At 35.5% G+C, this 50,723-nt stretch overlaps 3 protein-coding genes across 4 annotated transcripts; 2 read left to right on the plus strand and 1 right to left on the minus strand.

Annotated features, from left to right (window-relative positions):
* Positions 1-2,532: 2,532 nt before the first annotated feature.
* On the plus strand, positions 2,533-5,234 carry LOC21393837 (OPA3-like protein). The gene is made up of 4 exons (XM_010095678.2): positions 2,533-2,948; positions 3,687-3,821; positions 4,048-4,134; positions 4,860-5,234. The coding sequence occupies exons 1-4, from the start codon at positions 2,820-2,822 to the stop codon at positions 5,016-5,018; spliced, it is 510 nt and encodes a 169-aa protein (XP_010093980.1). The 5' UTR covers positions 2,533-2,819; the 3' UTR covers positions 5,019-5,234.
* Positions 5,235-6,456: 1,222 nt separating this feature from the next.
* Positions 6,457-9,433, plus strand: LOC21393838 (transcription factor VOZ1). Of its 2 annotated transcripts, none has more exons than XM_024164027.1 (5): positions 6,457-6,547; positions 6,819-7,110; positions 7,328-7,459; positions 7,746-8,241; positions 8,542-9,433. In XM_024164027.1, exons 2-5 carry the CDS (start codon positions 6,853-6,855, stop codon positions 8,991-8,993), a joined length of 1,338 nt encoding a protein of 445 aa, XP_024019795.1. In that variant the 5' UTR covers positions 6,457-6,547; positions 6,819-6,852; the 3' UTR covers positions 8,994-9,433. The 2 variants fall into 2 exon arrangements, with proteins under 2 accessions (XP_024019795.1, XP_010093981.2); XM_010095679.2 differs by having other exon boundaries at positions 6,864-7,110.
* Positions 9,434-21,794: 12,361 nt separating this feature from the next.
* On the minus strand, positions 21,795-23,244 carry LOC21393840 (anthocyanidin 3-O-glucoside 2''-O-glucosyltransferase). Its single transcript, XM_024164024.1, has 2 exons — positions 22,644-23,244; positions 21,795-22,567 (listed from the first exon to the last, which is right to left on the minus strand). The coding sequence occupies exons 1-2, from the start codon at positions 23,242-23,244 to the stop codon at positions 21,795-21,797; spliced, it is 1,374 nt and encodes a 457-aa protein (XP_024019792.1).
* Positions 23,245-50,723: the final 27,479 nt, after the last annotated feature.

Raw genomic sequence — 50,723 nt, forward strand, 5'->3', positions numbered from 1 at the left:
AATAATAATAATAATAATAATAATAATAATAATAATAATAATAATAATAATAACAACAACAACAATAATAATAATAATAATAATAAGATTCTCATGATTTTGAGATTCCTGAGAATTTGAATAACACCATGTTGGGTGTGGTATTCAAATTACCTTAAAATGAGGGAAAGTGAATCCCATGGTAATTATTTTCCTGAGAATCTAAAAATTATAATTCTTGTACCAAATATGGTAATATTGCAGATTCTTATTCCCATCGTTAAGATTATTACATACCAAACGCTCCCTAAGTTTATTACTGACGTATATATAGACATGGCTATTACTTTTTGAGTTTTAGTAGCATGTAGTATTGAGACATTTATATATATGTATACTTATTCCTTATCTACTTCATTGTTGTGTGTGTATATATATATATATTAGTATTTTTATTTATCGAATGATGTCTTCATTTGATTTTCATAAGTGGCAATATTAATTATAGTAGATTTTTATATGTTTAGTTTTATATCATTTTCTCAAACAATTTGCAACGAATAGGTGGATTGGATTCTTTGTAGTTTTTGATTAATATGCCTTGAGTATGTTCTGCTTTTTCCCTATATTTTTTTTTTAAAAAAAAATTGGCTTGAGTGTGTTCTGCTTTTTTCCTCTGTTTTTTTATAAAAATTTTTTTGACTTGGCCTAATAATCTCCTCCGGTGGTTGCTGTGGTTCAGTTTAGTTTACTTGGTGGTCAATTTTCTAAGCTCCCTAACTTTCGTCTTTGTTTGCTTGGTTGGTCTTTCATCCTTAAAGCATATTTTAGAGTATTGCGGGTATTATCTCTAACTCTTTATCATTATCTTTTAAATTTTTTTTGATTTGTTATGGTGCCATTGCTTCATTTTATTTGTTATAGCGTTCTTTAGGATCTATTATTATCATGATTGTTTCTGTTATGTTCTATCACTATTTACTAATGGTTTCAATTGTTTCGTAATGACATTTGTTCATATTTGTGTCTTTACTTAAGATATTTCATCTTTATCTCATTTTGATACGATGTCATAATAAATAAAGTTGTTTTATGGCTGCAAAGTATTGTAAAATTCGTTTAAAATTTCTGTCAAGAACTTTTTTCCTTTGGATTGAGGCACTCTCCACTTCTTATTAAAACTACTTAAATAATAATTTGTTGGCCCTTTTTTTTATTGAGTCTGTCCTAATTTTAAAAAAATAAAAATTCCATCTTTTCTTTACTTCAATGCATGTTTTATATATCCCTGTTTGTTTAGTTGCTTGACAATATTTTTTTAACAATTTTTAAAATTCTGTCTCAATTTTTGTTTATTATATCTTATGTTTAATTCATTCTGTTTCATACCAGTGATGATTATAATTGTTTTTCACCTGTTTGATGATGTATAATTGTTTTCAAAATTATTGTGCTCATATTTTGCTTACTTGGATTGTGATATTGTCTATGATTCTTCATTAGGATGATTCGGATATATTATTTTAGTTCTCCCTTTCATCTTATTTTAATGTTATTATTGTTTTTGTTGCTTTTCTTGACATTTGTTTTGATATGTCGTTGTTATATTAATTTGTAGCTATTTAATTCCTTCTCTAATTCATTTGGATATGGTTTGTGCTTCTCAATTCTGTCGTAATATATAGTTTTGAATGAAGCTATATCCATTTTTTTGTTACATATTTACAAATTAACATTAATTATTAATAAATATTATACTTGAATATTTATAATACACATCCTAATCTTTTATTATGATTTTAACTCCGAATCAAGACCACCAAAGCAATCTAAAAAAAGAACAAGAACCAATAATATCATTATTTCTAAATACTTAAATTAACACTTGATATAACTAAAATTATTTATATATTCTAAAAATTAGCACTAATCTTTTTTTTAAAATTATTTTGCAATTATGAAGAAGCACAGAAAAAAGGAAAACAAACAATATAGAATCCTACAAAAAAAGCCTTTGTTAAATATATAATATACATATATCTACATAAATGTGTATATATATACACTCATACTGTAGTTCTCTCAACATTTTACATATATATGTATAAAAACTAAGGCCTCGTTCGTTTCGCTGATTCGAGTTTAGAATTCGAGTTGAGATGTGATAAAAAGCTCTCACAAACAGTCACATCTAACTATATAATATACATATATCTACATAAATGTGTATATATATACACTCATACTGTAGTTCTCTCAACATTTGGCATATATATGTATATAAACTAATACTGCACCAAATAAACTCCAGACTTCCAATACAATATATTATAAATCTTCTCCGCAGCAACGCGCGAGCACAAAACCAGTTATTATCTATTATAGTGCATTATATTCAACTATCTGATGTATTAATTATAATATATTTATTGTATATAATATAATAATATTATTAATATAATTATAATATTATAATTATATTAATAATATTATTATATTATATATAATAATTGAATTGCTTTCTTCAAAGAGAAAAATGAAAAAAAAGTTTTTTCTATTATTCCTTTTCCTAAATTACAATTTGGTTCCTTCCACCAGCTTCTCCCCCAAGGCAAACTTTGTTCTGGTAACACGCACAGCATCAGAATTCAGAGCAATCTTGTGTGTGCGATCGAAAGTCACCACCATAATTGTCGACGCATTCTCGTTTCTCCGTCGTTTAATTCCATGACCCAAAACTTGTTCCATTTCACAGTCCCATAGCTTTTTTGTAGCTCGCAATCCGTCGATTCTGTGTCTTCAAGAAGAAGAAGAAGAAGAAGAAGAAGTAGCACAGAGCTATGATTCTACCGGTGGTGAAATTAGGAACCCTCGCCCTCAAAACTATATGTAAACCCATTGCCAATCGGCTAAAGAAGGAGGCGGGCTTGCACCCCAAGTTCAGACAGTTGATCGTTAGCATTGCCCAGGTCCTCTCTGTGTTTTTTTTTTTTTTTTTTTTTTGGCTCTCTTCTATTTTGAGTTTTCATTAACGGGTTTATTGTTCATTTCCACATATGGGCTTTGCTTGAATTTGATTTTTTTTTTCCTCTTTGGTGGCGTTCTTTTGGTGATTCTGATTTTGTACTTTTGTCATACCTTTGGCTTTGGTGGTTTGCAGTTGTTAATCCAATAATCTTATTTTAATATGTGTTTGTTGAGTAATGTTGGCCTGCTTTTCTCTTTAATTTTCTCTGAGTTCTTTTCCCTTTTGTTGAGTAAATTAAACTTTCGCAAAGTTTCTTCCTTTCCAATTTTATAGGTAGCAACAATTTGTTACTGTTTTGATTCTTGTTGAATGCCTGCTTTATTATTGAAGCTTATCTCTCATTGTTCTACAGTATTTGAACTTTTGCACTTTGTGTTCTTGTGTGTGTCAATTAGTATATGATATTTTACTAATGAAAGGCTACTTAAACATAATGTGCTTTTCTATGTTTTACTATACCAAACCTTGCCCACATTGTTACTGATTAAATGCCCTGATCCTTTTACTACCGAGGTGATCAAATCATAGAAGATAGGAAAACAAGTACACACAAAATTTATAGTGTTTCACCATGTCTGTCCCGGGCGATAGTTAGGATTCAGTTTCACACTCCTAATGCGCACCTCCAATCTTAAACTATAAGCAAAATGATTAAATGGAATTTTGGTTATGGAATCAGGCAAACCATCAGTTTCAAACGCAAATGCAACGACGGATTTATGGTCATGCCACCAATGTTAAGATACGCCCCCTAAATGAGGAGAAAGCTGTGCAGGCTGCTGCTGATCTTCTTGGCGAACTCTTTGTATTCACGGTACTGTGAATCTATGCTTTGTGATTGGTAGCAAAAATGTTGTTTGAAAGTGACGTGCTTAAATACTATCCATTCTTTTATATATAGTATGTGCATCAACGTGTAAGGTATCCAAGTTAGGGTGATTGGTACTAACGAAGGCCTCATACATTGCATAGACTCATGGATTTTCATCCTCTTAAATTAACCTTGTATTTCATCTGCATCAGCCTATTATTCTCTTCAGGTTGCCGGAGCTGCCGTTATTTTTGAGGTGCAAAGAAGCTCAAGATCAGAAGCAAGAAAGGAAGAGCTGCGAATACAGGAATTACAGGTATTCGTTGATATTGTGATGAAAACAAAAAATACCTTTTCCTTTTTCTTGCTTCTCCCCTGTTTAACTGTGACTGAACTTGGGAATATAGTTCTATTTGAGGGAACATGGTGAGTGGTTCTAGACAGCATCATTTAGAATTAGTCCCTTTCATACCATGGTTCTTGAATTGCAGTTAGCCTTTCCATTTAACTTGATTGCTACCAAGTGCCTGGATTCATTTAATTTACTTGTTGAACTAGTTTGTCTATCAATAAAAGCTCTCGGTTCCCGGTTCTCCCGTAGCTATATCCTTTGATGGTTTGTTTAAATATAATAATACATTTTGAACAGAATACACCGCATCATCACACTCTCATACCTTACACGCATGTCTTTATATGTAGAAGCTACTGAAACTTTGTATGAGATACTATCGATCATTTATTCAGTCCAGGACTAGGAAAAATTCTCAGTGCAGGCAACATTATTCTTCAATGGCAGAATATCATCGTCATCTTCTTGAGTCTCTTTATGTGCACTTCAATAGTGACAAAATTACGCATCATTTTGTTTAAATACTTGGCCATTGATTTTGGTATTACCAGGTCCTTAATCTTCAAAATGCAGAGTTACGATTGGATGTAGTGATATAATGACAAACATTATGAGCAGTTGCTGTACTATGGATTATCATTTTCAGATTCTAGTAACACCTGTCTTCATGTGTTTCTTGACTGTTTTAGGCGATGAAGCAAAGAGATGAAGATTTAGCCAGAGAAATTGAGCATCTCAAACAGAAAATTGAAGATGTGGAACACCTTGCAAAAGGACGAGGACTTTCTGGTCTTCTTCATTTCAGGAATGCTCATACAACTGAAGATGGAAAAGAAAAACACTCTTGATCACAGCAAAAATCAAATGTGGCCCACGTTATTAGCTGAAGAGCTAACATTTCTCTGTCACTTTAATCAACGGTATTTGCCTAGTTAGGAAAATTTTCTCCGTATTTTAACATCTTGATTTTGATTTTTAAAGGCCCGATTTGCCACTTTAATGGCCGACCCGGTTCCATTGCTAGAAACGTGATTTTGAGCTATTTGAATTAAATGGTTATTCTTCCTTGTGTGCAATAAAGGCTTCGCTTGAGCAAATGTTAGAATGACAAGCTACGTGTCCCTTGGTGGCTTAACTGAGTTTTAAAAGTACGGACATGTCGTTTTCATAAGTTCTGAAAATACTAACAGTGTGCCCTTTAAACGACAAAGGTTGTGTTTTTATTTCTAAACGACGAAATTTATGTTCACAACGACGTGTCGCCTGCCTGTTTTAGAAACTTTTTAACCAGAATGTGTTTATTTTTTAACAAGAAACGACAGCTAAGCTTTGTGTATTTTTTATTGTGCCGAATAAACTCGAGTAGGCTTTCTTGAGGTAAGAGAAGGGAGGGAGTATGTTTTTAGAAATGAAAGACATGTCCTTAATTCGACCAAATACCACAATCCTTTATGAAACTTATAAAATAATCCAATATATCAAAAAAAAAAAAAAAATCAAATTTACAATTTACAGTCATCAGGTGGTGTAGATGCCCCACGAGTGCGACAATGCAATCAAATGGATGGCGGACCAGATCTATAAAACGATGGCAGCATTAGATCTCCTCGGCGGCCTAGCCTAGAAGATGATAGCGGATCAGATCTACGAGCGGTGTCGAATCTCCATGGTTTCCTCGCGCCGACGGTCGAGTTGATCTGAAACACGAGCTTCATTGAACTCCGGCTAGATATTTTGAGCGAGTGAGAGAGAGAGAAAGAAAATTTGTATATGAACATTATATGGCAGATTTTTATTGAGAAAAAAAATTATTTCGTAGACTACAAAAATAACTTAACAGAATATAAAAAATAATTTACATGATATGGAAAATAATACAAGTTATGAAAAATAATACAAGTTATGAAAAATAACTTACAGAATATTAAAAAAAAAAACTTACCAGACTATTTTTTCAGAGGCATAAGAATTGATGACATAAATAAAAGTCTTTTTTATTGCATTTTTTGAACATTTCCAAGAAAAAAAAAAGAGCAAGAATTTTTTTTAAGTAATAAAAAAGACAACTATTCCTTATTAACTACACAACTCATCCTTCGGAAAAAAAAAGAGACCAGAATCATTTTTCAAAGGAAGCGACACAAAACACAGAATACGACGACACATGTTTCGCGCTTTCTCGTTCTTTTTCTTCTTTTTCCAACCCGTAGAATAGTCAAAATACCACCTACAATATTTTTACTTAAAAGGAAAAAGGAAATTTTTTAATTCTGTTTTCATAAGACTTTCCCTTTCTCAAATTCTCTTCACCCCTGCAGCCAGCAATTTGGGCTTTCATCTCTACGCGGACCTTAACCGCTCGCTGCTCCTTACTACGGTAATGGCCATTTCATATTCTCCTTTTAATTATTGTTTGCTTTTCCTTTTGTGGGAAACGATATTAAACCATGTTTTTGTTAAAAATTATACCTTTTTGGCTATCGAAATACTCGATTGCCTTTTTATTTCTTTGCCATTTTTTCTTAAACCCTATGGAATGGTGAATTTTGATTTTGATTGCATTTTTCTGTCTTTTTTTTTTTTTTGCCGCGTTTGATGATTAAATTGAGTCTTTAATTTTCTTGTAATGTGTGTTTGATGGATTTAAGATCTGGGCATTGAGCGAATTGGTTATGTTGTGTTATGGATCGTAGAGGTTTTGAGGCGACGGGATCAATGCAGAAGGATTCAAAGGGCAAGTGTGAGACTGCGTCTCACCATAATCTCAAGGAGAAGACGAAGAACCGCGTCGATGACCTTCAGAGAATGTTCTCGAATCTTGAATCGGCTCGGAAGGAGAGGCGAACCGGCGACGTTGCGGTTTTCGAGGAACAGGTCAATCAGATGCTACGGGAGTGGAAAGTTGAGCTCAGTGAGCCATCCCCAGCATCTTCTTTGCTTGTATGTATTTCATATAATTTGACACTTCAAATATTATCATGTCACTGTCTTTTTCGGTTTGTTTCTATGTAACAATGTCCGCGATAGATTAATTCTTTGTTGTCACGCTTTTATAATGTCATGTTATAGGACTTGAGTATTTGCCCCGTCTTTTATGTTCTATTTTAGTTTTGTGATATTCATTCCGTGTTTAGAATTTTGTTTCGGTGATGAGTAGGGTGGTAGTTTTGGGTCGTTCTCCGAGGAGTTGGCCCGTCTTCTGCAAGATGATGCAACCAGTCCATTAGGAGACCTGACGCTTCCTAAGCCTAAACCTGATCCTGATCTTGAAGATTTTGCCTTTGCACAGGTAAAATGTCTCAACTCCTAGGCGATATTTAGTATTTCTCCGTTGACGGAATTCTACAATTGGGCAAAATACTCTAGCGGTAGTGGATCTTTCTGAATTGCCCAAGTCGTATTTCCATATTGATTTAGTGTAATGTGTTATGATTATAAATCCTAATGTAGTATTGCATTCAGAAACACACTGTTAGTAGGTATTCTCTACCACAAAACTCCCTTTCTCTTTTCTCCTTTTCCACTTTAGATGTTAGTGATAGCGGCTAATCTCAATGTCCTGTCTTTATTCTTAGGAACCCCAAGACCAGAGTTTTCAAGGATTCTATGAACCCAAAGGAACTTCTTTAGACTTTCATGACGTAATGGCAAATGACTCCCATTTGTCTACTCAACTGGAGCATCATCAGTTTGATTTACATCAAGACTTCAATGAAGGGCATTTTGTTGGAAACATTAGCAATGATCAATATGGGCAGGATGCTTTGACCGAGGTTCTTCCAGATATTTCCCCTCCGCCGGCTGCTTTCTTGGGGCCAAAGTGTGCTCTTTGGGACTGTTCTAGACCTGCACAGGGATCCAAATGGTGCCAGGACTATTGCAGTAGCTGTCATGCTGTTTTAGCCTTGAATGAAGGTCTTCCGGGCATAACCCCAGTTCTACGACCTAGTGGCCTTGATGTGAAGGACGGTCCATTGTTTTCTGCTCTTAATTTAAAGACCAACGGAAAGGAGGTGGGCATCCCTAATTGTGAGGGAGCTGCTTTTACAAAATGTCCATGGAATGCTCCTGGTAAGCCTATGCAGTAATGTCTTTCCATATCAGTCTCCTCCGTTTGCTTTGTTCTGTGAGCTTGCTAAATTGCTAATTACGCATTCATTTTACAGCACTCTCGCATCCAATTAAACTATGTTGCTAAATGTTGTGATTTAAGTCGCATGTTTTTTTCTCTTTGTTACCGCTTGGACTAAGTTTGATGTCATATGCCCCGCTAGTGTTGTACATGTTTTGTGGTGAGAAAGTATGAATGATGCCCTTATTTTATTTATTTATTTATTTATTTTGACTAATTGCTGTCATTTAATGTTGCAGATCTGTTTGATCTTTCTCTTCTAGAGGGTGAAAAAATTAGAGAGTGGCTATTTTTTGATAAGCCTAGAAGGGCATTTGAGAGTGGAAATAGGAAACAGAGGTCATTGCCAGATTACAATGGACGTGGCTGGCATGAATCAAGAAAGCAGATCATGAAGGAATTTGGGGGGCAGAAGAGGTCATATTACATGGACCCACAACCTTCAACACTTCATGAATGGCATCTATATGAATATGATATCACCAACTATAGTACTTGTGCCTTATATAGATTGGAGCTCAAACTTGTTGATGAAAGGAAAAGTCCGAAGGTCAAAGGTGACGGGAAGAAAAGCCTCAAAGGAAACGTGTCGAATGATTCGCTTGCTGACCTGCAGAAGAAGATGGGAAGGCTCACTGCTGAGGCTCCTGGAGATGATTCAAACACTTATAGGGGCAGTGCAGACCGCTAATTAGAGCGCCAATGCCTGAAATATCAGCTCTGCACATACGATCACAAGATGTCCAATATTCTTGACTAGGGTGCTCCTGAACTAGGAACTTACCCTCATGGAAATTCAAGGTACATGTGTTCTCCTTATTGACACGAGTCGGTCTCAAATCAATTTATCTCACGATAAACGGTTCTATTTTCAAGCAATTCAGGCTCAGCTATTAAGCTGTTTCGTTTAAAGAAGGGGATCAGAATTAGAAGAGGCATGGAAATTCATGTAATGGTTCTATTGTTTGCTTTGTTTCCGTAGTGTACATAGGACTTGAAATCCTAAATCAGCGTTAGATAATCCAGACACATTCAAAAGAGTCTCCAGATAAGATTAGAAAATGATTGTAATAGTAAATTGATTCTTATGGAATTGATGCTTTTTTCAGCTTTGTCCTGAGCCGTGGTTGTAACACCTAGTTAAATTAATGAAATAAATAAATTTAATCTGGTTGTTAGTGTTAATTAATTTAAAATTAGCGTTTAAGTTTCAGTTATAATTATTTCATTATAAAAGTTTACACGATTTAAAAATTATTTTTAAAAATTATAGTGTGTCCCTTCAACTTTTGATTTATTACACTTTGGTCCCAAGTATTAGAGAGCGATACAAGTAAGCCCTTGTCGGTCTTACTTGCTCCCGATTTTTAATTAAAATCTCGTATTTCACCTCTTAATTAGCATACAAGAATTAAAAAACTCTATTCCCTTCGTCTATAATATTAACACCATGGATAACGTGACACTAATTAATTATAAGAGGTTAAACACAGAAAGAAAGGTCGATAAAAAAAAAAAAAGCTTAGGTTGGTATTTGACTATTTGTAGTACTTTTTGTGGATTTATAATATATATTATTAATTATTGGAGATGGATAAATGATAAATTTTTCAAAAAAAAAATAGTTTTGGAACTCTCCTCCCCCCTCCCCGCTCATCAAAATAATGCAGGAATCTCTCGCGAACCTCATTATATATAAAACAAAATTTACAGAAGTAATGGAAGTTTCTTACTAAAATCATCAAATCTCTCGCGAACCACATTACATAGTAAACAAACATTACAGAAGTAATTGAAGTTGCTTACTAACATCGTCATATCTCTCGCGAACCACATTACAAAGTAAACAAACTTTACAGAAGTAATTGAAGTTTCTTACTAAAATCATCAAATGTAAGAAGACTCGAGATCCTTATGGAAAGGAAGCTCTCGCAACTTGACACGGTTGGCTCTGTTCTCTCTCCCAACCTCGGCAGTATTATTGTAGTTTTCTTCTTCCATCACTGTTTTAATCGCTTTGCAAACACTCTCCCTTGTGAAGAACCCATCTTCCTCATCTCTCTCCACTTCAACCCCGGCCTTCAATATTTTACCAATGAGCCTCGCTTGAAAAAATTGATCACCTTCATGAGGTATCATAACCAGCTAGAGACCAAAAATTGCGTTCTTCAATTTCTACAATAGTCTATTCATATAATAGTAGTTAGACTCTCAGAATAAGTCTAATATTTATCTTTAAGATAAAACTTGATAATTATCTATCACTTCTAATTTGATTTTTGAAACAAAATCTCTCTCTCTCCTTTATCCTCTTGGCCGGCCACCACAGGGAGATTCCTCTGTGGTAGGTGCATACAACAGCTAAGGAATAGGGTAAAATTCTGCATTTATCTTGCAGTACAATTTTGATTCAAATTCAAATTTAAGTCAGACTTAAATTAATTTAAATTTCAAATTGGACAACTTATTAAATAAGTCATATAGATAACTTGAAGAACAAGCAACTAAATCTCATAGGGATTCACACTGTGCTGGGCGTGTACACCATGTGGACACCTCCACATGTGTATTCTAAAATTCAAATTTAAATAATCATATTATTCAATTAATTCCTAATTAATTATTCTTGCGCTATTTATTTCAGATTTCTATAATTCTAAAATTTTCATTTTGTCCTTAGTGTCTTGTAGACGTGGGGACTCATGAACTTATAATTATGAGCTCCAATAAAATTAATGGTTAATTAAAACTTTTAAATTAATTAATTAATTCTATTAATTTCAAAAGTTATTCCACTATAAACTTGGAATTGCAGTCTCATAATTATAGATATCAATTACTTCTAAACTGTAAAATGTTAATTTAATATAGTTATTACATATAGATCAATCATTCTTAAATAATTTATAATTAGAGTTAGGTGAAATCCGTTAACTTCTCTAATTATATCTTTATCCTTGAGTAACATTGATTCTCTAATGAACAGTAATTCATAAAATAAATTCATGAATCGTAGCTCCTCCTAATCCAAGTACCGAATCAATTCTCAAGAGATTTATTTATCTACTTATTTCTCAAGAAGAAATGAATTTCATCTTGTACAATAACATTCTCGGTTACTCACTTCATCATGTCTCCAAAATACAAGGAATATGATTCAACATCTCAAAATCCGTATCGAATAAATCAAAATATATAAATCTATAAATAGGAGTTTGCTAATAATTCATGATTAAAATCGTTCTATATGTGACCATTGATAGACTCAATTAGAATTTCTATACTTAATGAAAATTATCATAAATTCATATTGTGTATGTGTCCATGTTCTACATAATCTTATTATGCGTAATATACTCATTTAATATCTCTTCATATTAACAGTGCGGATAACATTGTTCTATTCTAAATGAGAATGACATATATTAGTAATGTTTTAATTAAATATTCTAAACTTTAATTAAATTCATTACGAGCATCGTTTTAATTATTATACTTAAATATTATCCTCTCGCATATAATATTTAAGATCACATAAATAATCATAAAATTTTAAGTGATATTTATAAAATATTTAATAATATATGCATATAAAATAATTAATAAATTTTGTTATTAAATAAATAATAAATATTTAATTATATCTCATATTTTTAGGACATTATTAAAATGGTGGAAATTAATCAATTTTATTTGAATAAAAGGTCTCAAACAATAAGTGAAAATTAATTAATTTAAGTTTCGTTCATTTTATCGATTTAACTTTTTAATTTTATATTTTTATAATTAAAATTTCTTAAAAATATTACATTTAATTTTTATTATTATAATTAAAACTTTAAAAAATATTATATTTTAATTTAAATTAAAAACCCAAATGAATAAAGCTCTACTTTTGTTTTGTTTTCAGGCTCACAATTAACTGTTAACATATTTGGATCCTTCTAGGCTTCTAGTAAAATAATAAATATCTTAATCTATATTGGTAATCAGTGGAAGAGGAATCAATTCATCTGTACCACCACGTCATTAGCCTGACTTTATATATTTCGTGAAATGTTGTCCAAATCTGCCATTATTGGCATGATCTACTTGTTAAATCAAAAGATTTTTCGCAAATAAAAAATTAACCATGTGATACACTATCCGCGGAATAATCTAGAGTAGTGCGCACTTCTCGGGCACCGTGTTCATAGCTACTGGCTTCAATTTTTTTCACTGGATTAGAGGTGTTAAATAGGTCGGGCTGTCCATGAATGGTTCAGCTCAGTCCGTAATAGTGCTTGATTCGGCACGGCTCGGTCCGTTACTATTACGGATCGTGCCGGCACGGCACGTGTAATGGATTAGGGTTGGGCCTCAACTTCTCAGCCCACGGCCCAAGCACGTGGAGGCCCGCGACACGGCCCTTATTCGGCCCGGCCCAAGCCCTGATTCGGCACGGCCCAAGCCCGCGAAACGGCCCACGAAGAAGCCCATTTCATTTGGTCCAGTGGGCCCTTCGCGGGCTAAACGTTCGGCACGTGACGGGCCTCCCGTTTGACCCGTCACATGCCTCCAGTTTGGCACGTGATGGGCCAAATGGGAGGCCCGTCACGTGCCGCACGTTGGGCCCGCGAAGGGCCCAATGGAAAAAACTGAATTTTAACCCTAAAATCCCCTATAAATATCCCTTAATTCCACCATAAATTCCACACAATAATTCACTCTCATTTTCTCATCTCACTCTCATTCTATCTCTCAACTTGTCTCTTTGATTTTGATTCTAAGTTTTTTTCTCGCGTTCATTCATTTTCTAGCTCTTTCATTTACAAAGTTCAATCAAGTTCTATCAATTTCCAGAAAATGGCCTCACCAAACTTCCCTAATTTCACTGCTCTTCCTGAGCTTGGTGAGGAGACATTTTTTGAGGAAGAAATGATGCCTTCCAACCCCACCCCCACTGAACCAGAAAATGCTCCGGTGGATAATGCTTCAGTATACAACGAGGAAGCTGGAGAACGCAGTAAAGGAAAAAGACCGCGAACTTCTCTGGCATGGCAGCATTTCACTAAGGAGCCCCGACCAAATCCAAAAACAGGTGAGATGGAAATTCGTGCGATATGTAAATATTGTAAAAAGCACTTTTCTAATAAAAAGGGTGGGGGTACTGGTCATCTGGATAGACATTGGAAAGTATGTCTACCGTTGCACCAAGGTGGGAGTGTGGACTCCCGCCAACAAACACTATCACTCACATCACATGGGTTACAAAATTTTACATACGATGCACAACGTGCTCGTGAGGCACTAGCTAAATTTCTAGCTAGTGCCGAATTGCCTCTTTTTTTTGCAGATGATGCCTCCTTCGAAGAATTCATCCAGACAGCCTTTTGCCCACAATTTAATCGGGTAAGTAGAAACACAACTCGTTCTGATTGCATGAAAGTTTTTTATGCAATGAGACAATCTCTTGTTGATAATTTTAGGACTTTTAATGCTATTGTGTCTTGCACTTCTGATATGTGGGAGGGGTGTAATAAAACTGGATATTTATGTGTCACAGTACACTACGTTGATGACGATTGAGTTTTACAAAAAAGAATAATTGGTTTTCATTTATGTCCATATCCTCATAACACAACATCTATTTTTAGTACAATAATTGAAATTTTTGAGTTTTATGGGATAGAAGATAAAGTTTTAACAATTACTTTTGATAATGCATCAGCTAATACAACTACAATTAATCTGTTTAAACGTAGTTTGAAACCAACATTTGGAGGGGAAATTTTTCATCAACGGTGTGCATGTCACATAATTAATTTAGTAGTTCAGGCATGAATTGAACATATCTTAACTAATCTTACAAATATTAGAGAATCATTATCCTTCATATCTAGTTTTGGAGCTCGGCTCCAAGAATTCAAACAATATTGCAGGAACAGCCAGATGCGCCCAAGAAAGTTTCCAACTGACATGAGACATAGGTGGATTTCAACATATTTAATGTTGAAGGTAGCACTCCCGTATTCACAGCTTATCACGACATATGTAAACAGTAAGAACGATCAAATTTTAATTTTTGATCCTGATTGACAGATTGCTGAGTATTTTTTTAAATGTTTAGATGTTTTTTACAATGCTACTGAATTACTTTCTGGAGTTTATTATCCTACTGCACATTTAGCTTTACATCAACTATTTAATATTTTAGAAACATTTTCTTATTATAGGGATACATAACTTTTTAGAAATATAGTTAACTTAATGGAAAATAAATTTAAAAGTTATTGGTCAGGTTGTCCTATGTTATATGCATTGGCAACCATTTTAGATCCTAGGTGCGGAGTAGATGGAACTGAATCATTGATGACTGCTACCGCAGAGAATTTAAAAATAGATATGCAACTAAGTATTACTGACGCTAAGAAAATGTTAGAAAAAAATTTTAGTTTGTATGAAGCAAAATATAGCACAGGTCAAAAAGAACAGGGAACTTCGTCGTCAACTACCAGTTCGGGGCCTAAAGGATCGTCATGGAGTTTCTTGAAGAAGAAAGAGAAAACGGCACGATCGTCCTCAACACAAGCGTCTACAGAACTAGTCAAATATTTTGAAGCAAATTTTGTAATCGATGACGACAAACTAGACATCTTACAGTGGTAGTGTAATGACTGAGAAAATCCCAGACCTTAAATAATACAATTTATGTATTTAAGTCAAGGATTTTCTTAGAAAAATATTATGTGACTGAAGGATTTATGGAATTAATATATGTATTCCTAAATTCTATAGCATATTTTATGTTAAGTTCATGTTTTCGATCAAGTAAATTCGATCGATAAATTCTCGCCGTACTTTAAGGCAGAATAATTTTCAGTACAAGTATAGTTTGAGAATCTTAATTTCAAGAATCTCCAAACACAGCATGATATTAGCAGCATATAAAAAAAACGCACTGACATTTTAAAAGAAGAGAAAATCCTTAATTGCCAGACAGCTAGGTTAAAGTCAGAAGATAAATACCCATAGTAGAAGGATATAATGTGAACTCGGGAGTTGACACCGTCAGAAACAACGTCATTTCCGGAAATTAACGCAAGAAAGTTAAATTTAGAATTTGTTCAGTCTAGAATTAATTTCAAGACTAGAAACAGTTCAAGATATTACGCGAATATGAATTTAATGTGATATCCAAAGCAGTCAAGCATTTAACATTTAACTGTAAATAAGCAGTAGAAAAAGGAACCGTCAGAAATGGAAACGAATTCCTGTTTGCTAAGTTACTTCCTTGTAGTCAGTATAATTTTTATCAGTTTCAAAGAGAAACTTAAGAGAGTGGACAAGGGCACAAGGGTTAGGTAATATTTTTTTCCTCTCTCTTTCTCCACTTGGCCGGCCATACATAGTAAAAATAGAGCCAAAATTGGCTAGTGGAGTGTGCTAGAGGATTTTATGTTAAGGTGATGTGATGTTAGTGGTTGAAGGGGAATTAATGACAAATTTGCTTATTCCTTTCTCCACCTAGAACCGGCCATGATATAGGGAAATTGAACCAAAAATTTGGTTGATTGAGGGAGTTGATGTGATGTTAAAAAATGATTTTTAAGTTGTCTATAAAAGGAACCATCATGAGCTAGGCCTCATTTTTTCTCCCCTCTTTTTTCCCACACTAAAATCCGGCCATCCCTCATCCATTTCCTCTCAAATATTTTCTTTTACTCTCCCAATCTTGAGCCACTAGCAAACCATAGAAGAAGAAGAAAGAGATCAAAGGGTCTAGGAGGAGACTAGTCAAGCATTCCTCTAAGGGTAAGGAAACTCTAAACCCCCTCTTTTTATGTTCTAGTAAAGTTTGAGATGTAGAACTATTCTTCTCAAATTTCCTTATACTCTTATAGTTTCAAGCCATTAACAATCTTAGAGGAGTTCAAAGGTTTTTCAAGAGAAAGAGGGAATTCTTCAAGGGTAAATTCTTAAACTCTCCTCCATTAATTTCTAACCAACCTTAAGCTTGGATTTATGGATGTAAATTTGTGGTTCTTAAGGAAGATGTGTTGTAATAAGGGTGTGTGAGTTTTATGTTAGTTTTGTGAGTTATGAGGTTAGTTTAATGTGATATGATTATGCTTGATTTAAGTTTACTTATTTCTGGTTAGAGGAAAAATTTTCGGTTACTTTGAACGCGAAAATAAGAACCCTAGAATGAGATTTTTCAATGTTTCTAAGCTTGAACTTATAGCCCTCGATGTTTTGAACATTTTCTATGACTATGACAAAACCCAATTTTAACTCTAAAAGCAAGTTTGAAGTCAGTTTGTTAAAATGGACAGGCTGTCAAACACAGTTTCAGAAATAGAAAAAAAGGGGCGATTGCTACAGCAATCCTACAGCATTTTAAAAGAAGATTTGCTGCAGCAATCCTATAGCATTTTAAAAGAGATTGCTACAGCAATCCTAAAACCTTTTCAAAAAGATTGCTACAGCAATATTAGAAGATTGCTACAACTACAGCAATTCTATAGCCTTTTTAAAAGGATTGCTACAGCCTTATTAAATGATTGCTACAGCAAAAGAAAAAAAAATAGTAGCCACTGTTTTCAGCCAAACGAGGCCTTTAGAGGCTGAATTTTAACTTTATCCAAAAATGACAATTTTAGATCTCGACGAGTCGAAGAATTGTTGTGAAGAACTGATTTTCAAAATCCAACTCTAAAATGTAGTGAAATGCATATTTCAGAAACTGTACAGTTTTAACAAAATGAAACTAAAACAGTGACGTTTTTAACAAAAGGTTATCAAAGAATCCAAGATGTGATTTCAGTAAAATAATATGGTTTTAGACCTCACTTTAATGAGGAATAGCTATGAAGAAAGATTTCAAAAAAAAAAGGGTTTATACAACATAGTTTCACGGTGGTTTACAAGCCAACCGTAAAACGACTTGGGGAATAGTTTTTAAAAGTCGATATTCGAAAAGAGATTTTACAACGGGATTTTAGTGCTTGTAACTAAATGAGTGAGTTATCATTTTATAAAAAATTGAATGATAGTTCTTTTAAAAGCTTAATAGTTTTCGAGCAAAACATCCCGACGGGCACTTACAAGCCCAACACGATAGGTCCTTAGAATTTCAAGAATTTGATGTGGGTCTAACGCCCGCATTAAATTAAGAGACTTTGTTAGAGTTTAAATTTTAATGACCTAAGAGCTAGAATGCCGTGAATAAGTTTCTAGGTCGAATTAGGCCTTAATAATATAATGAGTCCAATGAGAAAAATTTTATAGAGAATAAGTTACTAGATTGGGCAAATGATTTTCAACCTAGACATAAGTATGCTAAGGGCAATTAAAGAAAATAAGATTTTGAGGATTTAATAAATTGATCCTTATAGTAAATTATCCTTCAGTAAAGGAAAGGAATACATGCCTTAAGTAAAGGGCTAGATTTCCTTCATACGCTACTAAAATAAAATAGCAAACGACAGATAATCTCACACTCTCAATGGGTGTTCATTTTCAGAAGTAAGCAAGTAAGAGAATAGGCTGTTTGGCAAAAAGAGAATTCCAGCTCTGTAAATCAGGTAAGTAGGAATCTCGCCTACAGTATGAATAGATTTTAAAGAAAAAGTTACACATGTTATATATGCATGTTTATGCTTTAAGTATTGTATGTGATGCTATGTCATGCTGCATACACATAAGTAGCGCACATGAATTATATGTGGTTGAGTTAATTTAATGTTATGTATACTATGCTAGATCACACTGCATACACTTAAGCAGTGCACATGAAGTATATGTGTTTGAGTACATTCCATGTTATAGTATACTATGCTATGTCATATTGCATACACCTTAATAAGTCAAGAGGAACTTATAAGAATAATATCAGTTAGTGCCGTATCAGCCTCCACAAGGGAGGTAACTCAAGCTCCACAAGGGAGAAAAAGAAAATAACAATAATGTCCTCCGACTCAAGGGAGGCATTCAAGTTATAATCACGGTGTTGTGGGGGACCTTGCAAACCCTCACGTCCCGATGATTGCGCGCAAGTGGTACGCGAGCACTCGGGCCCATCAGTAAGAAAGATAAGATAAGATAATAAAATTATGATAAGACATCATAATTAAGCATAATCAGCTCATGCATATTTATTCATGTGTACTTACAGTTATTTTGTGAGATATAGTTCCTACTTACTGAGCGAAAGCTCAATCAGATCTGTAGGTAAGAAACCTATAAACAATTCTTGAAAGACAGTGGCGAGTGACGGACGAATGGTGGAGATGGGAATGGATACCGCTAACATTAAAATCTTTCGCAGTAAGTTTAAGTAAAATCATGTATATGTTTATATGATTCAAATGTTTCAAGCATGTATGTTTAAAAAGTATATGTACATATGTATGTTAGGGAAACTGAGGTTGTAGCTAACAACCTTAATTTTGAGTATTTAAATTTTAGAACGTTGCAATAGTGCATGCAACAGATAAACGAATTTTAAACATGATGGTTTAAATGATTGATTTTGAAAGGACTTTAAGAAGTACTTGAATTTAAGATTTCTCACGAAATTCATTTGAAGGTCAAATTAGATGGCCCGAATGTATTGGCTAGTTTTAGAAAGGCTTTTAAAGAGTATATGAAACAAGAGTTCAAATGTCACTCAATTCGAAAGATATTTTTAGAAGGTTTTATCTTAACTAAAATTAAGAAAAGCTTTAAGTAATTTAGTGATTCATTCTTTTGAAATTATTGTTACGAATTATGAAAGTATTCTTTCTTATGTTTAAAAAAAAAAAAATGTTCCGCAAATTTTAAGAAACCCCAGTAAGTACAAGTTAAAAAGTAAGCTACGGTAGCGGCCTCGTAGGAGGGTCGTCACAGGTGGAAGAGCAATACAGATCATTTTCCAACACTGTCCATAATAGCTCGTGACATTTTGACAACTCCAGTGTCAACGGTAGCATCGGAGCAAGCTTTTAGCGCAAGCAACCGAATTCTTGACGAGAAGAGAAGCAGAATGCATCCAGATATCTTAGAGGGACTAATGTGCGTTAAAGACTGGGAAGATGCCAAAAGACGAAAACAACAATACACAGATGATTCGATGCAAGAATATTTTTCTAACTTAGAAATAACAGAATCTTCTGGAAGCACTTAGGTTTGTAATTTACTATTCCTAGCTACTGCACTCTTTTTTTCTTCGCTAAGGTTTTGTCCCGATCTCCCCACGGTTTTACTTAGCAAGGTTTTTAACGAGGCAGTCATTTATGTGTACTCGTCAATTCAATAAAATCACATCTTTTGGGACATATGATATTTTTTTTAATTAAATTTAAAAAAAAATACAAGGGCCTGCCCTTATGGACTAGGGCCAAGGGCCTGGACTGGGCCTGAGTTTTTCTTCTCAAGCCTAGCCCAGGCACGGCCCTGCACTGTGCAGGGCTGTGCTTGGCACGGCCCAGGCCCGTGAGGGGCCTGGGGTCAAGCGTGCCGTGCTGGCCCGGCACAGCACGTTTGACATCACTTAACTGGATAGTTGTTTTTTTATTAATTATTTAAATTTAAGAATTTAATTATATAAATAAAAATAAAATATCTAAATAATTTATTAAATATTAAAATTTAATTAAAAAACAGTTACTAAGATAAAAAAATATGTCAGCAGATCTTCATACCTAAGTGTTCAATTCAACAGAAAACAAAGCATGACCATAAATAAAGCATGACCATAAATGAAGTTGTTCATGGGCTGGGTTGCACGTGATTTTATATCTTTTATCTCCTTTTGTTTCTGCGCCTCTGTTTTATGGATTTATGATATGCTTTTTTTTCGTAATTGGAGTTAGAAATTGAATTGTAAAAGTGAATTTTATAAAAAAATTAAATTTAAATTTTTATATAAAAAATATTGTAATAAAAAATTTGAGTTATAATTTAAGTTGTGAAAAAAATATACTTTAATTATTTGAGTTTTCAAAGTTTCGGCCGGCCCACTAACGAAGAAGAGAAGGAAATCTTTATATGATGAAGTGCTTACACTAATCTGATGGAGTGCTTTAATTGAAGATGTTGGCCTTTAGATCCTTCTACATCAAGAAAGTATAATCAATGCCAAGAAATATGCAAATTTCTAAGGAAAGAGGTGGCGGAGAAAATTTAATTGTTTGCTGTGACTTGCGAGTTCTCATTACATAAATTGCTATTTAATTAGATTGCATCAAGAATTTGGCTTGCATCACATGATTGACATTCATACTTCAAGATTTAAATATTAGCTGGAAGATTGAATAAAAGGTCTCGAACAGTAAGCGGAAATTAATCAATTTACTTTTGTTTTGTCGTCAGGGTCACAATTAACTATTAACACATTTGGATCCTTCCAGTAAAACAATATTGTCCATGGATAAAGTGAGAGTGAACAGAAATTTTTATGAAATCTCACTTATAAATAGGGGTTAAATGTGGTCATATAAAAATAGCAAGTAAACTCTCACTTCACTCTCAATTTATGCTAAAAGCATATAAAAAAAATGAGAATAACACAATCACATGATCTTTTTATTTAAATTTATTTTAAAAAGAAATAGATAAAAACTAATTAACTCATATTTTCAGTCCGAGTTTACCAAAAATTCTTATAAAAAGGCCTAAATGAGACAAATTTTAAAATTTAAAAGACAAAGTGAGAGTTTTTAAAATTCAGAGAGTAAATTAGTAATAACTCTAAAGTTAAAGAATACCAGTGATAATAATCCTTTTTTTTAAAGCGAGCTTGCATTCAAATTAAATAACATTATAGATATCACGATACAATGCTAATAATCTAGTGAAGAGAAGGACATACACTCGGGGTTCAAAAACGGAGGACTATCTCGGCACATAAGGTTCTTTTTGATAAAGATTGCTCTAATCAATGGAAGCATTTTATCGATGGAAGGGCAAATCTAAAACGATACTAAATACTACTAAGATATTAGTCTAACAGACACCATAACAATACAATGTAGGAATTTCTTGCGAACCTCATCATATATAAGATAAACTTTGCATAAGTAATTGAAGGTTTTGTTCATTTTACCGATTTGAGTTTATAATTCGAGTTTTGTTATAATAAAAAACTCTAAAAAACTATTACATCTAATTTTTTTAATACAATAAATTTTTTTTAAATAAAATCATATCTCAACTCAAATTAAAAACTCAAATTAACAAACTAAATAGCCATAAGTTTCTTACTAAAATCATCAAATCTCTCGCGAACCACAGTACATAGTAAACAAACTTTACAAAAGTAATGGAAGTTTCTTACTAAAATCAACAAATCTCTCGCGAACCACATTACATAGTAAACAAACTTTACAGAAGTAATTGAAGTTTCTTACTAACATCGTCATATTTCTCGCGAACCACTTTATACAGTAAACAAACTTTACAGAAGAATTGAAGTTTCTTACTAACATCGTCATATTTCTCGCGAACCACATTATACAGTAAACAAACTTTACAGAAGTAATTGAAGTTTCTTACTAAAATCATCAATGTAAGAAGACTCGAGATCTTTAAGGGAAAGAAGCTCTCGCAACTGGGCATGGTTGGCTCTTATCTCTCTCGCAACTTGGCACGGTTGGAGATGGCTCTGATCCTTGTCACAGTAGTAGTTTTCTTCTTCCATCACTGTTTTAATCGCTTTGCAAACACTCTCCTTTGTGAAGAACCCATCTTCCTCAGCTCGCTCCACTTCAACCCCGGCCTTGAATATGTTACCAATGAGCCTCGCTCGAAAACAATGGTCACCTACATGAGGTATCATAACCAGCTGAGATTTACTCAACAATCCCTCCATTAAAGAACCCGAACCGCAATGCGTGACAAAACACCCAACACAAGGGTGCTCCAATATCAGCCGTTGTTGAATCCACCCACCATGAACCACTCCTCTTCCTCTAATTCTTTCTCCGAACCCCTCCGGCAGCGCTTCCTCAATCTTCTCAGCCCCGTAAGGTGGTTTCAGCGCGGCCAAGAACGGCAACCCCGAAAGCTCAAACCCCAAAAGAAGCTCTTGGAATTGTTCTTTTGTTAGGGTCCACTCACTTCCCAAAGCACAGTAAATCCCCGAGCCAGCCTTGAAGCCACCTAGAAAATTCGCCCATTTTTCTTCTAAACTAGTACTCACTGGTGGCTCTGGCATGACTGGTGCGGCAAGCAGCAATATCTTGTTAAACTTTCTTTGGAGATACTCTATATATAGCCCTTCAATTTCCCTACAAAAAAACCCTACACGCCTTGAACGCTAGAGCATCACTTTCCATCATGCTAGTATAAATTCGGCGAAATAAGCTGGTACGAGTACCGCCGTCGAATTGTGGAGGCTTTGAATTCGCAGCAAAGAATTTTGTCTCGTGGAGGTGGAGATTCATGGACGATGAATCAGGGAAATCAGGCGGCGGATGCAAAAAAGTTTGTTCGGATATTTCAGCTTCTTTTTTCTGGACGTTTTCCCTAGCGACACCGTAACCTATCGAAACAGGACTGATAATTGAATAGAAGACGGATTTAATGCCCAGCGGACGTGCCAAATTTGGTATCCAGTGAGCGAAATCGAAGAAGATAATGTCGGGTTTGAGGTTACGAAGAAGAAGTTCAATTTGAAGCTTTGTCTTTTCCATGGCCATTATGATGAGTGGGAACAACAAAGGGTTAGGCACATCGTAAGTGGTCTCGGCGCCCAAAGGGAGGCCGTCAATGTGAGGAACGGTGATGGGAGCAAAGGTGATGAGGTGGGGAAAGTGATTGAAATGCTCAATTTTGGATTGTGTTCTGGTTGGGACAAAGAAGGAGATTTTGTGGCCTCTTTTGGCTAGTTTGTTAGAGAGATGGAGGAATGGAGTGATATGGCCAAAAGCAAACCAGGGATACATTGCGATGTGCAAAGATGAATCATCTGCCTCCATGTTTTTCTCCTGTGAAAAATGATCGCTGTCAATACACAAATTAACATTTATGGATTTATATCAGCACTCAAATAATATACATGTTGGCAGGAAATCTATATGACAAAGTGCTTACACTTATCTGATGGAGTGCTTTAATTGAAGATGTTGGCCATTAGATCCTTCTACATCAAGAAAAGTATAATCAATATCAAAAAGTATGCAAATTTCTAAGGAAAGGGGTGAAAAAGAAAATTTAATTATTTGCTGTGACTTGCGAGTTCTCATTACATAAATTGGTATTTAATTAGATTGCATCAAGAATTTGGCTTGCATCACATGATTAACATTGATGCTTCAATATTTAAATATTAAGTGGAAGATTGAATAAAAGGTCTCGAACAGTAAGTGGAAATTAATCAATTTACTTTTGTTTTGTCGTCAGGGTCACAATCAACTATTAACATATTTGGATCAATCTAGTTAAATAATATTGTCCACGGATCAAGTGAGAGTAAAATAAAGGGAGGCCGTCGATGTGAGGAACGGTGATGGGAACGATTAAAGAAATTGGCTTGCATCACATGATTAATGTTCATGCTTCAATATTTACAAAAAAAGCTGCTTTCAAATCCGTTGATTCACACAGAATACTAAAAATTAGTATTAAAATTTGTTAATTTACAAAGAATGCGAAATTGGATAAACAAAAAGTGTAAACACTCAAATTTTATTCATAAAAATTTTCTCACCTTACATCATAAGACTAACATATTTATAAGTTAAATTGTCCCAAGCAGTAACAAAACAATTCAAATAAAAGGTAAGAAAATAAATCATTTTAAAAATTAAAAACAAAAACGTAAACTAATTCATATTTTACCTAAGAATTAAGCCAAAATAAAACTTTACTAATTATAAAAGTAGTAATTTAAATAATTAAAAACTTCTAATAATATAATTTGACTTTTCTTCCGCAATAATTAGCCCCGACCAAACACTTCACACCCATGCTCTGTTTTTTGGTTGAGAGAGAACGAGAAAAAACGCCAGTATAAATACTATTTTCACTTCTATATTATTAATCTTAGTAATAATTAGGCATGAAGATCTGCTGACATATTTTTTATGGGGCACGAGATTAAATTGAGATAAGGGTGAATCTTTTTCAATAAATTATTTTATTACTAATTGTCGATTGATAAAATTATTGTGTAAGACAAAATTATTAGAAAAAAATACCCTTTACACACACACCTTATAAATAATTGGTTCTTCCTTAAAAAAATATATAAAAAAATTAAGTACAATTAAAATTCTTTTGGCACAGCAAATAGAATGAATGAATTAAGTCCTTGGTCCTAATGATCCATAAATTGGTAGTGTGCTTGTATGCAAATCATGATATTTTCAAATCGTATGCCAACATATATTTTATATTTGTATGAGAAAAAAAGCAAGGAGTTGAAGATGGTGAATTAATAAAACGCGGTTTTATGGTTTGTGACTTTAAATGTGGTTAAATGAGTATTTGCAAAAATAAAAGTTAGTAGCTCTATATTGTATAAACCAAAAATTGGAAGCAAAAAGTTGTTTGCTCATTGCTTCCAACAAAAAACAAATAAAAATAAAAAAAAGGTCAAAAAACACAAAGGCCTCGTTCGTTTCGCTGATTCGAGTTGAGATGTGATTTTATGTGAGAGCTTTTTACTGTAGCAAAAAAGTTAGATGTGACTGTTTGTTAGAGCTTTTTACTGTAGCAAAACTCGAATTCTAAACTCGAATCAGCGAAACGAACGAGGCCAAAGTAAACGAATTGAAGATGGTACTATTTTATAATTTGACAGATTACAGTCAATCACAATAAAAGAGTATAACTCCAGATGTATTTAAGGGTAATTTTTACAATTTTCTCAAATTGTTTTGGTTGGGACAAAGAAGATTTTGTGGCCCCTTTGGGCTAGTTTTTTGAAGACATGGAGTAGAATAATATGGCCAAGAGCAAACCAGGGATACATTACCATGTGTAGAGATGAATTTTTAACCTCCATATTTTTCCTGTGAAAAAATGATCATATCAGTACACAAATTAACCTTTAAAGGTTTATATCAGTACTAAAATAAATATATATGTATATAAGATAAGAAATCTTTCAATTAAAAAAAAAAACAATATGCCTTGTCTATAATGGCGTAGCCATTTTATAGGCTAGTTATAAGACCAAAACCGGAAATTAATAAATACTTAAAATCATACACAAATAAAGGAAAACAAATAAAAATCAATCCAAATCAATTTAATTTATTTTTTACATTTATCTTCTTTCAAGACAACTTCTTAGTCTTCATCATTCACATCTGGCTAGAGAAGTATTCGACTCCGTCGAGTCGAAGCTCAAAAAAATCATGAAGTAACAATCTACAACGCAAGAAATTCTCGAATCTTAACACTTGAATTTGAAAGAAGCTAAAGGAGCGTGATTATTGGCTATAGAAACTCTCTGCCTGCAAAATAAGCGCAAAAAACACTTGAGATTTCTAATCACCACCATAAGTAAACAACTCCATTTTATTGAAAACCAATCCTATAGTCACATTAGGAGGAAAATCACTTAAATATGCATTAGATCCAAAAGCAAAAAACAAACAAAAAACAAACAAATAAAACAAAAAAAATAACAAAAAATAACAAAAAATAAAAATATAAGAGTTGGGAATTTTATCATGCATTTTATTGGTGACTTTGCAACACATGATTTAGCGGGACTAGAATCAATGGGCAAAGAATTAGGTGGTGATGAAACGGTGGATTAATGGAAAGGAGATGGTTCGTCACTAATAGACTCTGGCAAGGACTTGGGATAAACAACCTCATTAGTTATCATAACTTCTTTCTTATTTTCAATTTCTCAATACGTATATCATCTGACCTAGGGGTACGAGTTAACTTACTTGAAGCTTGTTAAGGAAGATTGGTCTTAGGTATAGGAGACTTTTCTTTAGGCATGGAATTGGAAATACACATTTATTCCCTTTGGTGTACCTCACCTCATAATCATCAACTCAAGAAAATCCTATCAAAATATGAGTGACATTTATGGGAAGAACGTCGTAATTAAACATATATCTTTAAAGGACCAAATTGAAGAGTTACTAGACATCTTTTTAAAAACAAAAAACCTTTTACTTATCTAATCTATCCAAAACGGTTCGTTTGAAGATTCATTCATTTGACAAATCCATGAGACACAATATTAATCTCACTTCCCTCATGAACAGCAAGCTTGTAAGGTTTGTCGTTAAATGGAATAAAGATGTGAAAATATGAAACGTAATATATGATAGCAGCCAAAGAAGTCTCCCAAGCACAAACGTGTAGCATTACAGACATAAGTCCGAACAAGCAACGTTATAGCCAACTGGAAAACAGACAACATGATATGAAGCTGCTGATTGAAATCAACAATATAAGAAGAATCAAAATTATTGTTGAAAAGTAACTCTCATAACTTGTTTCGGTTGTTCCTGACCTCTCTCCCGACTTCACTCCCTTCTCCCATCCGCCGTAATCGCTTGCGCACTGATATAGCGGAAGCTTGGTTAAAGGGAAAAAAATTATATAATAAAATAAAAGGGTAACTAATTAATTGTTTATTCATACAGAATACCAAGAAAATTACTTCAAAAACTGTTGATTCACACAGAATACTGGAATTCGGGAAGAGAGAATATTCAAGAAAAACTGTAAAATTTTATTCAACATAATTGATTTTCATTATAAGAGAACGTTCATATAAATAGGCAAAACAGAAACAAGAAACAAACCTATTCTATAATTTAAATACTAAAAAAATACATAATTTTCTAAAAAAGGAAAATCATAAACTAGAAACTAAATCAGAAACTACTGGACGCAAGAAAAAAGAAAACGCAATTAGAACTAGAATTGAATTTCTTAGGTCAACTTATTACAAATACAAAATTTACTAAAAATGGAAAGAAAAAAAACGCCCTTTTGGAGGCCTAAACGAAGGAATTTGAACGAAAAACGTTGTAGCGATGCTACAAGTTTTGTCCGTTGACCCGTTTCCATTCAGAAAATAAATATTTTTTTATCCAAATCCGACATCGTCAAAAGACTTTATGAAAATCGAAAATTTGTCTTATTTAACTTTGGGATGTTCTTAAATCCTAACGCATCAAAAAGGCTAGTTCCTTCTGCACCGCTTCACGCACACTCTCTCGCGTAAAAACCCGGCACCATCTTCATCGCCTCTCTTCACTTCGGCACCCGCCCTCAACCCGTTTCCAATCAGCCTTGCTTGGAAGAACTGATCACCTTAATACAGTATCATCACCTTACTAACGCCTCCGTTGCAGAACCTGACCCGCTATACGTGACAAAGCTGCACCCAACAGAAGGGTGCTCCACTATTAGTCGCTGATGAATCCACCCACTGTGAACCACTCCTCTTCCCCCAACTCTCTCTCCTAACCCGTTCGGCAATGCTTCTTCCATCGTCTCAGCCCCATAGTGCGGCTTCATCGCCACTAAGAATGGCAATCCACATAGCTCAAAACCCAACAGCAGCTATTGGAATTGATCTTTCTTTAAGATGCATTCGCTTCCAAAAGCACAATAAACCGCAGAGCCAGCCTTGAACTTACTTAGAAACTTAAATCCATTTCTGTTCTAAACTAGTACTACTAAACGGTGGCTCCGGTATGACTGGCCCTGCAAGCAGAATTGGCTTCCCTATTTGTTCACGTCATACTTGATGTAAGGCCCTTCTATTTCTCTACAACCCTTGGAAGCAAACGCATCAGATTCCGTTATGCTGGTATGATGAGTGGGATTGAAACGCGAGCCACATCGGAGGTGGTCTTGGCGTCTGGAGGCAGTCCCTCGATGTGGGTCCGTTTGACAAAGTTTTTGCTTTTAGTCGGTAGAAGAAGAGATGCAAAATATGTGATTTTCAGTAATTGTTTGAAACTAAAACCTTAATGAGTCACAATGATTTTTAATTTTTGTTAAACATGTGTTTAGGACTGCTGCCACGTTATTGAAGTTGTTAGATGTGTTGCCATGTTGTTGAGGTTTTTTTTATTATTTAATTTGAATGGTTCAAAGAAGTCGTAACTGGTTTTCTAGGAGGTTGTTTTCTTTCAGAAGATCATGTGTAGAATCGTGGCTGAATTTCAGGACTATGATGTTAGTGGTTAGTTATGTTTTATTTATAAATTGTAATTCAGATTGTATGAACAAATTACTCACGTTTGCATCAGTTCTCTCTCTCTCTCTCTTTTTCATTGTTCTTTATTTTACCGTTGTTGTTCCTTTATCACAAGCAAACATTGTTTTCTGGTTTTTTATTCAAATTAACAACAATTGGTATCAGAGCTCTTTTTCTTGAGGGATCTGCGTGTGTACAAGAGAAAATTCAGTGGACGCCATGGAAGGAGAAGCCATTTTTTCTTCAACTCCACCACCAGTCTTCAATGGAGAAAGCTATCAGATCTGGGCTGTTAGAATGGAGACGCATCTGGAAGCTTTGGATCTCTGGGAGGCTGGGGAAGATGATTATGAGATTACTCCCCTGATGAACAATCCCACAATGGCTTAGATAAAAAATTTCAAGGAGAGGAAAACCAAGAAATCAAAGGCAAAGGCGTGCTTGTTTACTGCAGTTTCATCCACCATCTTCACTCGTATCATGTCTCTAAAGTCAGCAAAGGAGATATGGGATTATCTCAAGACTGAGTATGAAGGAGATGAAAGAATTCGAGGGATGCAAGTACTAAACCTGGTACGTGACTTTGAGCTGCAAAGGATGAAGGAGACTGAAACCATAAAGTAGTATTCTGGCCGACTACTCAGCATAGCAAATCGTGTCAGATTACTGGGTTCCACTCTATCAGATTCAAGGATTGTTGAGAAAATCCTTGTAATGGTGCCTGAAAGATTTGAGGCTATAATCACAACCTTAGAAAATACTAAGGACTTGTCCAAAATTACACTAGCAGAGCTTTTGAGTGCCTTTCAAGCATAAGAGCAACGACGTGTAATGAGACAGGAAGGAGCTATTGAAGGAGCCTTAGCAGTCAAGCATCAAGATGATGGAAGAAACAAGAAGAACAAGAACAAGAAGATTCAAGGAGCAAGCGGTGAGAGTACTGCAATTAGGAACAAAGGTAAAATAGGAAACAAAAACGTTGGCATGAAAAGAAATTATCCTCCATGTCAACATTGTGGCAAAAAAGGTCACCCTCCTTTCAAATGTTGGAGAAGACCTGATGCAAAATGCAACAAGTGCAATCAACAGAGCCACGAAGCTTTGATTTGTAGAAGCAAAGTTCAACAACAAGAAGCAAAAGCCCAAGTTGCTGATCGAGAAGAAGAAGATCAACTCTTTGTTGCAACTTGTTTCACAAGCCTTGATTCAAGTGAATGTTGGTTAATTGATAGTGGTTACAGTAACCATATGACATATGATAAGGAGTAGTTCAAAGAGTTAAGGAGCACTGAGACCAAGAAAGTTAGAATTGGAAATAGTGAATATATTGCCGTTAAAGGCAAGGGCACCATAGCCATTGCAAGCTGTTCCGGAATTAAGTTGATCACAGATGTGAGATATTAATCAAAAGCTACTCAGTGTTGGTCAATTAATAGAGAAAGGATTCAAAGTGATCTTCAAGAGCAAAGTGTGCCTGATAGAGGATCCAGCAGGCTAAGAGATGTTCAAGGTCAAAATGGAGGGAAGGTGTTTTTCACTCAATCCATTGGAGGAGGAGCAATCTGCTTACCCAATAAAAGAAAGTATCACAGAAGTTGGCACAAGAGGCTCGGCCACTATCATCATCAGGGGCTATTGTAGATGAAATCCAAGATGATGATAAATGATCTTCCGAAACTCGATGATCACATTCCAATTTGCAAAGCATGTCAGTTTGGAAAGCCAAAGAGGAAACCATTTCTCAACTCAACCTGAAGAGCCACTCACAAGTTGCAGCTAATCCACACAAATGTATCCGGTCCTCAAAGAACTCCATCATTAGCAGGTAATCGGTATTACATTGCTTTCATTGATGATTTTACAAGAATGTGCTGGATTTTTTTCTTGAAATTCAAGTCAGAAGTAGCTGGAGTGTTTTGGAAGTTCAAGAAAATGATGGAAAACCAAAGTGGCTACAAAATTCAAATTCTAAGGTCAGATAATGGAGAGGAATACACCTCAGAAAAATTCAATTTGTTTTGCGAGGAAGCTGGCATTGAACACCAGCTAACTGCTTCCTACACTCCACAACAAAATGGAGTTAGTGAAAGGAGAAACATATACATTTTAGAGATGACAAAATGTATATTACATGAGAAGAATCTACCCAAGCAGTTCTGGGCAGAAGCAGCTCACACGGCTGTTTTTTTACAAAATAGGCTTCTCACAAGAGCAGTGAAGAATCAAACACCCTTCGAGGCATGGTATGGTCATAAACCATCTCTAAATTTCCTTAAAATATTTAGATGTGTGTGTTTTACTCATGTTCCACAAATCAAGAGAGATAAACTAAATAAAAGAGCACTTCCTGGCATCTTCATTGGCTACAGCTCGGTTACAAAAGCTTATAAAGTTTTCCAACCATAAACTGGAAAAATTATTATAAGCAAGGATGTGCACTTTGTGGAAGATGAAGAGTGGAATTGGGACGCTGCAAAAAAAGATGGATCCAACGTCAAAAGAGCCAAAGCTCAAGTTTCTTGTTTTGGACACAGCATAAGAAAGCATAAGACACTGGCAAAATGACATGGTGGATGACATTCCTATCAGAGGCATAAGACTACTTTCTTATGTTTATCAAAGATGCAACATTGCTGTGTGTGAACCTGCAGATTATGAAGAAGCCAAGATGGATCAAAATTGGATTGCTACAATGAAGGAAGAGCTTTTCATGATTGAGAGGAACAAAATATGGGAGTTGGGTGACCGACCCCAAAACAGAAAGGTGATTGGAGTCAAGTGGGTGTATAGAACCAAGCTTAATGCTGATGGCTCAATCAATAAGCATAAAGCTAGACTCGTGGTCAAAGGATATGCTCAAGTATTTGGCGTGGACTACTCAGATACCTTCGCACTAGTAGCTAGACTCGACACCATCAAGCTCTTACTCGTTGTTGCTGTGACGACCCTCCTCAGCGGCCGTCACTGTAGTTGAATTTTAACTTGTACTTACTGGAATTTCTTAAAATTTGCGGAACATTTTTTTTTTTAAAAGTCTTATAGTAGACATATGTTATGAATTGCTTTCTTGATCAAAATATTCAAACCTTAACATATCTGTTTTTCAAAACATATAGATATATCTATATGTATATACTTACTCCGTAAGTCTTGCTTACTAACAGGCATAATCTACAAAACCATTTAACATATATTTTTAGAATCATAATTAGCAAAACTATTTATGTAAAACTGATTCCGGAAATATTTGCAAGTGGTATCCATTCTCCGATCTCCACATCGTTCGTCCATTCGCCGTCAGTCCATCAAGTATTAAATGTAGGTTGCTTACCTACAGTATAAATATTCTATGATGAGCTTTCGCTCAGCAAGTAGGAACTATGTCTCGCAAAATAATTGTAAGTTCACATGAATAAATATGCATGAGCCAATTATGCATTAAATTCTTATTATCTTATCTTATCTTGCTTACTTATGGACCCGAGTGCTCGTACCACTTGCGCGCAATCATCGGAACGTGACCCCAACGACACCATGATTATAACTGAACTAAATGCCTCCCTCTTAGAGGACTTTATTATATTTTTTTTTCTCCCTTGCGGAGCCTGAGTTATCTCCCTTTCAGAGGCTGGTACGGCACTCAACTGAGATTATTCTTATAAGTTCCTCTTGACTTATTAAGGTGTATGCAGTATGACATGACATCACATACAATACATAAAGCATAAACATGCATATATAACATGTGTAACTTTTTCTTTAAAATATATTCATACTGTAGGCGAGATTTCTACTTACTTGATTTTACAAAGCTGGAATCTACTTTTCGCCAAACAGCCTATTCTCTTACTTGCTTACTTCTGCAAATGAACACCCATTGAGAGTGTGAGATTACCTGTCATTTGCTATTCTATTTTAGCAGCTTATGAACGAAATCTAACCCTTTCCTTAAGGTATGTATTCATCACTTTTACTGAAGGATAATTTACTATAAGGATTAATTTATTAAATCCTCAAATCTTATTTTCTTTAATTGTCCTTATCATTCACTTGCCTAGATTGAAAATCAATTACCCAATCTTGGAACTTATTCTCCATAATCTACCTCATTGAACTTGTTGCGATTTTAAGGCCCAATTTGGCCAAGAAACTTATTCGTGGCGTTCTAACTCTTAGGCCGTTCAAATTTAAACTCAAATGGGGTCTGTTAAATTAATACGGACGTTGGGCCCACATTTATTCTTCGAATCTAAGGACCTAACGTATTGGGCTCGTAGGTGCCCGTCAGGATGATTTGCTCGATAAACCATTAAATTCTTAAAAGAAACCATTTTTCTTGAAAACATTCTACACGAATATTTCCATTAAAATGAGGTTTCATACCATAATATTTTACTAAAATCACATCTCAGGTTCTTTGATAACCTTTTGTTAAAAACCATACTGTGTTAGTTTTGTTTAGTTAAAACCTGTGCAGTTTCTGAAATCTGCGTTTTACTGCATCTTAGATTCGGATTTTGAAAATTTATTCTTCGCGATAATTCTTCATCTCATCGAGATCTAAAATTATTGCTTTTGCGAAAAACTGAAATTCAGCATCTAAAGGCCTCGTTTGGCTGAAAACATTGGCTACTATTTTTTTTTTTGAAACCGTGTTGGATACATTTTTGCAACATGGCATTAAACTTGCTTTTAAAGTTAAAATTGGGTTTTGTCACAGTCGCAGAAAAATGTTCAAAACATCGAGAACCATAAATTTAAACTTAGCAATGCTGAAAAATCTTGCTCTAGGGTCCTCACTTTCGCGTTCAAAGTAACCGAAAAATTTTTCCTCTAACCCAAAATAAACAAACTTAAACAGAGCCTAAACATACCACATAATACTAATCAAACTAACCTCAAAACACACAAAACCAACATAAAACTCACACACCCTTATTACAACTTATTTCCTCAAGAACCACAAATTACATCCTTGATTCACAACTTAATTTTTGGTAGGAAAATAGAAGAGAAAGGGTTAGAATTTATACCCTTGAAAAAAATCCTTGGTTAGGCTCCTCCTAGAACACTTGATCACCTTCTTCTTCCTCTAAGGTTTGTTAATGGCTTGGAATTAGAAGAGTATAAGAAAATTTGGGAAGAATATTTCTAAATCTCAAGCTTTGCTAGAACATAAGAAAGAGAGGGTTGAGAGTTTATACCCTTGGAGAAATGCTTAACTAGAATCCTCCTAGAACACTTTGATCTTCTTCTTCTTCTTCTAATGTTTGCTAGTGGCTTAAGGTTAGGAGAGTGAGAGAAAATTTTGAGAAACAATGGGTAGGGAATGGCCGGATTTAGTGTGTGCAAAAAAGAGAGCAAATGTGCAAAATGGGCTAACTTAATGCTTGCACTAGTGGTCTAACATTTATAGACTTTGCTTGATCTCTTCTTAGTTCTTGATTAAGCCTATCAAGCTAGCTAAATTAGCAAAGTTTTTGGGTTAATTTCCCCTTGCTTGGCCGGTTGGGTGCTTCAAGAGAGAAGTGAAGTAAGCATTCCTGTCAAATAGTTGATTTGATTCATCTCATCATTAAATCATCTAGCACACTCAACTAACCAAAATTTTGCTATAAACTCCCTAAGCATGGCCGGCCAAGAGAAGAAAGAGAGGGAAAAAAATAATCTTGAGTCCTCTTTTTCTTCCCTCATCACACCTCATCCAATTCTACACATTAACCTACCCCTTGTACTTTTGTCCACTCTCTTAAGTTTCCCTTGAAACTGTTAAAAATTATACTAGCTGTAATTTTCTCCTGTATATGTATTGGATGCTAGTTCGTATTGTGCTTGGAGATTCTTGTAATTAAGATTCTCAAACTGTATACGTACTGAAAATTCTTCCACCTTAAAGTACGATAATAATTTAATCGATCGAATTTACTTGATCATAAAACATGAACTTAACATGAAATCTGCTACAGAATTTAGAAATACATATTCAAATTTCATAAATCCTTCAATCACAAAATATGACATAATATCTTTTTTTTCCAGGAAAAATCCTTGACTTGAATACAAAAATTGCATTATTTAAATTCTGAGATTTTTTTGGTCATTACAATTTACCCCCCTTAAGTATTTTTGTCCCGAAAATTAGAACAATTCGGGTAGTTTTTCCTCATCTCATCTTTACGTTCCCAAGTAGCTTCCTCAATATTATGATTTCACCACAAGACTTTTAACTAGAGGAATTACTTTATTCCTTAAGGTTTTCTCCTCGCAAGCTAGAATCTGGACTATTTTTTCCTTGTAGGTGAGGTCTATGTGCACTTCAATAGGTTCCTGGTGCAATACAAGCGACGGATCTGTCATATATTTCTTCAACATCGATACATGAAAGACGTTGTGTACGGAAGCCAATTCCGGTGGTAATGCTAGTCTGTATGCGACTTTTCCAATCCTTTTGAGGGTCTCAAAAGGGCTGATGTATCTTGGGCTGAGTTTCCCTTTCTTGTCGAATCTCATTACTCCTTTCATCGGTGCCACCTTCAAGAAAATTAAGTCTCCTACCTGAAACTCTAAGGGCCTGCGGCGTTTATCCGCGTAACTCTTCTGGCGACTGTGAGCTGTGTCTAATCTCTCTCTGATGAGTCTCACGTCCCCTGTGGCTCTCCTAATGAAGTCTACTATTTCAAGATGCTTCTCCCCAGGTTCATACCAGTGAATTGGGGACCTGTATTTTCTTCCATATAGAGCTTCGAAGGGTGCCATTCCTATTGAAGTGTGATAGCTGTTGTTATAGGAAAACTCTATCAAAGGTAACTTCCTATCCGAGTTTCCCTTGAAATCCATGACACATGCTCTCAGCATATCTTCTAGGGTCTGGATGGTCCTCTCAGATTGGCTAATGACTGGTATTTCTACCATCAAATCAAGTACTTTTAAGCTTGAATAGTTGTAAATTTTCAAGCATTTTTGTTAGTTTAATGTCTTTTGTGTGCTTTTTATAGGAATTATAAATAAATGCACACTTGGATGATTTTACATGAAGAAAAGAAGAATATTTGCCCAACCTATGAATCAATGGCAAGAGGAGGCAAAAGAGGATTTTAAGGCACAAAAGAGGAGGCTTTGGAATGCAAGAAAGCGGGCTGCAGTGCACTTTTTTTGGGCTATAGCGCGCAAAGGAAAGCAAAGAAAACCAGAGAGCAAGAAAGTATCAAGCTGCAGCGCGCGCCTAGCCCCTAAAAGGGCGCGCTGCAGCGTACGTCTGAAGCCCTAGCTCTGAAATGTTGGAGTATAAAAGGAAAGAGATGCCAATCCTTGGAGGGAGCCCGGAAAACTGAAGAAAACATCAAAAGGAGGCCGAAATCCTTCATTTTGGAGGTCCTTGGGAAGCTCTTCAATGGATTTTGGGTTTTTAGCTTCTTTCATCTATTTTTCCATGTTGAGCTAGACATTAGATCTAGGATTTGATGTAGTTTTATTTGAACTATGTTTTGAATATTTTGTTAATTTTTAATTTAATTTCGTTTTCAATTCATTTATGTTTCACTATGCTTAATGCTTCTAATTTATTTGGCCAATGAGTTAGATGATTTTTAGATTGCGAATTTGATGCTCGAGAGAGATTGAGTTCTTTATCTAGATTTGAGAAATATAGTCTAGGTTGTTGTGAGACCAGGAGGAGATCAACGGTTAGATAATCAAATTAGGATTTAGGTCGTTGTGAGGCCAGAAGGTAATCAATATTCCTATTTTCTAATTCTAAAGGCGAAGCTTAATTTGTGTTTAAATATTCATTTCGAATAGGGATATTATTTTGGGTATTTAAATATAGTTCCTTGTGAGGCACTCGGGAGAGGTTGCGAGGTGACATTAGAGCCTTGATTAATGAATTGAACGGAATTGATTAGCGATTACATAATAGGATGAACATAGGAATAATAAAGCGAAATCAAGTCCCTAGACCATTTGTGTATAGATATTTTATTTATATTCTTATATTATTTTATTTTTGTTCTTAATTATCATTTTATTAGGTTGCCTAGATAAAGTTAAGTTACGATAATTGCGGTACTTAACGGCAATTCAAAACCCAATCCCTGTGGAGACGATACTCACTCACCCTATACTCAAAACTTGACACCGTACGCTTGCGGAAATAAATTCTATATAAGAAATTTTTACGTATCATTGGCCATTTGTCTGCAGGTGGAAAGCCATACTGAACTTTAACTTAGATCCCATTACGTCATGTACACTTTTCTAAAATCTTGATGTGAAGCGGCCGTCTCGATCTACATTGGCCATTTGTCTGCAGGTGGAAAGCCATACTGAACTTTAACTTAGATCCCATTGCGTCATGTACACTTTTCTAAAATCTTGATGTGAAGCGGCCGTCTCGATCTGAAATGATAGATTTTGGAATTCCATGCCACGTTACTATCTTAAACACGTATAGTTCGGCCAGTCGCTCAACAGAATAACTGAGTTTGATCAACAAAAAGTGTGCAGATTTAGTCAATCGATCTACGATTACCCAAATTACATCGTTACCGTCGGATGTTCTAGGCACCCTACCACGAAATCCATCGTGATTTGTTCCTTCCATTCTGGAATGTCTATCTTCTGCAGTTCTCCTGCTGGATGCTGATATTCTGCTCTAACTTTCTGGCAATTAAGGCACTTTGATATGAATTCAGCCACGTCTTTCTTCATTCCCGGCCACCAAAAGCTCTTTTTTAGATCCTTATACATCTTAGTTGCTCCCGGATGAACAAAGTAAGGTGTTTCATGTACTTCTGAAAGGATCTGCTTCCTCATTTCTTTATCTTTAGGGACACATATCCTACCCTTGTAGAGGAGTGTGCCATCCTCCGAGAGGCTAAACATTGTTTCTTTTCCTTCGAGAACTTCTTCCTTTAACTTTACTAAGGTAGGGTCGAATTCCTGACTACTCTTCATGTGCTCGAGGATGGTCGGCTGAGGGTGAGAGATGATAACTTCCCTAAATTATCTCAATTTCAAGGCCGTATATGTTCTTCTGCAGAGGTTGTGGCAAAGCACTGATCACCATTAATGTCGCTGACGACTTCCAGCTTAATGCATCAGCCACCTTGTTTGCTTTTTTGGATGATAGAGGATCTCACAATCATAGTCCTTTACTAATTCCAGCCATTTTCGTTGTCTCATGTTCAACTCCTTCTGAGTGAAGATGTACTTAAGACTTTGGTGGTCTGTGCATATCTCACACTTCGCTCCATATAGATAATGTCGCCATATTTTCAGCGCAAAAACCACCGCTGCAAGTTCTAAGTCGTGCGTTGGGTAGTTCTTTTCATGATCCTTAAGTTGTCGTGAGGCGTAGGTGACCAATTTTCCTCCTTGTATGAGAAAGGCTCCTAATCCTTTCTTAGAAGCGTCACTATAGACTACGAAGTTCCTTTCTTCTGCATCTAGAATGGTCAACAGTGGTGCGCTAATGAGTCTCTTTTTTAGCTCCTGAAAGCTTTCTCCGCACTTCTCGGTCCATTCATACTTCCTTTCCTTCTGTGTAAGAGCCGTGAGTGGTGCTGCTAGCTTCGAGAATCCCTCCATAAAGCGTCGGTAGTATCCCGCTAGACCAAGAAAACTATGTATTTCTGTCACGCTTTTCAGAGCTGGCCAGTTGCTAACTACTTCGATCTTGGCGGGATCCACTGTGACTCCTTCTTTGGATACCACATGCCCTAAAATTTGTATCTTTTCTAGCCAAAATTCACACTTTGAAAATTTGGCACACAACTGGTTCTCCTTCAATATTTGTAGGGTAGTTTTCAGATGCTCCTCGTGTTCCTCATTTGTCTTAGAGTATATCAGAATGTCATCTATGAAGACGATGACAAACTTGTCCAGATGATCCTTAAATACTCAGTTCATCAATTCCATGAACGCTGCTGGAGCATTAGTCAGTCCAAACGGCATTACAAGGAACTCATAGTGTCCATACGAGTCCTGAAAGCTGTATTTGACACATCGCCTTCCTTTATTCGCAGCTGGTGGTACCCTGAATGCAAGTCAATCTTGGAAAAATATGCAGCTCCCTTCAATTGGTCGAATAAATCGTCAATCCTCGACAATTGATACTTGTTCTTGATCGTAATCTTATTCAGCTCCCGATAGTCGATACACATCCTTAGTGTACCGTCTTTCTTCTTTACGAACAAAACTGGCGCTCTCCATGGTGAATAACTCGAGCGGATAAAATCTTTATCTATTAACTCTTGTAGTTACACCTGAAGCTCCTTAAGCTCAGCTGGGGCCATCCGGTATGGTGCCTTAGAAACTAATGTTGATCCTGGCATCAATTCAATCTCAAAAGAAATCTCCCGCTCTAGGGGTAGTCCCGGTAATTCTTCTGAAAAAACTTCCACAAATTGGTTGACTACTGGAATGTCCTCCGATCCTAACTTAATCTCTTTAGACTTGTCCACTAAATTGGCCAGATATCTTATGCATCCGCTAGCCAACATCTTACTTGCTCTCATTGCGGATACCATATGCACTGGCCGCTCTTGAGATGTCCCTATGTAAGTGAACTATCCTTCCTCAAGTGTCTTAAACGTGACCTTTCGGCTTCTGCAATCGATGACGGCTTTGTATTTCCTTAGGAAGTCCATTTCTAAAATGATGTTGTAATCGCTCATACTAATGACTATTAAGTTCATGTACAATGGTCTCCCACAAATAATTATTGGAACATCTTGTAACCAATAATCAGACAATAAGATCTCCCCGGAGGGCAAGGCAGTCCTAAAAGGTTGATTTATTCCATCTTTTGCACTATCTAGATGCTTCGTAATCTTAGATGACACAAATGAATGCGTTGTTCCAGAATCAAATAAAGCATAAGCATCATGGTTGGCTATAGGAAGCTGACCCATCACCACTGCAGAAGTTACAGTTGCTGCATCTCCCTTAGTGTATGCATAGATACAAGCTTGGGGTTCTGGAGCTTTTAATCTTCCCTGAGAAATCTGGGGTTCTTCAATCGTGTCTTGGATTGCATGCAACTGATTTCCTGGGGCTCTCGGCTGATTCTGAAACCTCTGTTGATTCTGACTTGCTCAGTTCTAGGGGTTGGAATAACAATCCTTGGCAAAATGGCCCTCTTTGCCACATGTGTAACAGCCGCTTACCCCAGCTCTGCATTCTCCTGGATGCTTCCTTCCATACTTGTTACAAGCAGGGAGACTGTTGCTAACTTGTCCGACGTTGTTCTTCTTCTGAGGTTGGCCTTTTTGGTTCCCCGGGTTGAAATTCTCCTTCCTCTTATTATGGCCTTGTCCTTGCTACTTGTTACCTTGGCCTGGGTTACCTCTCGGCCTTTTTGATTGGGCTTCCGGGTTTTGTTTCCCTTTGGCCCTTTCCTTTTTCTTGGCTTGAAAAAATTTAGTCTTTTCCTCCCTGTTTTGGTTGACCCAGTATTCTGCACGAATTGCTTGACCAACACAGTCTTCCACAGTCATAGGCGGCCTGCCTCCGCCGTTAATTACCACTGCGTGGTCAGTTCTAAACATCTTCATCATCCTCCTAACTTCATCTCGCTTTGAGGTCACCTTGTGTGGGCATAGGCGAGCTAGTTGCTTGAATTTCTGCACTACATCTACTACAAACAAATTTCCTTAACGAAAATTATTAAACTCATCCTCTTAGGTGGCCATGTTGTCTAGGTTGAAGTACTTCTCATTAAATTCCTCAATAAAGTCATGGCAAGTCATCTCATCAACATTCCTTTTCAACTCCACTGTCTACCACCATCGGAGAGCCTCCTTCTTAAGCATGTACGAGGCACATAGGACATTCTCTTGGTCGCTCAACCTCATAAGGTTCAGGACTACTTGAACATTGGTTAGCCAGTTGTCAGCTTCTATAGGATATGTGGAATCATGGAACTCTGGCACTTTCATACAATAGAACCTTTCTAAGATTGAGATCCAATGCCTATCCTCTGCTGGGTGGTGATTCTGTCCTTTAGCTTCTACATGTGCTATCAGTGCAGGCGGTATCTCCTTATCGTTTTGACCACCGGCTGTAGGGGGATCTTCCCGTGCATGTGGGTTTTCGTAGGCTGGTTCGCCTCTAGCTGGTGGTACCTGATTCTGACGTGCTAGCTGTTCACGCAAAGCGTTCATCTCTTGTTGTTGCGCTTGTAGCAACTGTCTCATCTCGGCTATTTGAATTGTCCAGTCAACCTCCAGTTGTTCTCGCGCTGCTTGTTCTAGTGGTCGAACCATGATCATTCATTAAAAGAAAGTACTATGTAAGTTTTCTATCTTTCTCTATGTGTAAAATGTCGTTTGTTGTATGCGACATGTAATCATATCGTGGTAAGGATATATGGAATCTTGTTTACTTGATACATGATTTCATTCAGACATACCCCCTTGATTCATAAATAGAATTTTGCTCTCATTTATGCATAAACTTTTAATCTCATATAAGTTTGATTTCACAACCTTTTAATCATAACTGTTGGGAGTGTTTGTCACTTCTCATATCATATACATATATCAGCATATTCGTTGGGAGTAGCTACCACTTCCCATAATACATCAGCAAAATGCCTAGTGAGGTCAAGGTGAGAGTGGCTACCACTTCTCACAATACATAGAATGTCAAAGTAACTTCTACTGAGAGTGTTTATCACTTCTCACTGTACATCATTACAAAAGAAACTCATGTCAAGTCTAGGTGATAGTGGCTACCACTTCTCAAGATACAAAAAGTGTCCTACACAAAAGGGCAAAATATACTGTAGGTGACGCTATTAGTCAGATGATAATCCAGACTCAGCCTCTGCGTCTCCATCTAAGATCTCCTCATCGTTGAACATCTCATCCTTCGAGGGAGCCTCCTCCTCTATATACTCATCATCGCTCGCGAGGATGACATGCTCTGGTAACTCCTCATCATAGTCCTCTGACATGTATTCTATGGACTCTATATAGCTCCTCTTCGCCATAGATTATCTCTGCCAGGAACTACTGGACATGGTAGTACCGTCCAGGATAAGGAACTAAGTCTCGGACATCCTGTGGTACCCCTCTCCAGATCAAATCTCGGACCTCTGAAAACAGGATCTGGGATGGTATCATGGGCAGCATGGAGTCCCAAAAATGCTGGCAGTAGTGAGCCATAGACTATCCCTTGTAGGAATCCTATATGGCCTCTAAAGCCTCATAGTGTATTCTCTGCATATCCTCCCAGATATGAGGATCTCTCAGCACTTCCGGAGCGTGAACCTCAGTAGCGCCATACAATACTAGCCCATACTCGGCTCTAATCTATTGTTTGAACTCTTACCAATTAAGGGCTTGGTATTCATCTCCCTTCCCAAGCCACCAAGCGAGTGTGTGACCTCCCAGTCTTGAGGTGGCCAAGCGAAGTCTCAGCCGTTTTGGAATGTGACAGACGTCGAAGGCTATCTCTATCACATTGATCCATTCCATTAATAAGTACGGCTGATGGCGACCGGAGAATGTGTGGATATGCATGTCCACGATCGCGATCATAGCTCTACGATCCTCCTCGATCTGTTTGGGGTCTATCGGCGCAGTCATACTCTATCGTAACGTAATAGTATTAACATTAATATTTACTCATATTCCAACTATTCATAAATTTCTACTTACTTAGACTGGGACGGAGTAGGCACGCGACGATGTGGAACATGATAGCAGGATACCAGCTCTGATACCAACTATGACGACCCCCCTCAGCGGCCATCACTATAGCTGAATTTTAACTTATTGAAATTTCTTAAAATTTGCGGAACATTTTTTTTTAAAAGTCTTATAGTAGACATATGTTACAAATTGCTTTCTTGATCAAAATATTCAAACCTTAACATATCTATTTTTCAAAGCATACAGATATATTTGTATGTATATACTTACTCCGTAAGTGTTGCTTACTAACAGCCATAATCCACAAAACCATTTAACATATAGTTTTAGAATCATAATTAGTAAAACTATTTATAACATAAAACTGATTGTGAAAATATTTACGAGCGGTATCCATTCCCCACTCTCCACATCGTTCGTCCATTCACCGTCAGTCCATCAAGTATTAAATGCAGGTTGCTTACTGTGATGCCTCCCGCCCTAGCAGCGGGTCGCCAACCTTATACTACTACTAGTAGGTCGAGTTATAGTCTAATCCATTACTTGTTACTAGACTATCATCTATTTATATTACGTCCATACACAAGTGAAACTTTTTTTTCCTAACCCTCGAGTTCTCAACATGTTCCTAGCATGTTCTTTTGTTTTACTAATAATACATCTTGCTAATACTGTGTGATTTCGGTTATGGAATTTATCCCCGAAACTTATCTAGCTTTATTACAGTCCATTGTTCTTTACTAAGACTGTAGTATCTCTTTCTTAAAACCGAATACACAAACTTGTGTTCTATGTTTCATTGCTCTGCAGTAGAATTTTTCCTAAGTGGGCGAAGTACACACCACTCCCGTGAACCCATGACATTTCTACCACATTGCATCAGCTAGTGCATCAAACAAAACTACTGTATAGTTGGCTGTTTACCTGTGTTACCTGCAACACGAGTAAAATGATGAGCGAATGCCCAGCAAGTATAGGCATGCACACATCTTAAAACTAGTAAAATTACATAGTGTCATGATGCAGGAATGAATATGTTTCCATCGATAACATGTTTTAAAAACTACTTTCTGTCTTTCTATTCTTGCTACTATGGGCCTGGGCTCCTGTTTACTGTCTGGTCTAGCCGGGATATCTTACTCTTTGAGATTTCCTCCCTTGGGAGGCCGACGACCCGTCAGTCTCTTAACTTTACTGAACTCTAGATTTGCATTTCAAAGTATTTTAAAACTTCACTGAATGTTATGCAACGCTTTCTCTACATGCACACACTAACATGAGATGCATAATACTTCATGCATACCTTAAACTGAGCATTACGGTAACTATATGTTGCCCTTCTAAAATCTAGGGCACTAAGCCCTCAAACACTTAAATCACATCAACTTAGAAATATAAGCAAATTCATAATTCTAAGTCTATCTATAGTTTACTAAAGTACAGACAAACATAGATGTCCTGCTTGCTGAGAATTCTTCTTCATCACTTCGATTTTCGTGTCAAAATCTGTGTCATGGAAATTGGTATCAACTTCCTATTCCAATATCAAAATTCCTCATACTTAGATTCCTAAAGCCAATTTCAAAGTCATTTTTGAACTTTATTCCTCTAAGCTGAATTTTCTAGCTTAAGAGGCAATTTCACAATTTGTGTGTCCCGGTTTCTGAACCTTAATCTACTCATTTCTGAGCCTTAGAACTGTTATTCATTCTCAAGAATCGAAATCATAACTCAATACTTACTAGCTAAGTTTTAGAAAATTACGGTAGAGTTTCGCCTAGTTTTTCTCGTTTCCCGAGCTTTCAATAGCTCATTTTATCTTCCGATTTCGGTACCTGGAGTCAGGATTCATATTTCTCAACACAAATTTCAACATAAAATTAAACAAAAATACATGTTCTTTCTCATTCTATGGCTCATGGATTTTTAGTGTAAATCCACCAAAATCTCATTCAATCGTTTTAATACCTACACCGTTAAACTCCTATTACGGTGCTCGACAAAACCTCAGTTTCGATTTTTACTTTTACAGAAGTTTTCTGAGATTGGTTACTATTCATCCAAAACAAAAACCATAGGATTTCACATGAAAAATCTGAAATCTTACCTCTAGAAGTTGAGGTTTTCCGCTAGAACGCCTCGGGTTATGTTTCTACCAGACTGAACGGAAGAAATTTCGGTAAAAACGCTTGATTCCCTTGATTTCCCCTTGGTTTCCCTATTTTCTCACTATGTTCGCCCACACTTAGAAAAGAAAAACACATTTGGCTTCTAATTCCTTCTTAGGCCTTTTTAAGAAACAATTTAATTATTTATTAATTTTTCTTATTACTTTCTAATTAAAAGAAAATACTTTAATTATCATAATTAAATTCTACTAACTCTACTTAAGTTTAACACTTAATTTGAGTGGTTCTATGTTCCTCAAATTTTTCTTGTCGAGACCTAACTTTCTATTTCTCAAAACGAGTCTCTTTCCGGTACTGATAATCTCCCACCCGATACAGGTTATGTATTGTATTTCTGGACTGTCGAGTACCCTGGGTCAAACTTCTCATATTCAACCCAATTCTCTTGGATATCTCATTAGTCAATTTCTTTTTCTGAAATTTTCATTTTAATCGTTCCAGAATTACCCAAAATGCTTACCCTTGCGGTACTGGTTTTTGAGTTATTTCCCGCTTTAACTGACTCAAGAAAATCATGTTTCAGGAACTATTACTATTTTCCTTACTTCTAACATTTCTACTCTTTTTCTAACTTGTCATTTGGTCTCATACCAAATATTTTAATTTTTCAGAACTAAAATATAACTGCTAAAATTTCTATCTTTTTACTGATTCCTCACTATTCATAATTGATATTTACAAATTTCCTCTGGAGAAATATTTGTATTATAACTTTACATATTTCGAGAAATTTTATCATGTACATAAAGTTTCTACATAACATTTTCTTGATCGAGTCAAAATTCTACTACTTACTATTCCGGAAAGAATTGCGGTCAAATGCCGGGCTGTCCGGATTAGGCCAAAATTTTCCCGGTCATTACACTTACCTACAGTATAAATATTCTATGATGAGCAAATAGGAACTATCTCTCGCAAAATAACTGTAAGTTCACATGAATAAATATGCATAAGTTAATTACGCTTAATTATGATCATATCTTATTAAATTCTTATTATCTGATCTTATCTTACTTACTTATGGGCCCAAGTGCTCATACCACTTGCGCACAATCATCAGCACATGAAGGTTAGAAGGGCCCCCAACGACACCATGATTATAGCTGAACAGAATGCCTCCCTCTCAGATGACTTTATTATATATTTTTTTTCTCTCTTGCGGAGCTTGAGTTACCTCCCACTCAGAGGCTGGTATGGCACTAAACTGAGATTATTCTTATAACTTCCTCTTGACTTATTAAGGTGTATACAGTATGACATGACATCGCATACAATACATAAAGCATAAACATGCATATATAACATGTGTAACTTTTTCTTTAAAATACATTCATACTGTAGGCGAGATTCCTACTTACTTGATTTTACAGAGCTGGAATCCAATTTTCACCAAACAGCCTATTCTCTTACTTCCTTACTTTTGAAAATGAACACCCATTGAGAGTGTGAGATTAGCTGTCGTTTGCTATTCTATTTTAGCAGCTTATAAAGGAAATCTAACCATTTCCTTAAGGTATGTATTCATCTCTTTTACTGAAGGATAATTTACTATAAGGATTAATTTATTAAATCCTCAAAATCGTATTTTCTTTAATTGCCCTTATCATTCACTTGCCTAGACTGAAAATCAATTACCCAATCTAGTAACTTATTCTCCATAATTTACCTCATTAGATTGTTATGATATTAAGGCCCAATATAGCCTAGAAATTTATTCACGGTGTTCTAACTCTTAGGCCGTTAAAATTTAAACTCAAACGGGGTCTCTTGAATTAATGCGGGCGTTGGACCCACATCTATTCTTTGAAATTCTAAAGACCTAACGTATTTGGCTCGTAAATGCCCGTCCTGATGATTTGCTCGATAAACTATTAAGTTCTTAAAAGAAACTATTTTTCTTGAAAACTTTCTTTACGAATATTTCCGTTAAAATGAGGTTTAACACCATAGTATTTTACTGAAATCACATCTCAGGTTCTTTGATAACCTTTTGTTAAAAACCATACTGTGTTAGTTTTGTTTAGTTAAAAATTATGTAGTTTTTAAAATCTGCGTTTTACTATATCTTAGATTCAGATTTCAAAAATCTGTTATTCACGATAATTCTTCGTCTCATCGAGATCTAAAATTATTGCTTTTGGTGAAAACTGAAATTCAGCCTCTAAAGGCCACATTTGGCTGAAAATATTGGCTACTGTTTTTTTTTCTGAAACTGTGTTGGACAGCCTGAACCATTTTTACAAAGTGACTTTAAACTTGCTTTTAGATTTAAAATTGGGTTTTCTCACAGTCACAGAAAAACGTTCAAAACATCGAGAACCATAAGTTCAAGTCTAAAAATGCTGAAAAATCTCGCTCTAGTGTCCTCATTTTCGCGTTCAAAGTAACTGAAAAATTTTTCCTCCAACCCAAAATAAACAAACTTAAACCAAACCTCAACATACCACATAATACTAATCACACTAACCTCAAAATACACAAAACTAACATAAAACTCACACATCCTTATTACAACTTATTTCCTCAAGAACCAAAAATTACATCCTTGATTCACAACTTAATTTTTGGTAGGAAAATAGAGGAGAAAGGTTTACAATTTATACGCTTAAAGAAAATCCTTGGTTAGGCTCCTCCTAGAACACTTGATCACCTTCTTCTTCCTCTAAGGTTTGTTAATGGCTTAGAATTAGAAGAGTATAAAAAAATTTGAGAAGAATATTTCTAAATCTCATACTTTGCTAGAACATAAGAAAGAGAGGGTTTAAAGTTTATACCCTTGGAGAAATGCTTGACTAGACTCCTCCTAGAACACTTTGATCTTCTTCTTTTTCTTTTAATGTTTGCTAGTGGCTTAAGGTTAAGAGAGTGAGAGAAAATTTTGATAAGCAATGGGTAGGGAATGGCCGGTTTTGGTGTGTGGGAAAAGGAGAGGAAATATGCAAAATGGGCTAACTTAATGCTTGCACTAATGGTCTAACATTTATAGACTTTGCTTGGTCTCTTCTTAGTTCTTGATTAAGCCTATCAAGCTAGCTAAATTAGTAAGGTTTTTGGGTTAATTTCCCCTTACTTGGCCGGCTGGGTGCTTCAAGAGAGAAGTGAAGTAAGCCTTTTTGTCAAATAGTTGATTTGATTTATCTCATCATGAAATTTTCTAGCACACTCAACTAACCAAAATTTTGCTATAAACTCCCTAAGCATGACCGGCCAAGTGAAGAAAGAGAAGGAAAAAAATAATCTTGAGTCCTCTTCATCTTCGCTCATCACACCTCGTCCAATTCTACACATTAACCTACCCCTTGTACTTTTGTCCACTCTCTTAAGTTTCCCTTGAAACTGTTAAAAATTATATTGGCTGTAATTTTCTCCTGTATATGTACTGGATGCTAGTTCGTATTGTGCTTGGAGATTCTTGGAATTAAGATTCTCAAACTATATACGTACTGAAAATTCTTCCGCCTTAAAGTATAGCGAGAATTTAATCGATCGAATTTACTTAATCGTAAAACATAAACTTAACAAGAAATCTGCTACAGAATTTAGGAACACAAATGTAAATTCCATAAATCCTTCATTCACAAAATATATCATAATATATATTTTTTTCCAGGAAAAATCCTTGACTTGAATACATAAATTGCATTATTTAAATTTCGGGATTTTCTTGGTCATTACAGTTGCAGCACAAAAGAATTGGAAGGTATACCAGTTAGATGTCAAGTCAGCGTTCTTGAATGGTTTTCTACAGAAGGAGATTTATGTTGAACAACCGGAAGGCTATGTGAAGGAAAGAGAAGAAGACAAAGTTTATCTCTTAAAAAAGACACTCTACGGATTGAAGCAAGCTCCAAGAGCTTGGTATAGTAGAATCGATGATTATCTACTCAGCTTGAGCTTTAAAAAGAGCTTATCAGAGTCCACTTTGTATGTCAAATATAGTGAAAATGATACTTTAGTCATTTCACTTTATGTTGACGATCTACTGGTTACAGGAAGCAATGTTGATCCAATTCAAGATTTCAAACAGGAGATGATGAAGGTATTCCAAATGACAGACCTCGGGCTTATGTCTTACTTCCTTGGCATGGAGATCAAGCAAGATCAAGGTGAAGTTTTCATTTGTCAAAAGAAGTATGCAAAGGAGATACTTAAAAAGTTTCATATGGAAGATTGTAAAGAGATTAGCACTCTAATGAATCAAAAAGAAAAGCTGAGTAAAGAAGATGGATCTGAGAAAGTCAACGAAGCACATTTCAGAAGCTTGGTGAGGTGTCTGATGTATCTAACAGCAACAAGGCCTGACATCTTGAATGTTATAAGTATTATTTCTCGTTACATGCACTATACAAGTGAAGTGCATTAAAAGCATCAAAAAGGGTGATCAAGTATGTCAAAGGCACAGTTGATTTTGGGATCAAATTCAGGAAGAATGAAAAGTTCAAGCTAGCTGGTTTCTCTGACAATGATTGGGGTGGCTTGATTGATGACATGAGAAGTACCTCAGGATACTGTTTTAGCTTTGGATCTGGTGTTTTCTCATGGAGCTCAGAAAAAATAAGAAAATGTAGTTCAATCCACTACTGAAGCAGAGTTTGTTGCTACAACAGTAGCTGTTAATCAATCTTTGTCGCTAAGGAAGATTTTAATCGATCTTAACTTGGAGCAGAAGGAAAGCATAGAGATTCTTGTTGACAACCAAACTGCTATTGCTATCTCTCATAATCCTATGTTTCACAGGAAAACTAAGCATTTTAACATCAAGTTATTCTTTTTGAGGGAAGTGCAGAAAGATGGAGCTGTGGTTCTTCTCTACTGTAAAACAGAAGATCAAGTTGCAGATGTTTTCACGAAACCACTGTCGGTTAACAAGTTTGAGATTTTTAGAAAGAAACTTGGAGTGTGCAACATCTAAACAATGAGGAGTGTTAGACATGTGTTTAGGACTGCTGCCACGTTGCTGAAGTTGTTAGATGTGTTGCCACGTTGTTGAAGTTTTTTTAATTACTTAATTTGAATGGTTCAAAGAAGTCATACCTAGTTTTTTAGGAGGTTGTTATCTTTCAACGTATCATGTGTAGAATCATGGTTGAATTTCAGGACCATGATGTTAGTGGTTAGTTATGTTTTATCTATAAATTGTAATTCAGATTGCATGAACAAATTACTCACGTTTGTATCAGTTCTTTCTCTCTCTATGTTTTCATTGTTCTTTATTTTACCGTTGTTGTTCCTTCATCACAAGCAAACATTGTTTTCTGGTTTTTTATTCAAATTAACAACAATTTTTCTAATAAGCAATAAAAATATTAGACTAAAGTTCATAACGTCTTAATAAAATTATGGTATAAGTTTTAAAATCTATTCAAAAGTGTTTTTTATAAAAGTTATAATTTATCACTTTGACTGAAAGCTTTTTTGAAAAGCCGAAATTCTTTTGACAAATTATCTAAATATTTTCATAAACAACTTTTAAACTTGAAAAGCTAAAAACAATTTATAGAAAGCTTTCACAAACATGCCTAAAATGCTCAATTTTGGACTGCATTTTGATAGCAACGAAAAAGGAGATTTTGTGGCCTTTTCTAGCTAGTTTGTTAGGGAGGTGAAGGTAAGGGATAAGATGGCCAAGAGCAAACCAAGAGCATATTGCAATGTGTAAAGGAGGCATGTTCATCTCTCTCTCTCTCTTTTTTCCTTTATCTTTTGAGAAATCAGGCAATGAAATTAGCAATCGAGCTAGAACTCTAGCACAAAAAATTGAAAAAAAGAGTACGTGGAACTAAGAGAAAGTAAAATCTAATAATCTAATAATTAGTAAAAAAGATGTTCCGAGTTAAGGCTAGAGCTGAAAATTCGGGCTGCCCGACCCGGGCCCGGCGGCCCGAAAGGGTAGTTAGGGCCAGGCCGGGCCGGCCCGTAGTTTTAATCGGGCCGGGCTAAATAATTTTATGTAGGCCCAGCCCGGCCCTAAGGCTCGACGGGCCTAGGACTGGGCCGGGCCGGCCCAAATCGGCTCGGCCCGGCCCGAGCATGATTTATAAAAATTTTAAAAAAATAACGAAATTTATAATAAATAGTTAATATTGTAAAATTTTAATGGAATAAGACTTTATTTATTATGTAATTATAATTGCCTCAATAAAAACCTTACCAAGAAAAACCCATTGGGATAAAACCTTGGTAAGAAAAAAGAGTGCAGTATTATTTTCACAGTTACAATTTATATATACTTAAGAACTAAAAATATCTAACTGTCTGTTACACTACTCCTGACATCAGAAGCGTCATCATCAATGTATAGATTAGAGAATCACCAATGGAATTGTGACTTAAAAATTGAAGTAGAGACTAGAGTAGAGATTAGAGAATCACCAATTTTTTTTTCCAACAAAAATGAAATAACAAAATTGAGAGAATTAATG

Source organism: Morus notabilis, unplaced genomic scaffold, assembly GCF_000414095.1.
Source record: "Morus notabilis unplaced genomic scaffold, ASM41409v2 Scaffold43, whole genome shotgun sequence".
NCBI lineage: Eukaryota > Viridiplantae > Streptophyta > Magnoliopsida > Rosales > Moraceae > Morus > Morus notabilis.

What these genes read in the sequence shown, in the direction of transcription:
- LOC21393840 (XM_024164024.1), bottom strand. Translation starts at nt 23,244, where the DNA reads ATGGAGGCAGATGATTCATCTTTGCACATCGCAATGTATCCCTGGTTT. An exon ending in GCCTCCACAATTCGACGGCG is followed by an intron (nt 22,568 to 22,643) that starts GTACTCGTACCA and finishes CAAGGCGTGTAG; the next exon opens with GGTTTTTTTGTAGGGAAATT.
- LOC21393837 (XM_010095678.2), top strand. Translation starts at nt 2,820, where the DNA reads ATGATTCTACCGGTGGTGAAATTAGGAACCCTCGCCCTCAAAACTATA. An exon ending in TGATCGTTAGCATTGCCCAG is followed by an intron (nt 2,949 to 3,686) that starts GTCCTCTCTGTG and finishes TTATGGAATCAG; the next exon opens with GCAAACCATCAGTTTCAAAC. An exon ending in TGCGAATACAGGAATTACAG is followed by an intron (nt 4,135 to 4,859) that starts GTATTCGTTGAT and finishes TGACTGTTTTAG; the next exon opens with GCGATGAAGCAAAGAGATGA.
- LOC21393838 (XM_024164027.1), top strand. Translation starts at nt 6,853, where the DNA reads ATGGATCGTAGAGGTTTTGAGGCGACGGGATCAATGCAGAAGGATTCA. An exon ending in AAGATTTTGCCTTTGCACAG is followed by an intron (nt 7,460 to 7,745) that starts GTAAAATGTCTC and finishes CTTTATTCTTAG; the next exon opens with GAACCCCAAGACCAGAGTTT. An exon ending in ATGTCCATGGAATGCTCCTG is followed by an intron (nt 8,242 to 8,541) that starts GTAAGCCTATGC and finishes TTAATGTTGCAG; the next exon opens with ATCTGTTTGATCTTTCTCTT.